Source organism: Chionomys nivalis, chromosome 21 (genome assembly GCF_950005125.1).
Source record: "Chionomys nivalis chromosome 21, mChiNiv1.1, whole genome shotgun sequence".
In the NCBI taxonomy this organism is placed as follows: Eukaryota; Metazoa; Chordata; class Mammalia; order Rodentia; family Cricetidae; genus Chionomys; species Chionomys nivalis.
The window spans coordinates 45,452,227-45,524,315 of record NC_080106.1 but is presented as its reverse complement, the minus strand read 5'-3'; the positions used below and the strand labels follow the sequence as shown (position 1 = coordinate 45,524,315).

General features: G+C 44.8%; 2 protein-coding genes and 1 pseudogene across 2 annotated transcripts in view; 1 reads left to right on the top strand and 2 right to left on the bottom strand.

Moving 5' to 3' along the window:
* Positions 1-1,883, bottom strand: part of LOC130863809 (transmembrane protein 184C-like) — a 20,822-nt gene extending 18,939 nt beyond the window's left edge. The window contains exon 1 of the mRNA XM_057754106.1: positions 1,795-1,883. The gene's annotated coding sequence lies outside the window, so the exon portion shown is untranslated. The remainder of the gene's footprint in view (positions 1-1,794) is intronic.
* A 6,824-nt stretch (positions 1,884-8,707) lies between these two features.
* LOC130864227 (U6 spliceosomal RNA) lies at positions 8,708-8,802 on the top strand (annotated as a pseudogene).
* A 10,554-nt stretch (positions 8,803-19,356) lies between these two features.
* Positions 19,357-52,539, bottom strand: LOC130863381 (GRB2-associated-binding protein 1-like). The gene is made up of 12 exons (XM_057753333.1): positions 52,492-52,539; positions 51,329-51,620; positions 49,108-49,110; positions 44,566-44,794; positions 44,159-44,239; positions 39,184-39,785; positions 36,368-36,453; positions 35,910-36,210; positions 28,060-28,153; positions 27,655-27,778; positions 24,498-24,620; positions 19,357-20,865 (listed from the first exon to the last, which is right to left on the bottom strand). The coding sequence occupies exons 1-12, from the start codon at positions 52,537-52,539 to the stop codon at positions 20,707-20,709; spliced, it is 2,142 nt and encodes a 713-aa protein (XP_057609316.1). The 3' UTR covers positions 19,357-20,706.
* Positions 52,540-72,089: the final 19,550 nt, after the last annotated feature.

Sequence of the window (72,089 nt, the reverse complement as noted above, 5' to 3'; positions counted from 1 at the left end):
TGGTACACATTTTACTCACCTTCCTATACTATATTCCAAGGACTACTAAATGAGGAAGTTATATTTATATTAAGATTGCTATACCCAAATTTGGACAACAAATTTCAAATAACCTAAAAACTTAACAAATGAGAAATATTTAATGTCATATTTTAATAGCCTGAACTAGCTATATGGACTATAAGAGAAGCCAAAAAAGTTTAGTGAACAAAAGGACCGTAAATATATGTCTAGACACATTGTTTAAAATATTTTCCACAATCAAAGGGAGGGGTCATCTACATGGTATGTCATAACTCTTCCAAAATAAGTGTTTCTCAATAAAAGTACTTTCTGGTTATTAATTAATTAATCGATAATTCTAAGTTCCCTTTATACATATGCTATGGATATGTTAGATACCCAGCTTGCAATGCTTTACTAATGTCACAGCATGACATCAACACATAATGAAGGGTGGGTCAAAGAGATGGCTCAGCTAAGGTGCTTGCCTCCAACACTGCACTGATCCCTTGCGCTCCATCCCCAGTCAGCACTCAGAAGGAAGGAGAGACCAACTCCCCCAACTTGTCTATCTCTTGACCTCCACAACCGGGCCATCCCACGAATTCACCAACAAATACATTTAAGAAAAGAAAGAAATGTAGGAAGAAAGGAAGGGAGGGAGGATGAGAGAGGGAGGGAAGGAGGAAGGAAGGGAGGAAGAAAGGAAGAAGAAATGAATACACAGGAACTTTAGTAAAACTTTTCCCTTGATTGAGAAAGAAAGAAAGAAAGAAAGAAAGAAAGAAAGAAAGAAAGAAAGAAGAAATGAATAGACAAGGAACTTTAGTAAAACTTCTCCCTTACTGAGGAGTAACTTCAAGTCTGGGAATGTCGCTCAGATGGGAGAATGCTTGCTTGCCTCAAATGCACACAGCCCTGGGTTCCTTCCCCAGCTTTCAATAATCAGAAGTGCTGAGAATGTGCTTGGAGGATTACTCTAGGCTACAAGGCAAATTTCAAAGAGCATGGTCTACATAAGACTTTATCCCATTAAAGAAAGAAACAAAAGACGTAACTTCAAGCGTAAAAACAATTAGCAAGTCAAACTAAAGGGAATCCTTTCGTTTCAGGAAGAGCTTCTAAAATCCAGAACGTAGCTTTCAAGGTAGTTTATTTTATCTGGTTAAGATCAATATCAGCACAGCAGATCTGATTTCAAGAAGAGTTCTCTGGGAATTGATGGGTATCGGCAAAGCATTCTCAGCAGCAACATTGACTATTTTCTCCACCCGGTCCCACCTCCAGTTGTAGCGGCAAAATGAAATCAGACGGGTCCGTATGTTTAAAGACAAAATGTTTTTCAGACCCCAAGCCTGAGAGGGCAGACAAAGGGATTCTGCCAATGAGCTTAGGAAAGGGTAGAGGTGCTGACCCTCCTACCTTTAGTTTTTGAAGTTGCCAAACACCGAGGGAAACAAGGATGAAAATAAAGTAAATAAACACAAGCAGGGGTCCGATCCATTGCCTCCAGTTGTTCCCATTACAGGTGCAGGACATTTTCACAAAAAACATAGTTTTGACCATCTCAAAAAACGAACCAAGCCGAGATTTTGGCAGGTTTTCTTCGGTTTTTTGCTCCTCTGGCTCTCTACAGGGGAAAATTCAGCAGCCACTGGCACCGCCTCCTCGGGTCGCGCTGTGGTTGCGGCTGCCACAGCAGAAGCCGCTTGGGATGCTCGCAGGTGCGGGCTGCATCCTCGCCGGCTAACCGGCATGCACCCAGTCGGCCGCGGTGCAGACGCTGCTCACCTGGGTGTCGCCTAAAGTCTCGGCTGCACCACGGCCCAGAGGACAGCCGGGGTGACCTGGATGGTCCCACCTGCAGCTGGAAGCCAGCGACTCCCTCCCCCTCCGCCCCCCCCCAGTCCCGGCCCCCAACTTCCTCACTCACGCTTCCGGAACATCCACAGTAGTGAAAGTCATCTTCGAAGAGGTGGGAGGTCCTTGGACTTCCCAAAGGGCAGGGAACCCTGACTGCTCTTCGGGCTGATGAGGGAGGGGGACTTGATTAGGGGAGGGGAAGGGAAATGGGAGGTCGTGGTGGGGAGGAGGCAGAAATCTTTAATAAATAAATAAAATAAAATATAAAAATAAAAATTAAAAATAAATGAAAAAAAGAAATGAGTCCACTTCCGTTTCCGATCAGATACTCAAAGCCAATGACTGGAGGGGAGCTTCAAGCTAGGCAAACCCTGTCCGGTAACATCAGCCTTTATGACTGGTTAGCTACACAGGAAGGGCGTGGCTGTAACCTAGGTTACCGGAGGGCGGGGCGAGGGATGCAGGAGAGGGTAGCGGAGGACTAGTGGTTTTGCTGACTTACTGGGTCTTAGTGGAGCCTGAGGGGGGTTGTAGGAACTGAGACCCTTTCAGAAACACCTTCTTCATTCTTTAGACTTTATTCCACCTAACGGAAAGCTTCAGTGAACACTGTGCAGGGAAACTTGAGACAGCCTTTTTCTCAGATGGCTTCCCAATTGTCTTTAGGGGTGGAATTGGGAGCCAGCTGGAAAAAGACAGATAGGAAACTTTCGCTTAGATTTTAGTCAGTTGCTAGAGTTTGAGCCCTAAGGAGGAATTTGTCTGGATAATTTCTGAACCGAGTAGGAGAGTCATTAAAAAAAAGCTCATTTGGAAGTAACTGTCAATATATGTTCACATTTGGAACTTGTGTTACAAAGTCCTACTCACTGGTTTTCTGACACCATATTCTATGCACTCAGCTTTTAGCTGTACAGGTTTGCAGACAAAAAAATAGCAAATGGGATTGTAAAGTCTTTCTAAATCAAGGGAACAAACAAACATCTGAGTCCAATTTGACGCATGAATATGGCCTATAATGTCATTTTGTGAAATCAAGCAATATACTACGCTCTTTACCCATATTATATGAGTTGATCTGTAAAGAAGTGCCGAGAGACAGGCAGTTTCCACTTCCAGGTGAGAAGTTTCAAGTGACAGATTTGCCCAAACATTTTTCTCTGACCTTGAATTCTGCTTGATGTTTAAATACTTGGTTTGTCATCACCCGAAACCAGGGCAATTCTGGCGATTGGTCATGTGTGCAAAATGATGTGGGCCCAAGTCTCCTGGAAATACAGATGGAATTGTATGTATATTCCTGTCACTCTGTGACCCAGAGCCTGGAGATTGACTTCTACAATCTTTCCCCATTTCTTTCGAGATCTCCATTTTACAACTTCTCCTTAAAGGGGCACTACAACTTTTGTTTGGTTTAAACTAAAATAGTTGGTTAGGGGGAAATTCCTGATCATTAATGAAAATACCTCATGCGTTGTTCAGAAAATAAGAGAAAACTCTTGTTCTAAAACCAAATCTCCTTACTGTTTACTTCTTAGCCCATGACACTCTTTTTTGCATAGGCTGTCTAAGGTTGTTTCTGTATGTTCAGTCACACACATTCTTTGCTGCCTATGGTTATCTTTCCTGTTCTTTCTCATGGAAGATCTTTTTTTTACATGGGAATGGATTTTTCATGTGTTGCTAAACTAGGCATCAAATTCTGACTTTATCTCCTCAGATGAGGCCAGAGAAAAATTTGGTAAAAGAGATGTTACTGCCCATACTGCCTTAGTGACCACTTCCTGTGAGTGTAGCTGCTACTGGAGAAGCAATGTAATGCTATCGGCCTTCTAATCAATGAAGATGGAAGGATAGAGACCCAGAATAAGCTACCTAGCAACATTCATGGCCCTGTGGGAAAGTGGCTACTGTTGTCAAAAGCAGCAGGCCTGATACAAACATGACCCAACTTCAGGATGGAAGCTAATCCTGGAAGGGCATGAGCTAGGACTGTGTGTGCAAGCTGCTATGGTTTGAGTGACGGATGTCTCCCAAAGGCCCATATGTTGAAGGGCTTGGTCTCTAGGGTGGTGCTACTGGGGGAGGTGGTAGGTTCTTAGGGCCCTGGGAGCATGCTGTCATATGGGCCCTTTCCTGTCACCCCTTGTATCTTGACCATGAAATCACCTGTTTTTGGCCCCTGTGAACCCTGCTGTGACTGTCTTAACAACCATGCCAGAGGCCCTAAAATCTATAAGTTCTTTCAATCAACCTTGTAGTTGGCGAGCTAGAATACTCCTTTCTCTTAGTAGTCAATTGTCTCGGGAGTTCTGTGACAGCGGTATGAAGGGGACCCACGCTTAAGCTGGCCGTTTACCTTCCTCAGTCCTTAGGTGTTAGCAGAAGACATGAAACACAGGCCACATTTACTCATCAGACGGCAGTCAGAATGAATGGGAGCATGCTTGCATCGGTGGCCCTTGTGTTCAAGTCCCGAAGGCTTATGTGAAGAGGCCACTTACATGCTTCAGGTACAGTGGGCATACTTAGAATTTCCAGTCTCCTCTAGAGAACCATAAGCTAACCTGGAGGGAGACTTTGTCTCTTCTTAACAGCCTTGATTAGGAAAAGATGTGCTCCCTGCCTGAGGCTGTTTATAAACACCCTTGAAAAGACACTCTAGAATAAACATTGTTAGAAACCATGTACCATTGTCCTGGGGAACTGTCTCTCAATAAGAATTAAATGTCCCTAACTGGTCACATAACCCAGTGTAAAACTAGGACTATAACTAATATAAACCATTTTTAACAGTGACTATACCCTGTACCAGTGTTACACCAATCTCTATTCCTAACCCTAATCATATGAACTTTAAATTTAATGCTCCCATAGCTCCATTTTTAAGTTTGTATCTAATCCTATTTCTTTAGACACCAGCCCAAGTCTAAATCTAACTGTAACTTAAATCCTAGCAGGAATACTAAAGAAAACCTCACAAATATGAAAAAGAATTAAACTCAAAAGCCAGACTTGTTTCATCTCTATCTGTCTGTCTCTCTCTGTCTCTCCCTGTCTCTCTGTCTCTGTCTCTCTCTCTGTCTCTGTCTCTCTCTCTCTCACACACACACACTACAGTGGAATGACAGAGGGCCGACTTGAGTCAATCTGGCAAAGCTGCTTATTTGCTCTCTACTCCTTAAGACAGCACATAACCCAAAAGTCATTTTAATAAAAGTGAGGCCACCTAAGCTTAAGGAAGAGTTGAGAGACAATCTCACAGGTGCAGTCCCCTAAGACTTGCCAAAGAAACCATAACAGGGTAAAGAAAAATCAGTCATAATTTTTGTTACTGTCCAACATTTTTGAATGAACACTAATTGCGAAAGATCCTGAACTTCTGACTAATTCGTTTAGGAGTCCAGATAAAAACATGATAAATTAAATCTAGTGAATAGAGAGTTCAGTGAGGGGCTGTTCACAACAGATGTCAGCAAGGAGCATAGAAGGCACTGGGACTAGTCGTGTATCGTGTCACTAGAACATGGAGCAAGAGCGGCTGTGTGCAGAGCACTGACCTGTGCTAGACTTACCCACAGGCAGAGTGGAAACAGGTCTTTCTCCGATCTTTTCCACCCATTCTTGTTCTTGGCTGGTGAGATCTAGTAGAAGCCAGAGGACAAGGGAGCTTGCTTATGAGCCTGGAGCATAGCAGAGAAGGGAAGAGGTTGGGTTTGGCATGTCAAACGGAAGGAACCCTACCCAACCCAGCCAAGCCAAGAGTATGAGAAGTAATCCCTCACCTCCAGTATTCCGACTCGGTACTGCTTCCGTTACTGGCTACTGCTTTAGAACTATTCTTATGGGAGGCAGTGAACTGGAGATCAGGTGTTTGGGACAGAATTCCACCTATGTTTATACTACACAGTGTTGTTTACTTTTATCTGCACCTGTATCAGTGGTTTGCATTTTACTTGCTAGTGTCTTCTGAAATGGATGGAGGACCACCATCCTCATTCCCATTTTATCAAGGGAGAATGCAGTCGGTTACAATGTTTTAATATGGCCTCATTTGCGTGTGGTCACTGAACCAACCTGATGTGGACTTGACCCAATTATTCCAGCCATCTTCACATTGGATTCTCATCACTGTGTCGTCATTGAACTGAATGATCATAGACACCGGTAAGAGGACTTTACCTCTGTGGGATGGGCTTGGCTTTGCATAGCTGCTCACCTTGCATAGAAATGTCGGCCTCAAAAATCAGCTGAAAATCACAGGAAGGGTGCTGCTGACCCACTCAAGTTCATTCCATTTGAATTTTCGGTTGCACTGTCATGGGCATTTTTAAAAAGTGCGATACGATGTGACAGGTATTCTGAAATCAGGGCCGTGTGTCTCTGGAAGAGCAAATGGGTGACAATCTCTAGATCTGAAGTTACAGGAACACTGAGTCAACCGCATTGCTCTGTGCCTAATGTGGGGAGAGAGAGAGGAAGAGAGGGGAAAGGGAGAGAGAGAGTGCACGCGCAAATTTTGACCTTGATAGTTGACTTTTGTGCAAGAATAAGTAATCTCCCCCCCCCATAAAAAGAATAAGTAATCCCCAAGAAAGTTTGATGGCCTAGTTTCTTTCCAATAATGGTTAATCTCCAATATTTCTAATAATGAGCTCTTGTTATATTATTACATATTGCATTACTTATATATTGTATTTATTCAGGATTTAAAGAATTTTAGCTTTGGGAAGAGACTGTAGTTTTCGTAATCATATTTTAAGATTGGGAAATTTAATTTAGTGTGTGTGTGTGTGTGTGTGTGTGTGCATGTGTGTATACCAATTTTTTGAGACAGGGTTTCTCTGTAACTTTGGAGCCTTTCTGGAACTCGCTCTGTAGACCAGGCTGGTTTTGAACTCACAGAGTCTCTGCCTTCTGAGTGCTGGGATTAAAGGCATGTACAACCACTGCTGACATGTATACCAAGTCTTAAAGACTTGTTTAGGGGCTGGGTAGCTAGCTGGGTGGGTAATGGGCTCTCTGTGCAAATGCAAGGACCTGAGTTCAGGTTCCTGAACACACATAAAGATGAACGTGGGAGCATTGGCCTAACCCCAGGGTTCTTATAGTGAGACGAGAGAACAGGCAGTGGAATCTTTAGAAGCTTGGGGACCAGTTAGCCTGGCACTCGGGATGCACAGAGCAAGAAGCCCTTACTCACACATGTGGGAAGTAGGATGGGAGAGAAGGATCAGTAATTAAGAGTATGTACTGCTCTTGTAGAGGACCAAGTTCTGTTCCCAGCCCTCATGTCAGGCAGGTTGATGTTCTGTCTCCAGATCCAGGGCATCCAATGTCCTCTTGTGGTCTGCTTGTACCCACAATCACACACACACACACACACACACGTGCACATACTAAAATTAATTTTTTTAAAAGGTGAATGGCAAAGATTGTCATTGAGGCTATATTCTGACCTATACATGCCTGACTCACACTCAGATACGGGGGTACAGGTCACACACAGACCTGCACATGCATGCACCCACACTCGGATACAGGAGTACAGGTCACACACAGACCTGCGCATGCATGCACCCACACTCGAATACAGGAGTACAGGTCACACACAGACCTGCACATGCATGCACCCACACTTGGATACAGGAGTACAGGTCACACACAGAGCTGCACATGCATGCACCCATACTCGGATACAGAAGTACAGGTCACACACAGACCTGCACATGCATGCACCCACACTTGGATACAGGGGTACAGGTCACACACAGACCTGCGCATGCATGCACCCACACTTGGATACAGGAACACAGATCACACACAAACATCACTGACATACAAAAAGATAGACAATAGTTGATAATACTTCACAGCTTCTTGTTATGGAAGCCTGTTGGTAGAAATTTACATCTCCATAATAATATTTATATTACTGATTATAAATATTTATTATGTTGTATATAATACAGTACGGACAAGGGATTACCCCCTCCTTACGGATTGGGTGAGCAGTATGGACAAGGGATTCCCTCCTCCTTACAGAGTGGGTGGGCTGTATGGACTGGGTATTACCCTTTCCTTATGGAGTGGGTGGGCAATAGGGAGAAGGGATTACCCCCTCCCTCAGTTCTGAGTTGCTTTTGTCCCCAGAAAGTTGGACCATGCCACAATTTCGGACCATTTAGAAATCCTAAAGTGTACTTTTAGAGAAATGTCAGTATCCTGAGTGAGCTGTCCTCATCTTCTTAAATCCAAGTCCCCAGATTCTTGCCTGTGAACTCTGGTTCAGCAAAGGAGCCTCCTTTATTCTTCCTTCTCTCCACGATGAGATTCTGGTTGCTTGACCTGCAGACTATGCCTTCCTATTCCTTAATCCTGGTTGGATCTTTATGACCATGGGCCTCTTGTAGACTGTCAGAGACTTCCTTGTGGATGGTAGCTTGAAAGAAAATGGCCTCTATAGGCTCCAAGATTTGAACTTGATCATCAAGAGTGACACTATTTGAAAGGCTTAGGAGGTATGGCCTTGTTGGAGGAAGTGTGTCACTGGGGATGGGCTTTGCTGTAGAACTCTTAACTACTTCTTTAGTCTGCCTGCCTGTCACCATGCTTCCTGCATGATGTTAGGGACTAAACCTCTGAAAATGTAAGCAAGTCCCCAATTAAATGCTTTTTTAATATGAGTTGCCTTGGTCATGATGTCTCTTCACACCCACAGAACAATGACTAGGACACTTGCTAACCAACCTTGCCTTTATGATACTCCCTACTCCACTGCCATATGAATATGATAAAAACAATCTATTATGTCATATTTGCCTGTAATAACATCTCTTTGGTGCTTACTTCACACATACTAAAACTGTAACAATACAGAGATTAGCATGGCCCTGAACAAGAATGATATGCAAATTTTAAGTGTTCCCTACATTAAAGAAAAAGGACTCTCTTCTTTCCACTTGTTGGGTTGTAACAATGAACGGTCTGGGCCTGCTTGTTTGGATTTCTGTCCCACCTGGTACCCCACAGCCGGCAAGCCCCAAAGAAGTAACACAGAAATCTCTATAAGTTATAAGCTGATTGGCCCATTAGCTGTAGCCTCTCACTGGCTAACTCTCACATCTTGATTAACCCATTTATTTGATCTATGTTAGCCATGTGGCTCAGTACCTTTTTTCAGTGGGGCAGATCACATCCTGCTGCTTTGGTGGTCTGGGCAGGAGTGGGAGTAATTAACTTCCTCCTTCCCAGAATTCTCCTGTTCTCATTCCATCATTTTTACTTCCTGTCTGGCTTTTCTGCCTATATTTTCTGCCTGGCCAATCAGCATTTTATTTAAAACATAATTGACAGATTACAGACAATTCTCCCACACCACTTTCCCCCCTCTTTTTTTAAAGTAAAAAAAAAGGAAAATATCCATAGTCCATTTTTTGGGAATGTGGGTTTGGTATTCCAGGCTACTTCCAGCTGGTTGGAGATGCTGATAATCTTATGGGGACCTAAAGAAACTTTAGAGTTATGATCAAGTCCTGACTGAAGTATCCTATGAGTCTTGATCATCTCAGGCAGCAGTCTTGAACTTGTTCTGGATGAAGAACTTAGACATCTGAGCCATCTATTCCTGTCAGACTTTTCAGGGTTTCACAATGTTTCTTCTGTTTCTATTGTGTGGAACAATTTGAGGAGTGTTGGTATTAGTTCTCTTTGAAAATCTTGTAGAATTCTGTGCTGAAACCATGTGGCCCTGGGCTTTTTTATTTGTTTGTTTGTTTGTTTGTAGGCTTTTGATTACTGTTTCTATTTCTTTAGCAGTTATAGGTCTTTTTAATTTGCTTCTCTGGTCTTGATTTGATTTTGGTAAGTAATATTTTCCCAGAAAATTGTCCATTTCCTTTAAGTTTTCCAGTTTTGTGAAGTACAGGTTTTCAAAATATGACCTAATGATTCTCTAAATTTCTTCTGTGTCCGTTATTATGTCCCCTTTTTCATTTCTAATTTTGTTAATTTGGGTATTCTCTCTTTGCCTTTTTGTTAGTTGGGTAAAGATTTGCCTATTTTGTTGATTTTCTCGAGGAATCACTTCTTTGTTCTATTGATTTTTTGTATGGTTTTTTTTTTGTTCCTACTTTGTTGATTTCAGCTCTCAATTTGATTATTTACTGCCATCTACTCTTCCTGGGTGAGCTTGTTTCTTTTTGTTCTAAAGTTTTCAGGTGCTCTGTCAACTCACTTGTGTGAGATTTTCCGAACTTCTTTATGTAGGTGTTTAGTGCTATGAACTTTTCTCTTAACACTGCTTTCATTGTATCCCATAAATTTGGGTATGATGTGTGGTCATTTTCTTTGAATTTTAGGAAGTCTTTAATTTCTTCTTTTATTTCTTACTTGACCCATTGATGATGTAGTTGAGCATTGTTTAATTTCCACGTGATTTGGAGCTTTCTGAAATTACTGTTGCTGTTGAATTCAATTTTAAGCCATTTTGATCCAAAAAGATACAGGGGGTTATTCCAATTCTTTAGTTTCTATTGAGGTTTACTTTGTTATTGAGTGTGTGGTCAATTTTAGAGAAGGTTCCATGAGATGCTGAGAAGAAGGTATATTTTGTATTTGGATGGAATATTTTATAGATGTGTGTTAAGTCCATTTGAGTCATAACATCTGTTAGTTCCCTTATTTCTCTGTTAATTTTCTGTCTGACAGATCTGTTTAGTGGTGGGAGTAGGGTGTTGAAGTCTCCCATTATTACTGTGTGTGGTTTAATGAGTGATTTAAGCTTTAGTAGTGTCCCTTTTACATATGAGGTTGCTCTTGTGTAGGAGGAGGGTGCTTGTTCATCCCGGCCACCCAGAACAGAAATAATCACACAGAAACTATATTAATTAAAACACTGGTTGGCCCATTTGTTCTAATTTGTTATTGGCTAACACATCTTAATTTAATCATTTATATTAGTCTGTATATTGCCATGTGACAGTGGCTTACCAGCAAATATTCAGCATGTCTGACTCTGGTGGCTCCATGGCGTCTCTGATTCTGCCCTTCTTTCTCCCAGCATTCAGTTCTGTCATTCTCTGTCTACCTATGTTCTGCCTTGCTATAGGTCCAAAGCAGTCTCTTTATTCATCAATGGTAATCATAGCACACAGAGGGAACTTCCACATTACCTCCCCTTTACTGTTTAAATAAATAGGAAGCTTTTAATTTTAACATAGTAAAATTACATATAATAAAACAGTTATCAAGCAAAACTTACAGTTACTATATTTATATCTACTTTATCTTTTATCATAACTAAGGAAAACTATATTATTACTATCTATCTATTCTTCAACTCCAGCAAAGACTCCAGAAGGATATAATATTACCTAAGTAAATAGGAAGTGCATTGTAAGCAACTTCCAAAACTCTAGAATTGACAGAGGCATCTCTCTGCCTGGACAGTCACCCAAAGTTTTTCTGTACCATTGGGGTATTCATCTTCAACCTTCAGGCCCATAGTACCCAGCAAACTTTTCCATGAAGCAGGAAAAGACAGGTCTGCCTATATTGGCAGTTTGCCAGTCACTTTTTCTATATCCTGCAGAATGTCTGTCAGACTCTTTCATGAAGCAGGGACCCCAAAGGGTCATCTCACCTTTATGCAAGTTCTGTAGTCATTTCTCTGTGGATCCTGCATGTCCAGTAAAGCAGTCAGGGCAAAAGCAATTTCTTGCCCAAATGGCTTGCCAACTCCCTAAGGAGCCTCTTCAATGCCCATCATCCTTTTGAAGTAACTTGGTGCTGCCAGGAGCAGATGTGTGTCACTGTCATGAAAAGTCTTAAGTTCTTAAACATTTTAAATGCCATATTCTGTAGTCTTTGAAAAGTTTGAATAATGCTATTAAATGTCTATAATTTATAGGTTTGCCATAGTGATAAATAAGGTGACTGCTGAAGCTTTTGTTTTCCCTGCCTGGTCTATCCCCCTCTGCCTCCTCATGTGCCCCAGAGGGAATCTTGCTGCTGAACCCCTTTAAAAAGGTTGACCTTTGTATCTCTGGAGTATTCGGGCTAAGGGTAGATTTTAGCCGATGACAACTCACCAGCAAGGTGCCCTGGTTTGGAGCCCCTCAAAAACTGAGACCCTTGTTTGTCTCTTGCAGGGCTGAGTGACAGCAGTTATGTGCTCTTACCTAAGAGCACAGTACCTGCTGGTACCCTTCGCCTTTGTCTGCTCTGGCTGGGTTTTCAAAGTCAGTACATTTCATAAGACCCTTCATTAAAAACGTGACAACGATTTCTTACCATTGTGAGTTGATTGCTGTTGTTAAAGGTCATTAACTAATCTACCTATGCAGTCAGCAGTTGACTTAACTCCTGTCTTCCATTACTGCCCCAAGTGTACCCAAGCACAGGAATGACACCTCTACCCCAACAACAGAGACAGTTCTTATTCCTTAAGATTCATTCAGCCATAGAAATGGTCATTGTCTTAGTTATGGTTTCTGTTGCTGTGAAGAGACACCATGACCACAGCAACTCTCATCACGGAAAGCATTGAACTGGGGCTGGCTTACAGTTCAGAGGTTTAATCCATTGTCATCATGGAGAAATATGGTGGTGTCCAGGCAGACACAGTGCTGGAGAAAGAGTTGAGAGTCCAACATCTTTATCTGCAGGTAGCAGGAGGCTGTGTGCCCTACTGACCAGACTTGAGTTTATAAGACTTCAAAGCCTGCCTCCACAGTGACTCACTTTCTCCAACAAGAACACACCTCCTCCAACAAGACCACACCTCCTCCAAAAAGACCACACCTCCTCCAACAAGACCACACCTCCTCCAACAAGACCACACCTCCTCCAACAAGACCACACCTCCTCCAGCAAGACCACACCTCATCCAGCCAGACCACACCTCCTCCAGCAAGACCACACTTCCTCCAGCAAGACCACATCTACTCCAACAAGACCACACCTACTTCAACAAGGCCCACTCTCTATGTGCCAAGCAGTTACATATGAGTCTATGGGGGTCATACCCATTCAAATTACCACAGCTATCTACGTGTTAGGGTCTGGGACTGAGTCCCTCACCCCGACTCCATTCACACTGAAGAACAAACTTCCAGAGTTTCAGGATGTGACTGCGTTTAGAGACAGCTTTGCCATGGAGCAAATGTGAAATGTCCCCAAGCCTCCTGTGTTTGGACACTAGCATCCAGTTGTAATGTTTTGGAAAGGCATGGAGACTTTAGATGACAGGAAGACCTGAGGACGGAGTTTGATCTCTAGATCCAACAAGGTGGTAGGAAAGAACTCCTGAGGATTGCCCCCTGACCTCCACGAGAGTGCTGTGCATATGTGCACATATGCATATTAATTAAATACATACACATGAAAAATTTAGCAAAGAATTCTGTACTCATAGGAAGCTGCACCCTGCTCAGTAACAAACCTGTATTCTTGGAATACCGTTTTAGCTCACTGGAGACATCAAGTCAGTGATTCCTGGAAGACACAAGTTATGGCCAGCAGAAGTGGAAACACAGTTCATGGTCAGTGAAGAGTTCCAGAAATTCACCAAGACTAAGTCTAGGAGAGAAAAAACAAAACATAGACACAAGGACTAATACATTTCCAATAATTTTGAAATTACTGCTTGTCACACATGTAAGGGTTCTCAGCTTCATGATGCAGTGTGTCCAGGACTCCACAAGTTCTCAGTATGGGGGGGCATTACCAGAACTTTAGAATTATTAACTTAGAATGTTTAAAGCGAGTCATGAGTGACAGCTGCAAATACAGGTGTGTGTGTGTGTGTGTGGTGTGGCCCACAGAGAGACACACAGATTGTGATACTGAAGGAAATAAATTAAACTTGTGATCATGGGATTGTAATTCAGGAAGACTACCAGCCATCAGTTTAGGTCACTGGATCTTACAAGACTGTCTTTTCCAAGTGAAGGAAGTGTGCTAATCCCTTGACTAAGGAGTCTGTTGAAATCTGTAACAGATGATATTGACTCTGAAGAAAGTCTGGAGACGATGAATTATATGTTTGAAGTTGTAGTAATATGTAAGCCAGTGTAGAAGAATCATGAACAATGGCTGCTGTCAGATGACAATGGGTTCCATCATGTCAAGTCACTGTGTCTACAGCGTCCGTCTACACCGTGGTTTGGCACTTCGTAGCTGACTTTTGTTTTGTTAATTGTGTAGTACTGGGTGCTGAACTTAGGATCAGGAACCTATTAGGTGTCATTGTTACTGTTCTATTGCTGTGAAGGACACCATGGCACACAGTTGACAGGCCACTGTTATAAAAGAAGCCATTTAACTAGGGTTTGCTTACACTTTCTGAGGGTCAGTCCATCATGGTGGCAGGGAGCAGACAGTCATGGCACTGGGCAGTACCTGAAAACTTTACATCCTGCCCACAGGCAGCAGGCAGAAAAGGGAGACACTGGGCCCACGCACAGGAATACACTTCCTCCCACAAGGCCACACAGCCTGCTCCTTCCCAAACAGATCTCACTAGTAGCTAAGCATCAAACATATGGACATATAGGGAGTACTCTCAACCAAGCCGCCACATTACATAACCGTTCAACCACTGGCCTATGTCATTAACCTTTAAAGTATTATAAAATCTAATATAAAATTTATATAAATGTCATTCTAGGATATGTCTCTTTCTTGCTCTATGTACTCTGTTGACTTGGCTAATGCACTGCTTCTGTTTGGGACCTGATTATTATACTTGTGAGGGGAGGACAAAACCGATCAGACTGACTCTAAGACAGTGGTTCCAATCTTCCCAATGCTGCAACCTCTAACGTGGTTCATCTTCCCAATGCTGCGACCCTCTAATGCCATTCCTTGTGTTGTGGTGATCTTCAACCATGCCGTTATTTTCATTGCTAGTTCATAAGTCTATTTTTGCTACTCTTATGAATTATCATGTAAATATGTTTGCCAATAGTCTTAGGCGACCTCTCTGAAAGGATCGTTTGACCCCCAAAGGGGTCATGACCCGTCAGTTGAGAACCACTGCTCTAAGAGTCAGGGAAGGTACACCCAGCTCGATGTTCCTACAATGCCAAAGATTCTACAGTTATTCAAACTATTCATGCGTTTCATCAGAATGGATTCGATAAACAGACTCACAACCGCCGTTTAAAACATAGTGCACATGCATAAAGTAGCATTTCTGCAAAATACTTTAAAAAAACTAAAAATAACTAAATATTAAGTAAAAAGGAAAAGCAGAGAACTTCCCACTAGTTGAGGACAGCGGTGCACATCTGGCATCCCAGCACTCCAGAGGCGAGGGCAAAAGAAGCATGTGTAGAGGCCAGCCTGGCTGACACAGTGGGTCCTGTTCCAAGAAGTCCCCCAAACAAAACAAAAAAGAAAAGCAAACACTAGTGTTCAGTTTAAACATGGATAGCTGGCAAGGTTGCGCACATCTTTAATCCCAGCACAAGGGAGGTAGAGGCAGGCAGATCTCTGAGAGTTTGAGGCCAGTCTGGTCTATGTAGCAAGTTCTAGGATAGCCAAGGCTACATAGAGAAATCCTGCCTTGAAAAACAAAAATAAAAGCAAAAGTACTCCAACATAAATAATTCAGAAAATTTTCACTTTAATGTACAAATATAGCAGTATTTCTATATCAAATTATTTCATGGTTAAACAAATACTATAGACACACATATATTTATGAATATGTACATGTGTATATATGCATATACATGTATGTGCACAGAGACACACTCTTAATTTTATAGAATTCTTTAAAATTTTCACAGTAGAAATGTATAGAATGCCGATGAAAATCACTTTTTGCAGCTTAGTGAACAATTACTTCTGTGGATTAAAAGCTTCATTTCTGTTTGAATTTCAGTTTTTGGAAGCAGAACTATGCTTTGACATCCAAATATTTGTCAGACCTTACAGCTTTGTAAAATAAGGGATAAAAGCAAGGCAGTATCAAATATAAGAGGAAAATAATTCTCTTATTACCTCTCATCTTTGAATTGACTGTATTGTGACTTTAACTACCTCTAGAGATCCTTATGAAATCTGTGGGGGATTTTTGTTGTTGTTTTTAATATTTATTTATGTATATATTTATTTTGTCTATGTGTGTGTCTGTTTGTTACATGTATGCCTGATCCCCACACAGAGGTCAGAAGTGGGCACAGATCACCTGGCACTGGAATTAAAGGAGGATGTGAGTCACCATATGGGTGCTGGCATCTGAACTTGGGACCTCTGCAAGAACAGGTGCTCTTAACCACTGAGCTGACTCTCTGTGCTGTTTTTTGAAGACAGGATTTCACTGTGTAGCCATGACTGTCCTGGAACTCACTCTGTAGACCAAGCTGGCCTCGAACTCACAGAGAGGCACCTGCCTCTGCCTCCTGAGTGCAGGGACTGCAGACAAATGTTACCACATCTATGTGAAGATGTTTGTGTTTTAACTTATGTTTGTGATTATCTTTGCAGAAACAAATGTTTTCCTAATGGCACACACAAAAAACCCTAAGCTTAGACATAAACTAGTTCCTTATGTCTTTATAAACAATTTCAACACAATCGGGTTCTCCAGAGATAATTTAAACAGTGAAATAATTTTTTTCTGGCTCTATGTATTTGAGTAACATAGATATTTTAGATATTTCAGCCTGATGCTGAAAAGGACTTGGAAAAGTCTGCTTCACAGTAACTGTCTCATAAGTCAAACTACTACTACAAAGTTTAATACGTCTCATCTATCGACAGCAAAGGGCCTCCCTAACACAACTACTTCTGTGTTTTAAAGCTGTGAGTTGGACCAGCTTATGAAGCTCATGGTCTGCCACTAAGCTATATCCCAGCATAATAACATTCTTGCAAATCAGAATGCCGTAGATCTACAAAAGCAGCACTTTCTGAAAAGCTATGGAGAGTTTTATAACTGTTTTGAAACCGACTCGTCAGATGATCTAAACTATTTTCATATGTAAGGGTGTTCTACCTGCACATATGTCGGTACACTGCATGTGTGCCGTATCCAGGACTGGAGTCACACACAGCTGTGGGCTGACATGTGGTTACTGGGAATCAAACCCTGATCCACTGGAAAAATAACCAGTGTTCTTAACTGCTGAGTCATCTCCCCAGCCACAGGAAAAAACGGTTTTGAGACAAGGTCTCAATGTAGTCCAGGCTGGCTTTAATCTTTTGAGGTTCCCGCCTCCACCTCCTGAGTGCTGAGATTATGTGTGTGCTACTATGCCCAGCTGCCCCGTTTATGCAGAGCTGGGGACTGAAGCCAAGGGTTTGCATATTCCAGGTGAGCACTCTACCAGGTTCCTGACATGCGGCTTTAAAGAAAGGTTTTACTTTTGGATTAATCACGTATCATTGTATTTGAAATCTAAAAATACATTCATCTTCCACACAACACCCTCTCCTATCTTTCACACCTATTTCATGGTTTGAGAGTTTAGGTGCATCTCAGTCATTTGGTAGTTCTGTTTCAGAACGTGCAAAAATTCAAGGTTGTGAGCCTCTCTGGGCTCCCAGTAATGTGGTTAACTATATTCAGATACCTACCAGTAGGATGAGCCATGGGTTTCCTTTCTTTTCTTGCATCACTTTTCATGCCTGGTGCCAAAGGAAGTCAGAAGAGGGCACTGGGTCCTCTAGAACCAGAGTTATGGATGGCTGTGAACTACCATGTAGATACTTGGGATCAAACCCTGATTCTCTGCAAGAGCAACAGGTGCTCTAACCTTTAGGCCATCTCTCTTGCCCTCTACCTGCCATGTATATCCATCCAGGTACATATTCATCCGTGTACATATTCATCCGTGTACACACCCATCCGTGTACACACCCATCCGTGTACACACCCATCCGTGTACACACCCATCCGTGTACACATCCATCCGTGTACACATCCATCCGTGTACACATCCATCCGTGTACACATCCATCCGTGTACACACCCATCCGTGTACACACCCATCCGTGTACACACCCATCCGTGTACACACCCATCCGTGTACACACCCATCCGTGTACACATCCATCCGTGTACACATCCATCCGTGTACATATCCATCCGTGTTCCATGTACATATTCATCCGTGTACATATTCATCCGTGTGCACATTCATCCGTGTACATATTAATCCATGTAATATTCATCCATGTACATATTCATCATGTACATATTCATCCGTGTGCACATTCATCCATGTACATATCCATGCATATACATATTTATCCATGTAATATTCATCCATGTAATATTCATCCATGTAATATTCATCCATGTAATATTCATCCATGTAATATTCATCCATGTAATATTCATCCATGTAATATTCATCCGTGTATATATTCATCTGTGTAAATATTCAAAGAGAATATGTACTTATCAACAACAATGACAAGTTTTAAATTTACTTTAAGAACATGTGTATGGGTGCTTTGTCTACATGTAAGCCTGTGCACATGTGTGCAGTGCCTGGAGGCTGGAAGAGGCTGTCAGATTCCCTGGAACTAGAATAACAGACAGCTGTGAGTTGTACAGAGATGCTCAGCTTGCATCCCAGTCCTCTGGAAGAGCAGCCGGTGCTTGTAACCACTGAGTCATCTCTCCAGCCCTCATACGCATTTTCTTGACACGTTACTTATTCACAGAAAATTACAAAAGAGCTCACACACCAAACTCAATCTTTTTTCTTTTTAATTTAAAAATCCATCTCAAAATTCAGTTCTGGGTTTTAGTTTTTGTTTAAAAAGGAGCGAACATTTAAAAGCATCCAATGTTACTAGTCTACAGTTCACCTAGTTATGAACACTTGGTTTGTGGCCTGGGAACACAAGCACAGCACATGGATCAGGCACAGTACTGTGGCCAGTGGGCCAGAAATCAGGGCACATTGTGTACGCAGGCAACAGTTAAGAGGTCTGAACGGAGGGAGACAAGCCTCAGATGTGGACATTCTGTTCTGTGTCCCCTCCCCAAGCCATCAGTGAGTCTCAGATCAATGCATAGAGATTGTATGTAACTTGGGCAGACAAGGGACAATGCTAGCTGCTTTCCAAGTCACACGGCAAAGCCAAGACAGACAAGTCCAATTACAGTGACAGCAATTCATGGTCTGAACATCCACACCAGGCGGCGCCATGTTACAGGTGACAGAATCGCACCATTCCCTTGCTCGGTTCAGAGATCCAGCTGGGCGGTATTCACCATGACAGGGATTCACACAACAGCAAGGCTTCGATGGTTCGAGAACTGGGGCAGTAAATACAAATCACAGTACAAAATCCTTAATTCATCTACTCACCAAGGCAATAGGTGCTACTTACAAGGATCACTTAAAATGACATTTTTTTTAAACACAGATATAAAACATTAATTGCATAGGGATTTAAGTATAAGGCCAAGAAGAATATTAAGTAAAAAAATTATAGAAAGGGCACTATGGTGTCAAAAGAGGATTTCATTCTCAAGAGTAATAATATTGAATTACTGTCTACTTAATTCAAAATCACAGTATGGTGCTGTAACTGACAGTGAATGTGAACATTTCATTAATTCTAAACCAATATTAGGATTAACCCAAACCTAACTGGAGCTCTCTGTCTAAACCTGATCAGGATATTGGCACGGCAGTGATCTGTACGTACCTGATTAGCCACAGAATCCACCTTTTGCAAATAATGTTTAATCCATGTGAACAAGGGTTGAGAGCAGACCACCAGTCCATCTGCAGGTAATTTGTGGGCCTAAGAGTGTAACCGGAGCCAGTCTGGCAAAGGTGCAAGGTCCTACCCAGCAGAACCCTTCACACAATGAACCCAAGACACCAATTAACAAAAACCAACCAAGTTATACTATTAAAACCTAAGAATACATGAGCCAAAGAACTAGGTCTTGACAACAGTATATACATTATCCCCGGTATTTTGGAAACCAACAAAGGGGGAGTCCAACTATATTCTACAGTTTAAGCTCATGGTTACCACCTTTACGGGAAAGCAAATTTGTGAACTACTTCTCATTTTAATGGTGTTAGCCTGTAGCTTCAACTGAAATTTCCAGAACTAAAAGTAGCCCATTTCACTTAGTATTGTTACATAGAGTAGTGTGAGAAGACAAAAGGAACTCCCGAGGGAACCTGCTAGGGTGCATCGGGAACTCCCGAGGGAACCTGCTAGGGTGCATCAGGAACTCCCGAGGGAATCTGCTAGGGTACGTCAGGAAGACCCAAGGGAATCTGTTAGGGTATGTCGGGAAGACCCAAGGGAATCTGTTAGGGTACGTCGGGAAGACCCAAGGGAATCTGTTAGGGTACATCGGAAAGACCCAAGGGAATCTGTTAGGGTATGTCGGGAAGACCCAAGGGAATCTGTTAGGGTACGTTGGAAAGAAGGGAATCTGTTAGGGTACGTCAGGAAGACCCAAGGGAATCTGTTTGGGTACGTTGGGAAGACCCAAAGGAATCTGCTAGGGTACGTCGGGAAGAAGGGAATCTGTTAGGGTACATCAGGAACACCCAAACCAACATGGTCAATGAAAAAGTGCATCACTATAGTCATACTACAGGCATGTTAGCTAGGGACAGATGTTTCTGTGAGAACTACAACGCTATTTCCCCCACATTATTTACATTACAAATCCAATACCACACAGCACCATTTACAATCTAATTTGCTTGACCACATCTGAGAGGTCCTTTTCTCCATCCTTGCTTACTTGAGCTTCTGAGAGTAGAAGCATCGCGTTCTCCGCTTGGCATCTGTCTTCTCCTCAGTTCCCACTTGTTTGGCAGTGGCAATGGTGTATCTTCACTTCACACTTTTGGTGGGAGTTTCCGATTCTGTCGACTGCCTGCCATCCGTCCAGGCTTCCCGGGTGCTCTTCAGAGCCAGAGTCTTCTGTTGGTCCACCACAACGTAATCCACCCTCTCGTCGGCCATGCTGCTGCCCGATCCACTGCTCTTTTGCTAAAAAAAAAAAGAAAGAAATTGCCCCCAAAGTGCAATTTGTGAGAATGGTTCTGGGTGAAACTCAAAATTTAAAATAGATACATATGCCTTTCATGGGAGTGTCCATCTTTCCTCCCAAGACTCGGGAGGCAGAACTAGGTGGGTGGATCTGAGTTCAAAGTCAGCCTGGTCTATGTAGAGAGCTCCAGATCAGCCAGGGCTACATAGTAAAACCCTGCTTCAAAAACAAATATAGACAGATATTTGCAGTCCTGAAATTACATACAGAAAAGCCTCAGTTTAACTGTATTCTCTGTCCATACCTAACTTGACACTAATTTCTCTTAATTTTAAAATTATATAGAACCATTCAAACAGAAGAAGATGAAAACCAGGTCCATCTAAAATACAGAGACCAGAGTCTTCCCTTAGCTTCTGTTTGACCTTTCCAGGCCTGGATCAGCACCAGGACCACCTGCTGCTAACTCTTAGCCCTAAAAAAGGTACTATTCAAAGGAAAACAAACTACAGAGGGGATCCCCCTCCAGCCCTAATGTGCAATTAGATACAGGGTAACTGAAAACAAACACAGCTGGCAATGCTCTGTAGGGCTCAGAATATAGCAGAAGACAGCTAGGATTTGAGGGAATGGTGAAGAGGGACAAGTCTATGTATGACAAAGGCCTTTGCCATATACATGGATTGGTACAGTGCAATGGGGGGTGTAGGAGTGGGGGGCTAGGAAAGGAGAGATGCTGGGGTTGGGGGGCTAGGGAATGAGTGATGCTGGGGTGGGGGTTAGGGAAGGAGGGATGCTGGCGTGGGGGGCTAGGGAATGAGTGATGCTGGGGTAGGGGGCTAGGGAAGGAGGGATGCTGGGGTGGGGGGCTAGGGAATGAGTGATGCTGGGGTGGGGGCTAGGGAAGGAGGGATGCTGGCGTGGGGGGCTAGGGAATGAGATGCTGGGGTGGGGGGCTAGGGAAGGAGGGATGCTGGGGTGGGGGGGCTAGGGAAGGAGGGATGCTGGGGTGGGGGCTAGGGAAGGAGGGATGCTGGGGTGGGGGCTAGGGAAGGAGGGATGCTGGGGTGGGGGCTAGGGAAAGAGGATGCTGAAACCGAGACTCCGGAGAAGCTGCAGGTCCTCTAAGGAAGCTGATGTGGTCCTAGAGTGGTCGTCTCACCTGGCTTCTAGAAGCAAAGGAACTAGAGTTGCTTTGTGCAGGAAATTCAGGTCCTCAAAGTTCAACCCTGAATTTGCAATAAAAATTCATAAACACACAAGGAGGCAAGACATAAAGAATGTAGGCTAGTGGAAAGAATAAACATGAATTCCGGCCTCTGAGGACTTCAGATACTGAAATTACTGTATCAGACTATAAAGTATGTGCACAGCATATGAATGGGCTAATCAGAAAAGGCATTAAACACACAACAGAAAGAGATGAACATCAGTTAAAGCGAATCAAACAGAATTTCATTTCAGAGATAAATATACTATAATTGAAAACAACAAAGAAACCAAAACCAAAATTCTCAACAAAAGAGAACTGAGAATTAGTAAAAATGGTGATAGAGCTATAAAAACTATCTAAAATTAGACAGAGAACCCAAGGACAGAAAACTACAAAGATGTGGAAATAGAAGGTGTGCGTGTCTTAACTGGCAGGTGATAAAGGGAATTAGCAGAAAAGCGATATGTAAAGCCGCAGGGACAGACTTTTGAAAACTGAGAAAAAGTTATAAATGGGGGTGGGGTGGGGTAGCACTGTTAGCATCCAGGCACACGTTGGGAGCCTGGCACAGTGTGTCACCCACCTGTCTGCACGTGGCTGACAGTATCCTGTTCCTTAGGAGACAAGTTCCATCCACTCCTGTATTCTTCCTTCTGCCTCTTCTCTGAGGAGGCAGCTTTCTGTCTGTCTGTCTGTCTCTCTGTCACCTCCCCCTTACCCTTCCCTCAATCAACTCCACACTCAAGCTCTGTCTGTATGGCCTCTCCATCTTTCACCTGCCACGAGACTCACTGAAGGTTCCACCTTGCTGGGTAATCATAACAAGCACAAGTTCTGTAGAGTGGACCAGCAAAAAGAAGTCTACGGCTACACACACTCTCATGAAATTGTGAATTCAGACAGGGAAGAGTGAAGGCATCCAGATGACAGATGGGGCATGTACAGAGGAAGACCATTGACAGTGGAAGAGGGTTCCGGGTGGTGAGGAGGATCAGGCAAGAATCGATCTCAATAGCTCAACTCCCTGCCAGGAAACTGAGTCTCTCATTCTGTTAGGAGACGGTGTCATGTCAACATGACAGCAATGAGCTTTTCTCTGGTACAAATAATGACATCTTACGTAAGCAAACTCCCTAATTTTAAAGATTCAAGTTTATTATATTGAAAATTAGCCAAATATGCTGTGGAATACTCCTCTTGTACACTGTAGAGATCTGTCACTTGAACTGGTTTAATAAAACAATGACTGGCCAGTATCCAGGTAGGAAGTATAGGCTTGGCGACCAAACAAAGAATGATAGGAAAGAGAAAAGTGACTTAAAATCCCCTTGTCAGACAGCAAGATGGCCGTACTGAGATGAGGTGCCATCATATGGCAGGGCATAAAAAAGGGATATGGGGGAACTTAAAATATAAGAGTTGGGTAATTATAAGCCTGAGCTATTGGCCGGGCACTTATAAGTACTATTAACTCTCTGTGTGGTAATTTGGAAAGTGGCTGCCAGGTATTTGGGACCAAGCAGCTGAGACAGGAACCTTGCGCCTGCATAATTATGTGGAAGAAGGGGGGAAGAAAGAAATGTGATCTCAACAAAACCTGTTTCTAAAATAGAGACACACAACCTGAAAAACTCATCCCAACAGAGCTCCATTACAGGGACTTCTACAGAATGTACTGCAGTGGGGATGAGTGAAGGAGCGACACACAGGGGAATGTAGGAAACATGACTTACAGAACCAGGAACTGGAAAGGGGCTTGGGGCTAAAAGTGTACACTGCTCTTGCAGAGGACCTGAACTGGGTTCCTAGCACTCACTTCAGCAGGCTCACAAGAAGGTGTCACTCCAGCTCCTGGGAACCGCTGCCCTCTTCTGGCCTCTGACGAGCATGCACTCATGTGCATATACACAGATGAAAAGTTAAAAAATATATAATTTAACTGTCTAATTGGCAAGCTTGATAGAAATTAAAATTTAAGAAAAAAACAGCACATGATTTGAGCCATATTTTCTTTTTCTTTCATTTTTACAGAGGGTCTCCATGTAGAGCTGGCTAGTCTAAAATTCTCTATGTAGACCAGGCTGGCCTTGAACTCAAAGACCTTCCTGCTTCTGCCTCCTGAATGCTGGGATTAAAGGTGTCACCACCATGCTCAGCTAAGCCATCTCTTCATTCTAAAGAGAGTGAAAGCATGGGCAAACTCAGAATTTGTTAAGTAATCATTTCTACAGTAACCACAATGAGTAGAAAGCGTACAACTTCCACACCTCTACAGAGCTAGCATCTTCGTAATTCCGTTGCTTATGACTTAAAAAACAACAGTCACGAAATTTCAATCAGGCCCCTAAAACTTCTCCAAAGAAGATGGTCTTTCAAAGAGTGCTTGAATTACTTACAGGGCACATCTGTCTCACTTACCTTCCGTGGTGGCGTGGATTTCCCAGAATCTAGGTCTAGATCTAGGTATTCAACTTGTTTATCTCCTTTGGGCTTGACCATGGGGCTGCTCCCTCCATCAAGGCTGTTACTGCCAAAGAGATTCTGAAAGCACAGAACAGCAACTAGTGGGCAGACATTCAGGAGATATGCTCTGCCTCCCCCCTCTTTTCTCCCCCCCCCGAGGGATGGAGAAGAGTCACTGTGTTGTCCAAGACTGGTCTTGAACTCCTGGTCTCTAATTCAAACCTAGTTAAAGCAAGACCTGACCTAGGGGAGACCCCCCAGCGATGACTACAGTAGGAGGCAGCCATATTCCTCAGTGGTGTAGCTAGCCACTGGTAAATGTCCCTTGCTCAAGTAAATGATCCCTTACCCACGCTTGTGCAAGCAACCCACCCCAGGCACATGTGCATACGAAACTGTGAAGAGCAATAATAAAAAATATTTAGACATCAAGCCACACATGACTGCAAAAGCTGAAGCAAACATTCTTTTGTTTGTTTGGTTTGGTTTTGGCTTTTTGAGACAGGATTTCTCTGTGTGTAGCTCTGGCTAGCCCGGAACTGGCTCTGTAGATCAGGCTGGCCTCAAACTCAGAGATCCATCTGCCTCTGTCTCCAAGTGCTAGGATTAAAGGCGTGTGCTACCATTGCCTGGCTGGTGTGTTTTAAAATGCAGGGAGCCTGGTAAAAACTAAGACACTTTTAGAAGATTTGTATATGTGCCCAGCTCGATTACATTTTATAAAGAGGAACCCTCTTATGTCTTGCTTTGAAAGCACGGGGTGGGGGGGTCTGGTAAGAGGTGAGGAGGGAAGAATATGATCAGAATATATTGCATGGAAAATTTAAAAATAAATATCCACATTTAATTTTAAGCTATTTGGAGAAAGATGCATCCAAGTATGTTAACTAAAGCTATGAATCATGACTGCACTTCCTTCAGTTAAGGACCTCACTCTCTCTCAGCCTGATCTCTTCCTTCCATCAAAGGAACCGCATTATAGAAGGACTCTCTAAAATCAGGCAACAAACCCCGAAGACAGACTTTGGCAAGGACTTCCAGAGCAAATGGCACAGCTCACAGGATGGGGAGCACCTGGATGCCCAGTTAAAATGGCGGGCACGCCCCTTCTCCCAAGTTATGAAAAGAACAAAACCCCGCAATGCAATCACAATTCTTTCCCTCTAAGACGGCGCTCTCAGCTTGGAGTGTGGGTAACGCTCCATCTGAAGGTTCCCAGTGCAAACACACGTTTCCCCTTTCCCTGGCTGGGGCAGTTTCTACAGCATTTTAAGTTATAAGAGTGACACATAAATTCCTAGTCCCTGCACAGTTAATTCCAGTTGGCTGTGAACTCTGTCTAACTAACAGCAGAACTGGGCTTTCTTCTCATCTCAACATGGGGCTGAAATTCAGCTTCTTTAGGATGTCTATGAGCTCCTGCTCCAGCCTTAGTGGGGAACAGCCCGTCTGCACACTGGCCTTCCACCCAGTATTCTCCCCACACAAGTTTTAGAGAAATTCCAGGATTCTGAGACTCACTGTAAGCACTATGCACATGGAGTAACAAAATAAAGCAATAGTGCTAGGTTTTGTAAACATTCTAAGAAATATACAGAATTGATTGATGTTTTTGTTATCATCTAACAACATTTATGGCAGTATTTGGACCATGACTCAAATTTGACAACCTACTAAGGGTTCATTTGATCAATGTGTGACTTGATCCGTACACACAAATCAGATGTAGTATAAATCTGTCCTAACTTTTTGGCGACTATTAATTTTTTTACACTGGTTTAATAAATCCAAAAGCATGTCAGATCCTGTGAATTTCCGTCAACACGTTGTGTTACAACAGTTAAGAGTTCTGAGGAATCTTAACAACCACATTCTTTTCTAAGAAGGGCCACATGGGCCACTGTGTCCTGGCAGCTGGCAGCATGGGGAGCTAGAAAGGACACAGTTGACTTATCGATTGTACCCACAGCTATTTGCACTTAAAAAAAAAACAACTGTATATGTGTGTCTTTACATATGGATGTGTCCATGAGTGTGCGGGGACTCACAGAGAGCAGCAGAGCACACCGGATCCCTTGCGGGTAGAGTTACTGCCATGAACCATCTGAAGTGGGTGCTGGGGATTGAACTCTGGTGCTCTTGGCTGCTGGGTCATCTCTCCAGCCCCAGCTCATGCTTGTTTGGACATACTAGACATACCAAAGTACTTTCCTGCCTTAATGCCATAGGTACACACAATTCTTAATTTTGTTTCCCCCGTTTGACTTCTGATTGTAATGCCTTTCTTTATAGTCCTTCCTTTTGTCGAACTGAAAGATCACCAGAGACCTTCTGCATAAGACAGTTCTCCCAGATGCCTGTCATAACGCGGGCCTGGAGGATTTCACTGCACTACAGCTGGAACGGCTGTGAACTCCTGGAGTGTGGGTGTGAAATGCCCTTCAAAGGGTGATGTGTGGAAGGACTTGATCTCACAATGGCACTACTGGGAGGTGGCGACATCTCCAAGAGGTGGGGTCTTTATTTATGTCACTGGGTCACTTCCTGAAGAGGGTGTGAGATCTTGGCTCTTTCTCACTTTGATACAGGTAAGGAGGCAGTAGCTCTGCCACAGGCCCAAAGCAACAAAACCAAGCAACCCCAGACACTTAGCACTCCAAGTAAAATAAACCTTCTCAGCCAGGCATGGTGGCACGTGCCTTTCCCACCTTTAATCCCAGCACTCTGGAGGCAGAGGTAGACAGATCTCTGTGAGTTTGAGGTCAGCCTGGTTTATAGTACAGGACTGGCTCCAAATCTACACAGAGAAACCCTGTCTCAAAAACAAACAAACCTTCTCTCTAAGCTGGTTGTCTCGGGAATTCGCTACAAAAGTGCAGAGCTGGCAGAAAACCCTTCATGTTTTTCAATGATTTACAACAGTAACGCAGAACAATTTGACCACGGCTGGCATTAGACTATGATAGTCCTTAAATGAGCAAAAGTACTTTAAAGGGAACCTTGAATTGTTTAGGCATAGGAAGTAAGATGGGAGGGTAGAGGCATGCAGATGGTCAGCACAGTTTAAGCTGCATTGGTTTCACAGGGAGAAATGAACGAGGACTGTACATACGGAATCTTCGCTGGACAGGTTTGGGTTCATGGGGACGTAGTTCTCCTCACTGTCGTGAGAGTCGCTGCTGGACGTCGTGCTGTGCACAGAATCCGGCCGAGGGGACAAGGGGAATCTAGAGGAGCTAAGGAAAGATCACCATGAACATGAGGAAGAGCTGTCCAGTCACTCCAGTATAAACCTAAGCGATAACACGCATCCTTTTCTAGTTTACAGTTACATACTGCACATTTGTATTAGAACACATGACAGTTCTGACTTTGTAGACCCCTGGTAGGGGAGCTTCTCTAGGCTGTTGTTTGACCTACTGCTCTTGAATATAGGCATTTTATAAAGTTATTTCATAAAATAGACTATTTTAATGGTCCCGCTGTCCAAACTTCGTGTTTTGAGCAGACGACTTACTCCCGAGCGAAGCTCCTGGTGATGGGGGATCTGACTGGGGCTTGCAGTTCTTCCCACTCTGGCAGTGGCTTTATTTCCAGAGGTGCTGGCTTGGCTAGGAAGAAAGAGAAGAGAAGGTCTGGGTGCATAAAGCCTCGAAAATTAAACATTATTCTCTCAATTGCACAATTTATACTTGGCAGGCAGACACTGTCTTACATATGATAACAAGGCCTGCAGTGTCAGAGTTAAACGCTCAGGGAAAAAAGCTAAAACTTTCGATGCATGACCATCAGTCAGCTCAAGGCCCAAACTACAAACGACTACATGCTGTTTCTTAATGTGAATACGCACCTTGTAGATAGAAATTAAATGAAGATGTAAAAGTATGAATTCCTTTAAAGTTGCTGGGCACTATTCTCATTAAAACATTTTTTTCTTACAAATTTAATCTTTGGGTGCGGGGGACTTAAGCATCTGTGTAAAACTTGTTCCCCAGTACTGAAGCATCCAGCGGACAGCAGTACACATAAAATGACGGACGGAAATCACCAGAAACTTCGCTAGATCCCAAACCAAAGGATTATCAACTTGTTCAAAAACATGTAATCTTAATCAGCTATCTTACACATACCATGAGAACACCAGGCGGTCATTTCAAAGCTACAGATCACATGGGCTCACAGCTCAAGCATGATGAAGCCAGTTACTGAATCTGAGTCAAGAGCTCTACCAAGCTATATCCTTAAAACAGACACCTTCAGCACACTGCCTGAATGAAGGTGATTTTTCTTCAAGTTCCCTTTATTTATTTTTATTTTACATAGAAAGGTGAACAAGAGTTCAGCTGTCAATTTCTAAGTTATGCCATGGTAAAAACACTGAAACTACTTTTTATTCTATTTCAGAACAGAAAACGCATACATATACAAAGACAGGAGACAACTGGGGCTCACAGCAGCCCATAAGCAAAGGTGAAACAGCTTGCTGCCACCTAGAAAGTTAAGGGATACCGCAGAGACAAGGATGACTATAGCTGACATGGAATCAAATGGTCCCCATGCTGCCTCTGCCCATTAAACAAAGAGACTCACTGTGCATCACTGAATTCTCTTAAGAGACAGCACACTGGGAAGCAGCTTGCAACAGCAGTACTACTAAAGCTCCCCTTTCCCTTTCCCTTCTTTCTTCTGAATCAAAAAAAAAAGTATAAAAATAAATAGATTCCCAATGCCCCAATTAGGTACATACCCTTTCTTCTTGTAGCAAAGTCAGCTATGGTTTGTGAATCAGTTCGCTCTAAACCATGGGGTTTGGGTCTTAAAATTTTAGGACTCTGACCTAATTGGTAAAAAGAAAACTCTTATTATAATGTTATTTTTAAATTTGAAAATGGATTCTGTTAAAAAAAAGGCACGGAGCCATGTGCAAAAGTGTGACTTAATAAAAGCACAAACAAAATCCTACTAGTGAAAACCATTCCAGTCTCACTACACACAATTCATGCTCGGTACAATGAAATGGAGGAAGCTGCATGCTATGGCGTGACAGGCACGGGAAGGGGGATAGAGAGGGCCACGAAAGGGACAACCAGCTGCTTAGCCTTCTTTTCTTGAGGACAAGGAGGAAGACCGTGTGCCATGTTAGCATTTCTTGTAACATGTCCTAGAGAACTAGACAAGGCAAGAGGCTAAATCAACGTGACAAGCGGCTTCCTTTGGCTTCGCGCTGCTCAGGGATGCAACCTTTACTGTGTTCCTCTACAGAGAACCAGGCGGCTTATCCACTCAAATTCAGTATGTTCTCCAGGTCAGCTTGCGATCTCACAGCTCTCTGGAGTCCACGGTCACCCACGGTGTCAGTCTACTCAAATGAAGCAGAGAGTGCCCAGGACTGTTCTTAGACGTAGAGCTGTTATAACTCTGAGTAAATACAGATGTGGACATCACCTGTCTGAACACCACAGACTGCTGGCACATGGAGTTTCTAGTATATCCAAACTGCTGTTGGTGTTACCTGCGGCATGTTGTTCACCCGGAGGCTGTCAGAAGAGCCAACGGTAGTTTTACTTTGTTCCTGAATTGTTCACCTCAGTATCCTCTAAACCTTTGTTCAAGACAGGGTCTCCCTAAATAGCCCTGAAACTCATTATGTAAATAACGACTAGACTTGACCTCACGGAGGTCTGCCTGCCCCTGTCTCCTGATGCTGGGATTAACAAAAGGCAATGAGCCACAACGCCAAGCTGTACTCTCCAAATGTTATCTGGTTAAACAATGGCTGCTGTCTTGCTCTGGTTTCTCACATTTCTGTAGCTCCATACTTCAACTACAACTGCTGTCCAGTACTTAATGGGTCACACCACCAAGCCAACAGCCTTAGCAGGACCACACAGGGGCTCAAAACCTCAGAGCTGTGTGAGAAGCCTGGCTCCTTCGAGCAGCTGCATCCAGACTAAACATGTTAGGGAAGAGAGAACATTAAAACAGAAGGCACAGGTCACCAGGCGGATGAGAGCCTCGGGAAGCACGATGGCCCTTACCGACCAACAGCAGACATGTACTGAGGACTTCCGGTAGCCAGCGATGACCTGAGCGCACCTAACCCTCTCCAAGCTCCCAAGTGAAGGTCGGATTAGAACAAATGCTCAAATCGTCACTGAGGAATGAGGGGTTGCTAAGAGTCACAAGGACGGTGGCAGTACCAGCAGAATTGGAACTCTCTGAGTGCAGGTTGAGGATTCACTTTCTCATCTCCATTGGCTTATTGCCGCCTGGAGCCCTTATCATGGCTATTCTACTTGCATAGTGGGTCCTCTCAACTGTGTTTATACTACCGCATAGATACTGCCTTCACAATGAGGAGAACTCTGGTTTGTTACGTAAATAAAATAAAACCAGGCACCAGGGAGACAGTCCAATCAGTACCAGGCTGTGCAAGCTCCAGAACTTCATCTCTAGCACTCAAGGGGGCCCCAGGCAGAGTGCTGTACCCCTGCAACCTCAGTGTTGAGGAGTGGGGGTGGTGGGAAGGGGGGCTACACAAGGGGATCCCCGGAGCTCACTGGACAGTCAGGCCAACTGAATCAAGAAGCATGGAGGTACGGGGTGAGAGTGGGTTGGTGGGGATCCCTGTGTGGGGTTGGGGGTGAGAGAGTAGGGTGGTGGGGATCCCCAGAGGTCGCTGGGCAGCCTGGCCAGCTAGGCCAGCTGAATCAGGAAGCTCGGGGTTCAGTGAGAGACCCTGGCTTCAACAATGAAGTGGGTCTCATTGAGAAAAACACCCCACGCTGACTCTGGCCTCCGTACACTACATGAATAGAGGTGGGGGAAAACAAAGATTGTTATCAGAAAACATTTGCCTCTCAGAGTCAGTGTGTTCAGCGCAGTTCCGCAGGCCACACTTTCTTCAAACACACACGTGCAGTTCCTTTTGAAAAGTCCTGTGTACTAATGGTATCCTCGGAGGTAGTTCCTACACAAACTCAATGCTACACGAGAACGTTCTGAATTAGTTTATAATAACATAGCTACATTATTAATCTTCTAAAGTTATGCTATTATTTCCAGTGGCCACCCCCAAAATGAAGGCTGAAGAAAAGTAACTCCCAAGATCACTCTCTCGGCTGATTTCAGCAGGTACCTGAGGCAGAGTTGTGAAAGAAAACATCTGTGCTTGTGTGAACAGTGTAAGGAGGAGTGTAATAATGTAAGAGCGACAATTATTACACAGGGAAAACTGTCTCCGGCTAGTGAGGCTCTGCTGTAAGAACAGAGTCCACACTTATTCCTCTTTAGCCATGACAAGTACTATCCCCAGTCTGATTTAGGATTAACTCCTCTTTATTAACATTAGAGAAGGGGCTGAAGAGATGGATCAGGGAATTCAGCACTGGCTGCTCTCGCAGAGGACCGGGTTCCATTCCTAGCATCTACATGGTAGCTCAGAGGACTGGGTTGGATTCCTAGCATCCACATTAGCAAAACAAAGGCTTCACAGCTGCCCCAGTTGTTCTGCTCTGCACTTCTGGTGACTTCTCTGCTTCTCTGGCACCTCTTAACAATACGATTAAAGCGCTCCTTATTCAATACATGTGACATGTGGCTCAAAGAAACACCCCCGAAAAGGACAGTGACCACTGAGCTACCCCGAAGGCCACACACTAGGTGTCTGCCCTTCTGCAGCTTCAATCAGTTGGGAGCATCTGGAAAACTGGCCAGTAGCACACACTATGACAGCTGACGTCTAGAACTGGGGCATAAACAAGACTACACTCTCACTTGTTTGTCACAGACTCTTCCAAAGAAAGCAACTGCAAAAAGCCAGTTGGTTGAGGCTCTAAGAGGAACTGAGTGAGTTTCTCACGAGTTAGTTAATAAGAGATGCTGACATAACAGCTCAATCATTTATCTGGTGGTAACGAACTAGCAGCTAAAATTCTCACCTGTTGCTATGAACAGTGAGAACTCTCATGGCCAAATGAGACATGCGCTCCCAGTGAACATGGTCAAGAATAAACTTAGTTGTGAGGTCGCAATTTCAGCTTTTATTTTGTCTTCTTTAGTGTTTTGAGACTGCTTGAAACTTAGAAAGATCTGCCTGTGTCTGCCCCATGAGCTAGACCCATCTGGCTGGAATCGGGTTTGTTGTTTTTGTTTGGAGACAGGGTTTCTCACTGTAGCCCTAGCTGTCCTGGAACTCACTCTGTAGACCAGGCTGGCCTCAATTTTACAGAGATCCCCCTGCCTCTGCTGGAATTAAAGGAGTGTGCCACCACTGCCCAGTAATTTCTTTCATCTGTAGTTACATGCATGTCAGGGGAGATACGTGTATATGTGAGTGTGGGTGCCCTTGGAAGCTAGAAAAGGGTTTGGATCCCTGGAAGTTGTAGGGAGAGCTTCTGGATATGGGTGCTGGGAACTGAATTTTAGTCCTTTTCAAGGCCTATCTTTCCAACGCCATCATTTTTTAAAATGTTATCATCATCATCATCATCATCATTTGTTTTACTTTAGCCAGGGTTTCTCATTGTAGCCCTGGCTGTTCTGCGATTTTACTCTGTACACTAGGCTGGCCTCCAACTCAGAGATCTGCCTGCCTCCTAAATTCTGGGACTAAAGGCGTTCACACCACCACCAGGCTTAGAATCTGGGTTTTAAATGGTGCTTTTCTTTTTAAAGATTTATTTATTTTATTATGTATACAGTGTTCTGCCTGCAGGTATGTCTGCACACCAGAAGAGGGCACCAGATTTCATTACAGACTGTTGTGAGTTACCATGTCGTTGCTGGGAATTGAACTCAGGGCCTCTGTAAGAGCAGGCAGTGCTCTTATCTCTGGGCCATCTCTCTAGCTCCTAAACTGAACTTTTCTTAACAGTTAGACCTTCCCAGGGTGAGCTGACAAAGTATCCCTTGTGCAGTAAAAACTTTCCTAGGCCTCCTCTAGGAATCCTACTGATTGGGATTAAGGTTACAAGAACACAAAAGAAAAACAAAACCCCCTTTACCGATACTATGATTTCGATAACTTCTTTAATATTTTGCTAAAACTGTCCCTGGATGTTGCCCTGGCTGCTCTTTCTCAGCTCGTCATGTATCTAAGCAAATACGTCAAAATAATTTGGTCAACGAAATCAGGGTGTAGTGCTGGGAGTGGGGTCAGGACCTTTACACACTGGCTACACACCCATCTCTCTCCTGTCTCAAGGTTGGCTAACTTTTATAAGAATGACAGCCTCCAGAAGCGTTCCAAACTTACTTTGTTCTATTCTATGGTAAAGTCACTTCAGGTTGATATAAAAACCCGAGGCACTCAATGTCCTGGGTATTAGAGAGGTTGGTCCTTCCCCTTTGTTCAGCAGGAGGTATAACTGTCCAAATATTTAGTTAGTGAGATAGTATATGCCACAGTATGAAACAGACCTAAGACACTACATAACAATACAGGACAAACCAGCAATGTCAGATTTAGAACCTCTGCCTTCTCTCTCCACCCCACCTCCACATTTATATGGAGCCAAAAGCTAACACAACTCCTAGGCTGAGATTGCCGCTAGCATGAACTAACCACAGGAAAATAACATGCTGGTTTAATGTTTTAAAAAGGATCTCAATAGCTGGTGTCTACAGTTCATGGACTGATCTTTCAGTGACCTGTGGCCCAATTATGAATCTCTTCATGTTCACTTACACTTCATGCCAAGAAGAAAACTATCAGTGGGATTTTTAATCGAGTTAAAGACAAAGGCAAAGAAAACAGAGAAAAAGCCTGCGGCACTTGGACCCTTTCTAAACAACTCCAGATCGTGATCAGGAAGGATGGGTAACTGGGAGGCAATGGGTGATACCCACAGTGGGCCTTTGCCAACAGCAGACGTGAAAAGACAACCTGGACCACTCCAACGATCTCTAACCAATCTGAAGTCTGTAATGATGGCGGAGGCAATTAGAAGCAGATGCGGGCAGGGTAGGGGCATAGAAGGGATTCAGAACTGAGCCCACAGAGAGGTGCTGCAGGCCAAAGCTCGTGAAAGCAGAACCCAGTCAAGGCAGAGAGCATAGGGAGGGAAAGAGAAATAAGAGACCAGAGTGGACGGAGAGACGGCCACAAGACAAGCACACGAGGTGAAGGCCACAGACTGCTGTACAATTTCAGCATAAATACATTTATATTATGTAAGATTAAACCAGAGCCTTTAGTCTGAAATTGTCTTTCTCAGCCTCGACTTCCCACAACTACAACATAATTAGTGTGAGTGATTAAAGCCCTGGTTAGCAAGAAATTTGCATAAACATGACATGTTCTGAAAAAGTTATACTTGGCACATGGCTTTTCAAATGACTTTAACTCCCCTGCAAGGAGCCAGGAGCCCGTCACGCTACATAGACTCTAACTTCAGTTGCTTATGAAGCCTAAGGCAGGCAAGTGGTGTGCTGAGAACAGTGGGTTGTATTTAAAAGGCTTATTCTAAATTTGCTTTGTTTTGTTTTTGAGACAGAGTCTTAATATGCAGCTCTGGTTGACCCGGAACTTCGTAGACCAGGCTGGCTTTGGATCACAGAAATTCACCCGCCCCTCAAGCACTGGGATGAAAAGAATTGGTCATCATGTCTGGTTTGCACCCAAGTTTTTAAAACTTGAGGAGACATTACCCAAAGGGGCTGAGAAGTTTCCTCTGAAGAAGAGGACCAGGCCTAACGCGCTCCGCTGCTTTGGAACCCAATCTTCCTTAGGAATTCCAGACTAACCGTTACTGGAGCTTCTGCTCATCCCGGAGCCAAAGAAGACTTTTTGTTTTGAAAGTTATGATGTGGGAAAAGATTATACAGACATCATCACTATTGTTAAATAATCAATCAAGTGTTTTATAATGTACCTTTAATTTGATATTATGTAAAAGAGCAAGGGAAGGTCATATCTACTGCTAGGTTTGGCTTGCAATTCTTTAAAAAAGCAAAATGGCTGGCAGACATTAACAAGAATAAGAAAAAAACAATCAAGAGGCTATGCACATAAACCCCTAGATTTCAGACCACTCTTGACAGGTATGATAGTCACACGCCACTGTATGGGGACAGTCAGGCAGGAATCGGATGTCCCACCTACATGCTTTGGAAAAACCAATCCAGATTCTCCTAGTGGTGTCCCGTTGCTGCCATTGCTCTGGATATTCTAGCTTGTAACCTCTACTCTAGATTGAGGAGACCTGGAAATCCCATTCATACACAAATAGCGGGATTTCTGTACTTAAGGACCCAGGTTGTATTACGACTTCAGACTGTCCCCCGTGAGCTCCGTGTTTAGGTATGGTTACAGGCAGCCCTACCTGCACCCCACCCTTACCCTTCTACTTGCCACATTCCCCTTACCTTTTCTGTCCGGCTTGAGGTTCCTATCCACTGGGGGTGGTTCACAGTCAGCAACAGGAACTGGCCTCCTGGGAGGGGTCTTTGGGCTGGACCTGAAGCCCAAATGAGCGGGAGGAGTGACTTGCATCCCAAATGAAGAAAAGTCGAAGGTCCCAGGGGTCATTGGCACGTAATTTGGTTCCTGAGTTGGCTCTGTAAAGCTGCTGGATTGTCGTGGTGGCGAGTTGGGGTTCATGGGGACATAGTTTTCATCCGGCTCTTCGCCTGAGACACCACCCACTGTCAACACAGTTTTGCTTTTCTAAAACACACATACATTTCTCTTAATAAGCAAAGCCACTGTTGCACATGAAGACACAGTTATCACATCTGCCCATAAGGGGTTAGTTTCATTTCACGGTCTCAGAGTCTTGGGTACTAAGTATGAAGATTCAGACAGTGCCACCATCAATACTTACAGACTGGCTATGGAAGCCTTCCAGGGAACTAGATCTATCACTTGGAAAGGTTCGTGGAATATCATAGCAGTCTTGAGAAACAGCATCTGGAATTAAGAAAATAACCTGTCAGCTTTGGTTTCCACTTCTCCAGTCTGCTGGTGTTCCACTCTTCATGCTTGTCCATGCATGCATCCTTCACCCTCGAAGGGTCACTCGTCAGACAGGCTCTGGAACTCACACATCAAACAAACACTGAGATGCTTGCCAATATCACGACCTGACTGACAGCAACCGAATGTCCAAGCCTGGCATGAGAAAAGTTATCTAAAGATGGAGAAAAGAAATGGTATCCATTTTGAGCCATCTGGAGCCTAACATTTCACTGACATAGCTAGGCTATACAGCCTCTTTGGAAAGAGAGTTAGAAGGCCATGTGTGCTGGGTCATACCTACAACCCCAGCACTGAGGAAGCAGAGGCAGGAGATCGGCAGTTCAGGTCATTCTCAGGTACACATGGAAGAAAGGAAGGGAGGGAGGGAAGAATGACAGGGAGGGAGGGGGGGAAGAAGGGAGAATGGCAGGAAGGGAGGAAGAAGGAGAAAGCAGAAATTTGAAATTGGCATTGGAAGACTGAACACATACTGATAAAAGTAATTCTATGGTATATTGATTTTTTGGATTTTTTGCAACAGTTAGAAAACTACCACAAAACACAGAAATGCTAACGCACAGTTCTCAGGGCCTGTGTACCTACATCAGTGTTTTTTAACTTTATAATTTAAAAAATCTTAGAGAAACAATGATTGTAGCACAAAACCAGATAGGTAGATCAATGAGCTAAGAAGGCCCAGATATAACCCCAGGCAGCTACAGCCCCCCTGATGGTTTTTTACAATGATGCTAAAAATACACACAAGAGGGCTGGAGAGATGGCTCAGAGGTTAGGAGCATTGCCTGTTCTTCCAAAGGTCCTGAGTTCAATTCCCAGCAACCACATGGTGGCTCACAACCATCTGTAATGAGATCTGGTGCAGAATACAATATATGTAATAAATAAATAAATTAATTAAAAAAAACATCTTTGCTTTAAAAAAAATACACACAAGAAAACATAGTCTCTTCAACAAAGAGTGCTGGGGAAACTGGATATCCACCTGCAGAATAATGATACTAGATCCCAGTAGCTTATCCTGCAAAACTCACCTCCCAGTATGTCAAAGGCCTTACTATAAGACCTGAAACTCTGAAGATGCTGGAGGAAAAAGAGGAGGAAAGATTGCTGGTGTGCCCGGAGGTAAGGACACTAAGTCCCCTGAACCAGCAAGTGACAAATGAGACCGCAGGAGATCAAGATGCTTCTGTAGAGCAAAGGGAGAAGCAGATGAGTAAAGAGATGGCCTAGAGAGTGGGAGAAAGTCTTTGCCAGCTACACAACTGACAGAGGACTCATTCCAAGACCTACACATCAGAGTGTTCCCTGCAGCCCTGCTCACAACAGCCAGGCTAGGCGTCCACCAGCAGGGGAATGGACAGGAAAGTGTGACACACACACACACACACGGCACTCCAGCCATGAAGAAGTTGGCTCGACAAATAAAGCCCTTGCTGCTAAGCCTGAGGACCTGAGTTATTCTCTTGGACCTCCATGGTAGAAGGAGAGAACTGGCTCCTGAATATTGTCCTCTGCCCTCCTACACATCATAAATGAATAAACAAAGGCAAAAAAAAAACCCAAAATCTGAATGAACATGTCAGAATATGGATGCAACTTGAGATTATATTAGAGAATTATACAAATCTCATAAAAACAAACATGTTTTATAGTCACTAGATTTTATATTGACATATAAAATTGTACGTAACATGACAGCAGAAACAAAACTCTCTAGGAGATCAAGGGAACCAACAGGAACAGGGAGAAGGGAGGAAAGAAAGGTAAGGGACATGAGGACAATATGCTCAACACACAGCATTCAACTGTACCAAAACTTAAGACTCTTGGAGAATAAGCCAGACATAGTCCCCACTCCCAAAGTCTCCAGTTTGTGTTCACAAGCCCTACAAGATGGAATAAGACAAGCACCCCACAGTCAGTCAGCAAAGATGGACAGAGAGGACACTCAGTGCTCTAAAGACTGAAAAGCAGGAACAGCATAATGGTTTGATTTGAACAGTGTCATTTCCTATGAAGTCAAAAACATAAAAACTGCGATAGAGGAGGGAAGGGGGAAAACCCAAGAGATCTGACACAGAAGGGGCCATGATGGCACATGGTCACAGGCAAGAACATAGCCAGGACTACTTCTGTTCAGATAGCCCCCTTCTGCAGAAGTCCCAGAAGGTAGGAGGCATATGGCCATGCATTTCCAGGCATTAGATGATCCAGGTCTTTTCTAACTGAGCAGGCAGGCAGGCAGGCAGGCAGGTATACAGACAGACACACTTTTCAGGGAAGTACTGACTCTGACATCATGGCTATATGTATGGGGGCCAGGGCTACAGAAGAGAGATAAATACCCTTTAACACCATACTACACTGAAAGGAGCAATTACCGAGGAAAACGGGTTTTCCTGCATGTACATGTATGTGTCTGAATGAATGTGGTATACGTGCACATGTGCATGTGTGCCTTCAGTGAGTGGAGACGAGAGGGGATGTCAGGTGTCCTCCTGAACCATTCTCTTGCCAGGGTTACACACTTGAGCGGGCATTGGGATCCGAGCTTAGGCCTCTATGCTTGAGCAGTAAAGGCTTTGACCTATTGAGCCATGTCTCTAGCCCCTCAGAAAACCAGGCTTGACCCCTAACAGAGGAGAACCTGCTGGAGCTGACCTTTCGGTAGCTTGTTCAAATCCACGGTGGAAATGGCATTACTTCGGGATGGCGGCACGCCCGCTGCAGGAATATAGTAACTGCTGTCAGTGTCTGAAGCTGTGCGTGGGGCGCCACACGTTTCCACAGGAGACCGGTCGTGAGCTGGAAGTGGCTTTGGTGGCCGAGGTGGGGGGATATCAGGAATGGCGTCCAGCTTTGATGACTGTCCCAAGGTGCCTTTTGGAAATGTCCATGGAATCTGGTAAGTGTTCCCAGGTGTGGGCGGAATGTCATAACTGATAGATACATGTCTCATCTGAGCTTCCACACTCGAAGCCCCAGACAGGGTATTAAAGACGTACAGCTCTCCATCTGCTTCAGTGCTTGATGGAGACTCCTTTGGTAACACGTCATGGGAATAACTTCTGGGCAGGTTATAGAGGCTGGAGTCTACAGAGACGGATGGAGCTCGGGATGGAGGGCAGTCATACAGCATTTGCTGCTGAAAAAAGCCGTTCATTCTGTGTTTGCTCTGGGAGGAAGCAGGGGTCTTATGGGAAGGGACGTTGTCATTGCAGTCTGTCTCGGAAGGGATTGGCTTTGCAGAGTCAGCGTGGGTTCTGGATACAATTGGGAATGTCAAAAATAAAACAGTCAGGATAGACAGATTCGGTTGGACATACCTATTATAGCTCAGCAAATGAAGTATGTTTTTCTGTTAGACTGGGTTTGTTTTTGTTTTTGTTTTTGTGTGTGTGTGTGTGATCCATAAGATTCAGGAAGCATAAATGTTCTTTAGTTGCATATAATTATAAACCAACAAAACCACCACTACCAAACTGCCAGAAGCGTTCTCAATAATTCCCATCTTGTACTTGCCCATGCCCATTTGCACCAAGGAAACACACACACATATACACACACACCTCAGCACTGATCAGACACCACAGAACCCCAAACAGACACAAGGAAAGCATTTTCTACTAAGAACATGCAAAAACAAACAAACAAACATGATGGAGGAAGGTCATTGGCTAATAAAGAAACTGCCTTGGCCCATCTGATAGGGCAGAATTTAGATAGGCGGAGTAAACAGAACAGAATGCTGGGAGGAAGAGGAAGTGAGCTCAGATGCAGGGCAGCTCCTCTCAGAGCCAGAAGCGATGAAGCAAGCCGCCAGGTCAGACATGCTGAATCTTTCCTGGTAAGACTGATGCTACACAGATTATTAGAGATGGGTTGATCAGGATATGAGAATTAGCCAGTAAGGGCTAGAGCTAATGGGCCAAGCAGTGTTTAAAAGAATACAGTTTGTGTGTCATTATTTTGGGGCATAAGCTAGCCAGGCGACCATGAGCTGGGGCGGCAGGAGCACAGCCCACAGCTCCCTACTACACAAACAAACCCCGGCACCCATCCAGATTACAAAGTTCATCAATCGCTCTTTAATTTTGACAAACTGTTCTGCAAACCCAAAAACCAAGTGGGAACTGCAGAGGACTTCCAAGGGGACAACAGGCTTCTCTCTTTGGAGACACTCAGCCCACACTATTAAAAGGAACAAAATACATGGTACAGGGTTAACTAACTCCTAACAATCATAGGAAATCTCATTTGAGATAGTCCTGCTTTGGATATATTTCCAGTACCTGCAAAAAAGATTAATTATTAGCCGGGCGGTGGTGGCGCACGTCTTTAATCCCAGCACTCGGGAAGCAGAGGCAGGAGGATCTCTGTGAGTTCGAGGCCAGCCTGGTCTACAAGAGCTAGTTCCAAGACAGGAACCAAAAGCTACGGAGAAACCCTGTCTTGAAAATCCAAAAAAAAAAAAAGATTAATTATTCTTATTTCTAAACTTATGGATGTGTGTATGCGCACATAGGCGGGTACCCGAGGAGGCCACAGAGAAACCAACACCCAGGAACCGGAGTCACAGGTGTCTGTGAACTGCCTAAGTAGGTGCTGGGAACAGAACTTGGGTACTCTTCTAGAGCTGAACCCGCTCTTCACCAGTGAGCCACCTCTACAGTTACACCTGGCTCTGTGTCACATCTGCCCTGGGTCCCCTCCCACTCTGGGGCAGAGACGTCACACTACACTAGACTACTTACCTTCTCTCTAGCTTTGTCCCGCAGGACCTTTGCTCAGAGGCTAGCATCTCCCTCAGTCTCTACTTAGAAATGGCCACCAAAGCTGCGCACACTGCACTGGAAGATTCTCTCTCGCCCCTTCACCTTCTCCACGGAATGGGGACAGCTCTCATCTTCTCATCGAACTCCGAGTCCCCTATTTTCCAAGTCCTATCCTGTATGATGTACTATCCATACCCTGCTCACATGGCCCAGTGCAAACTGCATTTCCTTTACAAACTAGCTGTCCTTGGCTGTCATGGACAAAAGTGACTCCACTCGGACTCTTTAGCTTCAGTATCCTCGAAGCTTGATTTCCTGCAACCCCTACCACCAGTCATGCCCTGAGTTTGAGTCCTCCCTCCCTCCCTCCCTCCCACTTATCTGTCCCCTGCTGTTTCCACTCTACTCCAAGTTCAGACAAATCTCTGTGACACCCTCAGCACAGAACCTTCCCCTTCCAATCTGCCCACTTGAGCTAACACCAATATTTTCAAAGCATCGTTTTTATAGTATTCATTTAATTAGAGAAAATTGTATAGATTGCTAGAGGTTGTTTGACTCTAAGGCCAAAGACCAGCTCAGAGTATCAAGGCTCCCAGTAATACTTAACGATATTTGTGCATGTGTGTGTGTGTGTATGTGTGTGTGTGTGTGTGTGTGTGTGTGTGTGAGAGAGAGAGAGAGAGAGAGAGAGAGAGAGAGAGAGAGAGAGAGAGAGAGAGAGAGTGTATGTGTGTGTGTCAGGGGCTGTTGACAAATTCGCAGAGCTGGGTCCTTCCTTACATCTCCACATAGTTTCTGAGAATTGAACACAAGATGTCCGGCTTGTGTGGTAACTGAACTATCTTACTGACTGCCTTTTTTTTAAATCTTGAAAACAATGTTCAAACTATTCTTGTAGAATTCCTCAAGTGCCCATGCAAGCTGTAAAATACGTACCTCCTTCAGTCTGCATGTGGGATCTCAAAGCGTGAGGAAAGCTTCTGAATCCCGCCAGCCTAACTCTCGTGGTGGGAAAGAATACCTACTGAGTTATCTCCAATACTAGAATAGGATAGGGCACTGTATAGCTAGTATGGAGTAAAAAAACCAGAGAAGGCTGGCAGGATGGCTCGGTGAGTATAGGCCTTTACCATCAAGCCTGAGATTTCCCTGGAACCTACACAGTGGAGGAGAAAAGCAACTCCTTTCTGATTTGTCTTCTGCTGTGCACACAAGTGCTGTGGTATGGGTGACCGCCCCACCACATACACACACATATAAACAAACGTTAAAAGACAACAAAACCCCACCAACCTAGATGGATATTTCAGCCTAAGAGCCTGGAGAGAGGCTTCCTTGAGGAACGTGTGTATCAGCTAAGTCCCAGCAGGTAGAAAGAGTGTGTGTGACCAGTGCCACCTATGTCTGAATCTGTAAGTGCTTCCCACTCACTCTCTGGCTTCTTCACAAGGTTCACTTGAGAGCTCCCAGGGCGACTGCATCTCAGTGCCCTGTGGAATCAGTTTGTATCTTCACAGCAACTAACGTAATAGTGGGCATGGGTGGGCAGTTCAGAAATGTTTGTTATTTAACTGTCACTCTGATAAAGTATCTTACGCAGACATTTCTAGAACAATTTCTCCAGGAGCAGTAAATGTGTTGTGACAGTGATGAATGAGAATGCGGTCACAAAAAGAAAATGCACTAATCACTGCCTCACTTAAGATCAGTTGGCTTCTTAGAAACAACAAACCACCCAAAAGTAACGGTGAGTCTCCATAAGGCAAAGTCTCTGTTAGTGGCACAGGGACAAGGCACAAGTGTGCAGCCTCCAGCCTTCACAGCAAACAAGCACAGTTGAGTTAGAACTGGGCACTAGTAACTACTGTTGGTTTACACAGCTTTCTTGCTCTTACAGGTAAAATTCCATTATAACAAACAGACAGAACCATCTGCGGAATGTTCCCACGCTCCTCCCGCTATCCCCGGGAATGTTTCACAGAAGCTTTTTCTGGGGGGAGGGGGTGAGCTCTACATTCTTTTGGTTTGCTTGTTTGTTTTCAAGACAGGGTTTCTCTGTGTAGTCCTGGCTGTCCTGGAACTCATTCTGTAGACCAGGCTGGCCTCAAACTCAGAGATCCACCTGCCTCTGCCTCCTGAGTGTTGGGATTTAAGGCATCTGCCACTGCACTCTACAGGTTCTACATAACAAGTATTCTCACAAATACTATTCTAATCAACAATCACTTTCTTAACACTGAGAAAAGAAATGCTTTTGTTATAAAGACAATAGAGCTTAAACTCCTCAGCACACGGGTTTATAAACATCCTGTGTGCGCTATGCAGGTCACTGGTCACTTTTGTCCTGGGAATCAATGCACCAGCTGGCAGTGCTGTCACCGATGGTCACAGGCTATTAGCAGCAGACACTGGCCTGTTACTGATCTTCCGTTTTCCTGTTGCTTCTTCAGATAGTGAAATAACTGTGCTCTGACCTCCTCTGCCGCTTTATGCTTTCTAACTTCCCCAAAAGCCAAGGATGACCAACTTAAAATATCTTTGGGATTATAGAACGGGATATGTGTGTAGAGGGGGTGATGACCCCCATACCAAGCATTGGGGAAAGGCTTTTTGGACCCTCTGGGTCAGTCATACACTCCATAGATTTCTATTCAAAAACCTGTAAAATCAAGGCTTGGGGGTCAGCACTGCTCCGTGTCTGGGGAAAAAGCTTTGAAAGGGTCACAGCTTTCAGTAGTCTATTTGATTTCATGAAACATCATTGCCCCCCAGTTCACCTAGCCTCTAGGATTTGCCATATTGGGATTTTACCTGCACGATTAGTTTCTCACACAGATCCAAAATTACAGCACACTCACTGCAATGGGATCGGTTTGCTTTCAAATTCTTCCAGTAGGAGGTACTCCTCTCCTTCTTCAGAAACAAAAGATGACCCTTGTCTGGTTTATAATCACATAAGAAATGGAGCAAGATCACCATTCACAAGTCAGTGACATCTGTCAAGCAAGTAACAAAAACTGCGAGACTCTTTCCAAAGAGCCTTGTAGATACACTGTGATCGGCCATGATGGCAGAAATGGTTTTATCAACAAGAGACCTCCCAGATAACGGAAAACATTAACAAACCTATAATACAAACCTGCAGTGTAAGCCTACTGAGATGGTTTCATGTAAGCTAGGCTTTTAAATTCTATGCACACACGTGTACATATGTGTACATGCATGCACCCACTCACACACACACATGATGGCATGTATCATGTACCTGGTGGGTTCAGGCTTCTTGCTCTGACAGTTGATCAACAAGAGGTAGTCCTGGGGGTCATCCTGGAGTCCTAGAGTGTCTGGGTGTGGCGGGAGGCTGATGAGCTGGTAAGAAGGAGGTAGTGCTGCTGAGGAAGAGGCTTCCAGCTGGGCGGAGGCTGGTGCTGTATTCAGAGGGAAAGGTGACTCAACTGGTGCTTGCGAGGAGCTGCCAAGGGGCTTCACGGGATCTGCAATAAAGTTTAATTTTCTTCAATCTATCACAGTTTAAGGCTTTGTTCATGTTGTTAGACTAAACAGTTTTGAAGATAAACTCTTTTAATGCACGAAACCAGAATAAATGGTACATGTTGGTTAAAACTACACTACCCAAGGCCACAGGCAGCACGTGTTCAATGCTAGCTATTCTGAAGGCTGATGTGGAAAACAGCTCACACTCAGGAGGTCAAGGCCAATCCGGACAAAAGAACAAGATGGCACCTCAGAACAAAGCAGCAAACACCATTTACTTAGCCACATTTATGCGCTGTTTGATTCTTGTCAGAGATGTCTGAAGGACAACCTTCCCTTTATCCCGGGGCCCTAAAGAAGTCTCAGTTGGGGCTGAGGAGATGCTCCGTTAGTTGGTAAAGTGCCTGCCATGCAAGCAGGAGGCCTGACTTGAGATCCCCGAAACACGCATGTAAAGCCAAGCAGACCCCTAAAGCTCATTGGCCACCTAGTCTAACCCTCTTGAGCTTCGAGCAGAGTGACAGACTTTGACTCAAAATGAAAGGAGATAGAGAAAGACATGATACCAACCTCTGGCATCCACACACATGTGAACATGCATGTACACACGTCTATATACCCTCCTTATGAGACTACGGTAATGGAACTCTAAACTATACTTAGTCTTGAAACTTACATTTAAAATAAAAATGTTCTATGATCTTAGCAGGACACATTTTTAATGCTAATTTAATTTACTGTGCACAGGTGTTTTGCTTGCACATATGTCTGTGCACTGTAACTACATGCATGCTTGGTGCCCTTGGAGGGCACAAGAGGGTATTGGGTGCTCTGGAAGTAGAGTTACAGGTGGTCACAAGCTTCCATGTAGACACCAGGAATGGAACCTGTGGCCTTTGCAAGAACAGCCAGTACTCCAAACCACTGAGCCATCTCTCCAGTCAAGAGACAGGCATCTTGTTTGTTTTGTGATTACCCATCCCCCATGCCGAGGAAGTGTTTTCTAGGTCAAGCCAGTCTGGCAAGGACAGCTTTGATGGCCACAATGCTGATGGACACTCCTGGGTCTGCTCTCTAGGCTATACCCAGGGTGCTGCTCATTCTTTCCTTTCTACTTCTCCCTTGGCTTGGGGAAAATCTGTCTAATTCAGAGGCTAGTGAAGATGAACTCTTCATCGTCAGCATCAGAGCCTCTGCCCTGGGCTCCAGCATACCGGGCAGTTTGCAGAATTTTCAGGAAAAGACAGTCAGTGAGCAAAGAAGCAATTCACACATCCCTTAATCATGTTCCAAAGTGATAAATGAAAACTGTGCAGAAGGATATGACTGGAAAATAAGTTGAGTAAGTTGTATGTCTAGAAATAAAACCCTCTGCAGTTTCTGACACGACAAAGTACAATTTTAAGGGCCCTGGCAGATGGCAAGGCCATCAATAGCCAAGGAAAAGGCAATATTCAGATGTGAATGAAGGAACAGAAAGGAGAAGGCTGAGGGAAAGTCAGGCTTTAAAAAAGGAAATATGCAAAACATGCTAAAGGGTTACTGTGCCATCAGCTCTGACTGAGCACAGTCATTTAACCTGACGACCTGAGTTCCGCCTCCATGACTCCCTGGTGCTCTGACTTCTGCTCTGTGATGTGCATGTGGGCACACGTGTGCCCACACACAGATTAAACACTCACACACAAATAAATGATGTCAATTAAGATTTTTGAACTGTGCCTAAATCCTCTCTAACTTAAGATTTCCGTCAGAGTCAAACGGCCCCCAAAAGACTGCTGTTGGACCTTACAGGCTGTGACTTCAGCCACTTCTGGGCCACAAGCCCCACAGCCTAGACCACTCTGCTCTCTGTCTTGTTTGGATTTCTGATCTTCTGCTCTCTCTAGGTATCTTCCTAAGAACAAACAGTGCTTCAAAGTCTGCATTCCCATGTAAAATCATTTCCCGTGTCTCAAATCAGAATGCACCAAGAGTATGATTAACACCTTTAAGGCCTAACAAGCCCCTGGAGCAAACGCCTAATTGGAATTTCCTTAGAAAGCTAATAGGCACCTCTAAGGCGAGACCTTCCAGCAAGTCTTCAGCACAGAATGGGAGATTATCATTCGAGTAGATCCACAAAGAATAAACTGGCTCACATGACCCCCTCGCCCTATGTGTTGGTTTTTACTATTTAGGAGCATTATATATATATATATATATATAAAATGAAAATTTAGTGGCCCAGTGAGATGGTTCAATAGGTAAAGGCATTTGCTGCCAAGCTTGATGACCTTAAGTCTGTCCCCAGGACCCACATGATGGAAGGAGACTCCTGCAGGTTATCTGTGACCCAGTAGGACCCACGTGATGGAAGGAGACTCCTGCAGGTTATCTGTGACCCAGTAGTCACTGCCAGCAAAGCAAACTGCAGCTTCCACAGACTTGATCCACCAAGCAGGATTCTGAACCACTCACTTCACAACTTGTTTTCTGTTTCAAGTACAAAATGCCTCTTCACTTTGCAAGCCTCTATTTACCACAGATTTCAAAGCCTTCTTGGAGCCTTTTAATCCATAGATGTTGACAAATGCTGCCATTCTTATTCAGCGACCTGAAAGTCCACTGTGGGGTGGTGTAGATGTTTATGAGGTGGGGCTATCTCTAGATAAAGGATTCCCTAGTGGAATGTGAATGCTGAAATTCTTAATCTGAGCTAGAATGTTTTAGCACACTTATGTGTTTATATGTGTGCAGATAAACACATATAAAACCTTGAAGCAATGCATTGACAACCTATGATTACACAGTAGTAATAATAAATAATGCTTGAATAAAAATGGTAAGAAGAGAGCTGGGCGTGGCAGTACACACCTTAAATTCCAGTACCCGGGAGGCAGAGCTGGGCGTGGCAGCACACACCTTAAATTCCAGTACCCGGGAGGCATAGGCAGGAGAATCTGAGTTTGAGAGCTGTGACAAAAGAAAAAAAAGACTGAAAAGAAAAAAATGTTTCTTTTCACTGGGTCTGGAGAGAAGGATTACTGGTTAAGAGCACTGGTTGCTCTTCCAGAAGACCCGGGTTCAATTCCCAGCACCCACATGGTGGGTCACACCTGCCTGGAACTCCAGTTCTGAGGACCTAATACCATCTTCTGATTTCTACAGGCACCAGGCGGGCGAGTGGCACACAGACATAATGTGTAAGAGGGTTTGCACGTATTACATGTTCTTGATTAAAAAATACTGCTTTATTGAAGGGTTGCCACCCTCGATCCACCACGCCAAACTCTTTCCTTTTCACATCTGAGAAAAGATTTTCTATGTCTACGTAGCCAAGAAGGACCTTAAACTTCTGGTCCTCCTGCCCCCACCTCTCAAATACTGGGATTTACAGGCATGCATCATCATGCTGGGCTTATGCTGTGTGAAGGATCAAACCCAGAGCTTTGTACCGGCTAGGCAAACGCTCTACCTCCTCAGTCTGTGTATGTTTCTCTTAAATGCCAGTGTATCTCGCTTACTAACGGGAAGAATACCAAACTGAGAACTGCATCTTTAAAACTGAACTACTATGGTCTGGATGCTTTGAGTAAAGCAGTCCTGGCGACTTTCTAAGCGCACGCCCTAAAATTAGCCCAGAGGTTTTGCTCGATATCGGAGGTTCCTGCAGCCCCCGCTGGTCCTCCCAGTGCTTATTTAGCAGAGTGAACAGCTTCCACCTTGGTGTGCCCAAACAAAAAAAGTCAATCTACACATTTCCAAGAAAAACAAAACAAGCCGAGTCAGTCTATCCTCAAATCCTCTAAAGAAAGCCTCCATGGGAGCCACACACAGCTCATTGCGCTAGGAATGAAAAACAGGACAGCCGGCCAGCATTCTCCGTGTTCAATAAGAGCAGCGGTCACCTGGGGCAGCGGAAATAACACAGTAATGATATTTTGAGGGGTTCCTGGAATCAGAACATAGGTCAGCTTTTTCCCTTCCTTTTGTTTTCAGGGGAAAATAAGCTATTCTCACAGGGAACAGGAGCCATTGCTGTCCGGGCCATCTATTTCTTCCCACATCTGCATTGAAACTCAACAGAAGAAAAGCATCCTGAGGTATCAGTCAACGTTTGAGCAAAGAACCGTGCATATCCAGCCTTCGAATGGAGAAAACAGGGCTTAGGGACAGACCCAAGAAAGGCAAAAGTACCTGTTACTGTTTGGGGATTAGTTATGAGGTATGGTTGGAAACAGTGGGCATAGAAGAGGGCCCTGGTTTAATATACAGCACCCACATGGCAGCTGACAACTGTCTGTAACTCCAGTCCTAGGGGACCCAACACCCTCTTCTGTCCTCCACAGGCACCAGGCAGAATGTGGTGCAGAATAATATACGCAGGAGAAATGCCCACAATTCAAAACAAAACAAAACCCACTGTCTCCAATTTCAGTTCCAAGGGATCTGATGCCCTCTCCTGGCCTCTGCTGGTACTGCACATACATGCTGGCAGATCATCTAAATACATACAATGTAAAATAAAATTTAACCCAGGTGGTGGTGGTGCATGCCTTTAATCCTAGCACTTGGGAGGCAGAGGCAGGTGGATCTCTGCGAGTTTATAGGCCAGCCTGGTCTAGAGTTCCAGGACAGTCAGGACTGTCAAAGAGAAACCCTGTCTCAAAAAACCAAAATAAATAAAAATAAATAATTAAATAAATTTAGCCAGGCACACGTGCACATGCGCACGCACATACACACACACACACACACAGAGACAGAGAGAGAGAGAGAGAGAGAGAGAGATTGAGAGAGAGAGAGAGAGAGAGATTTTATTAAAAATGGTAGCAAACCTAACGGAGAACACAGACATCCAGTCCTGATCACACTAGCTAAGCGCGGCCACAAAGCTCTTCTCTGTTAGGATTGGATACAGAGCTTCAGATTCAGTGAAGTTATGCACTACAAATGTATGAGGATGTAGAACACTGGTTTTTAAAGCATGTTCCGCAGCTTTCCACCACATACTGAAAAGTAGAATTACAGAGTACATTGCTCTTTCTGGCTCGCTAACATGACGTAATAACCGGTCACCCTTCTATAGAGTTAAGAAACTCAGCTTATACATCAACACAGCACATCAAGACTATCGGCTGTTTGGGGCCGACAGGTAGAAGGAAGCTGTGAGAACATGAACTAACAGCATCTAAGATGTAATTCCCACCCTGCTTCAGGCGCTGTAGAAGGATCGGGGACACTGAAACCTAGGGACCCATGGAAAGAACAAGTCAGGGCTCTGATGAGCAGTGCTGCTCTGGCAAACGCTCAGAGCACACAGCCCACATCTGAACAATGAATTCCTAAGCAGCTCACGCTCTTCTGTCTTTCACGTGTGGCTGCGAAGACCAGTCAGCCTGAATGTATTGCTAACTGTTTCTAAAGACTTCAGCGTTCCGCCACTGGAAAGGCAGCTTCAGGTTCTATCCCTAAAAATACCCTCGTCAAGCCAGTGTGTAAGCAAAAGCTGACAGGATTCTGACCAACCAATCCTGACATCTAAAAATCAAGGAAAATGTTCCATTAAATATTTAAAAGACCACTCCGCACATTTATCACAGAGCATTTAAAACGTGTCTTTTTCAGGAAAGTAGGAAGGGCACACCTGAAGGGGGAGAGGTCAAAAGGTCAAAGGGGGCAAATGGAGGTGATGGGATATTTAAGACACAAAGCCCAAGGGGACCCACTTGTGGCAAGGAAGGGGATAAGGCAGAGGTGAAGGTGGGAGGGGCCAATGATCATGGGCGGAGCAATAAGAAACAAAGCATAATAACGCATATGCATGTCACGTCCTATGATGCATGAGGCGTATTTTTTGTATTATAACAAAAAAAATTAACTGGAAATGTTCTCAGGCCAGCAAAGTCACTAAAATGGGTACAAACACTTGCTGTCAACTTGAATTAAAGCGCCAGGATTCCTACATGGGGAAGAGAAAACAAACTTCTACAAGCTGTCCTTTGACCCCGCAGCACTCCTGGGCCCAAGCTCACAGGGCAGCATGCGCATGCCCATTCCCCAAATCAGCAAAATGCCAACGTTCAAAAATAGTTCCTATCACTGTCTTCATGAGGACAGTTATTTAGACACTGGTCCACGCCAATTAAGTCTCTGGAAACCTGTAGAACTTTTCCTCAAACTGCCTGAAGAGTTCAGTGCTCACTCTAAGTGTCAAACTCCTATTGTAAAAACAAAATAATGAGGCATATAACTGAAAGAACAAAGAATTTTGTAACTTTCTTAAACTATAGTAAAATAAAAAAAAGTAAGGACTGCTTAAACTAATAGTAAAAGCCTTAAGCTCTGGGTGTGGAGAGATGGATCCAGGTTCAATTCTCAGCACATGGCCACTCAAAACCATCTGTAACTCCAGTCCCAGGAGGTCTGACGCCCTCTGCAGGCCTTCTCAGGCATTGCATGCATGTGGCGCACAGACATACATGCAGGTAAAACATCCATACACATATAATAAATTTTTTTTTAAAAAAATCAAACAGAATGGAACCTACCTTCTGTGGGATTGAAGCCACAGATGTCACAGATACAACGAACCCACTTGTTCATGTCCTCCTCACTGTCTGCCACCAAGTAGAAAATCCAGTCAATGGTGTTGATATCAAAGATGTAGCTGTTTTCAAACTCCTTCTTGTTGAACATCAGCCCAACATCAACTTGCTGACACAAGTTTAAATCAATAATCCGGATAGGTTTCTTGGCGTGGTCGTTTTTGTAATACTCCAGGACATCGGGGTCTCCAGTCAGACGGCCACTGCGTAACACAAACCACCTTCTCTTCCATGCCTAGAAACAAGCAAACACCCGCTTGCATCAGGAAGGAATATTCTGTGGCGAGGCACATACTTCATAAAGGCATTGTCTGAAAAAGTTGTAACATCTTGTGTCGATTCCATAACACAACAAATGAAGGCAAGTATAAAATTGTTTCGATGAATAATGTTGGGAAAACGGCATCAGCCAGAGAATCAGGTCAGACGTTCTGCTAAGTGAAAGAAGCCACAGGGCAAACACTGTGATCCTGTGAGATGAAGCATGTACAGTAGTTAAATCCAGACAGGCAGTGTGTGTAGAATAGTGGTTGTGCCGCTGTTCCAGAAAGGGGAAGAGGAGAAGGTTCGAGAGAAGTGGTCAAAGTGTATAACAATGTGAATGTATTTAACAACACCGAACTGGTTACTCAAAGTTAGTTAAAATGGTAAGTTGCCAGTTATTTTACCCCTTTGAAAAATAGTGGGTTTCCATATCATAATGTCAAAGAAGGGCTGGAGAAATGGTTTAGTAGGGCAGAGTGTGCTGGGCGAGCATGAGTTCCAAGTTCAGGTCTCCAACACCCATGTAAAAAGCTGGACGTGACCAGGTGTGCACCTCTATCCCCGGCTATACCAGGTAGAGGCTAGAAGGCTCGCTGGGGTTTTCTGGCCACCAGCCTAGCGCTGGAGTCAGTGAGAGACCATGCATGAAAGGAATATACACAAGCACACTGTCTCCACCTCTACGCATGAGAGAATATACTTATGGTGCTTCTTTCCAAGATTTTAAACTAGAGAATCTGCTTTCTCAGAGTGAGACAACAGAGGAGGGAGAATGGGCTTGGGTGTTTCCCTGGTTACTTCCCTGGATTACCATTCTAAATGCATCCTATCTGATGTTCTACCTGAGAGCTGTATTGCTGAACTGTCGTATTTCTCTTCCTGACACACATACATGTGTCGCGGCCGCCTTGTCCAGCAAGAAGGACGCAACACCGGAGCTCTTCCTGCTGCAGTTTATTCAGGACTTTATTCACAACTTCTTTCTCTTTCCTTTTCTCTCTCTTCCTCTCCCTCTCTCTTCCTCTCCCAGCCCTTAAGTAGGCCTGGGCCGCCAACCCCAGATTGCCAGGTGGGCACTGCCCATAGGTCCACGCATATGCAAGCAGCTGACAATCATTGCGTGATAATAGCATAAGTCAGGCCTAGTTGATATTAGGAGTTGATTATCAGAGAGCACTCACTTTCAGGATCGCGGAGGGCAGGAGCCAGCACCATCAAGGTGCGACTCCACGCAGCTCTCTACACATAACCATCAGGTGTGACTCCACACGGCTCTCTACAGTTCCCCCTTTTTGTTTTGTAAAGCAACAGGCAAGAGCAGAGGTCTGATCTCTGTTAAAAATGGAACATGTACTAGTGTCTGTCCAGGTGTCATCCACCCAGAGAACACTAGACCTGTCCGGTGTCTTTTTACAGAGGTGGGAGTTAGACACCAACCCACATGCAATCAGACTTGCTCTTCTTGAGGTTGATGTATGCTTACCTCAAGTGCAGTGCGCAAGCCTCGCATCCTGTGCTCAAATATAGATAACCAAGCTTGAGGGGACTGTCCTGCTTCAATGGCCGTGAAGGCCTGAATGATCATAACTGCATTGCGATGCTGTGAAACCCTTATGTGACAGACGCACCACAGGCATACCAGGGAGGCAAGCACCATTAAGCCTGTTAGGGCTCCTAGCCCCGCCCACTCCTTCAGATGATCCGTGGCTGTGATGATCCAGGAGGATAGTCCTTCTGCCAGGCTGGTATCCGTGCGTGTGGAATTTGCAGTTGCAATCGCCACTCACAGCTTTTCCAGTTGTTCGAATTCACCAGACCAATTACCTAAAAGATATCTAGACAATTCTTTAGACAAATTAGCTGCATGGGTAAAATTTTTATACCACAATCCACCCTCACCTTCTGAGGGCGACCACTCAGCGTTCCCTAGTTCCTGATATCTCGGCTGGGACCTCCAAATGCTGTTCAGGGCCAGATTATATAGAGATAGCCATGCCCCAGCCAAACCCACCAGAAACCACTCTCCTGCCATCAGGAACTGCTGAAGGGCTCCTGCTCAGAGCAGCTGTTTGCTCTTTGGCGCTCCCGCTCCAGTTTGTCTTAGCTCCAGCACTTGTAGTTGTATTTGCTGATGCTCCTGGCACTGCTGTAGCATCTGCCAGGCTAGGCACTGACTGGGCTGAGGCAGTGTGCTTTCCACCACAGCGACCTAGCAAAGCTCTGCTCCAGCTGCCTTCTAGCCCCAGCTGCAGTTGTTCTGGGTCCAAACTGGTGCATGGAGTGGAGCAGAACCCAGGAAAGCAGGCTTGCTGCTCTGCAAACACTGAAGGGTGGAGGAGAACCCAGGAAAGCAGGCTTGCTACTCTGCAAACACTGAAGGGTGGAGCAGAACTCAGGAAAGCAGGCTTGCTGCTCCAGAACCACTGAAGGGTGGAGCAGAACTCAGGAAAGCAGGCTTGCTGCTCTGCAACCATTGAAGGGTCCCCTCTTACACCATGTTTTAGGGGGTTTCGGTAATTCAAACCACGTGAATATTGAATAAATCCGTAGGCTCTCATCGTCTGTGGAGACAAAAACAGAGCCTCCTTTCTAAAGCATTAAATTCTTCCCAATACATACGTGGGACAACCTTGTTGGTTTATCCTGCTTTCTCGTGAAGGAAGTCAGGATTAACATATAAATTTTTAGAACGAAGTAGCTCATTGAGAGCCAGAAAAAAATTTGGTGCAAAGATAAAGCGCCCATTTGAACAAATGTTAGGTTCGTAACATTTCACTTTTAACCCGTCCACTCTTGTCGTGGATCCCCAGCCTTTACCTGAGGATTGTCTGGTGCACCCCCTGACTGCAGCAAGTTCTGGGCTCCATGGAGAGAGGTTTGGAGGTTCCCTGTACGAGGCCACCACCTATCACGGTCCCCCTCATCCAGCAAGAAGGACGCAACACCGGAGCTCTTCCTGCTGCAGTTTATTCAGGACTTTATCCACAACTTCTTTCTCTTTCCTTTTCTCTCTCTTCCTCTCCCTCTCTCTTTTCCTCTCCCTCAGGGCAAACATCTCCCAGCCCTTAAGTAGGCCTGGGCCGCCAACCCCAGATTGCCAGGTGGGCACTGCCCATAGGTCCATGCATATGCAAGCAGCTGACAATCATTGCATGATAATAGCATAAGTCAGGCCTAGTTGATATTCGGAGTTGATTATCACTGAGAGCACTCGCATTCAGGATCGCGGAGGGTGGGAGCCAGCACCATCAGGTGCGACTCCACACAGCTCTGTACACATAGCCATCAGGAGCGACTCCACACAGCTCTGTACACATAGCCATCAGGTGCGATTCCACACAGCTCTCTACACATAGCCATCAGGTGTGACTCCACACGGCTCTCTACACATAGCCATCAGGTGTGACTCCACACGGCTCTCTACACATAGCCATCAGGTGTGACTCTACAAAGCTCTCTACATACATGTACCAACGCACACACGCTATGCTCAATATTTCCTTTCTCTTTATCTTTAATACCATTCCTGAAGAAGGCTGGCGGAGTTGAAGTGATGACTCTGTAAGCAATAGCACTGGCTGCTCTTACAGAAGACCCAGGTTCAGTACCAGCACCCACGTGGCAGCTCAAACCATCTACAACTCCAGTTCCAGGTGATCCACCAACTCCTCTTCTGGCCTCCAAGGGCACCAGCACACATATGTTGAATATATACACATGCAGACAAAACACTCACATAAAATTAAATATATAAATCAAAAAATCTTTTGGAAGAGGCTGTGATTCTTACCGCCACCTTCTCTAAAGACTGTATGGATTAGGTAAAGCAGGACTAGATGGCAGACCGTCTTCTTTGTTAGCTTGGATCCCCTCAGATCTGGCTCTGGATCCCAAACCACTGCTCTGAGTTTTGTTCTCTGGCAGCTAAGCAGGAAAAGGCAGTACCTCTCACTTCCTTCCTAGGACACATGCACACTCCAGAACAAACCCTGGAGACAGGATGCCCAAGGATGGTACTCTGCAAACAGGGAGGCCTGAACCATGCATTTCTGCAGCTTAGGGCTATCACAGGTGGCCACTGTTCCACTCACAGCATGTCAATGTTTTAGTTTCGGAAAACTTTACCCACACACACGGCACCGATTTTCAGTAATGACCGGGATAAAGTCAGCCCCATGCCCAGTGCTTTCAGTAGGAGTTTGGTTTCCTGTGGTCTCATCACATCAAGAGTGAGCTTCGTGGCTGTGTTGCTGATGTAAGTCGACTCCCAACTCAAGTACTCCCGTGTCTTCACTAACACCTACAGATGTGTTCCCCAACTCAAGTACTCCCGCGTCTTCACTAACACCTACAGATGTGTGTTTCTCTTGTTTAAACCACCAAAAGCAGAATGATGAGCACTCCGTACCTTCTGTGTATCACAAATTTGGCAAATTTAACTAACAGGCACTACAGTACCAACCTAAAAACAGCTTCATTTTATTCTGAAAATACATGAAAAAAAAAGGATAATAACTAATATAATATCCATTTCTCTAGTAGCTATCTTGGGTTTAGCCTCCACATCAACCATTTTATAATAAATTAAGAAGGAGGAGCTAGAAAAGCACATAAGGGTCTGAGGGGAAAAGAGAGGGTCAAACAACCTACATGGCAGGCTTCATACTGTCCTCACAAATGACTCCATCTGGGTGATAACTCTAGGATTAATATGTTAGAAATATTTTAAATCATATCAATTATGTAAATTTTTAAACTGCTTTAAATTATATCAATTAGGTAAATTAAGAAAAAATATCTATGAGTATATCAGTCAGTGAGTTCCTCTAGGCCCCAGAGAGAGTAATTGCCAACAGTGAAGGAAACATTTCACATCCACGCAAACACTTCAGGACATAACAATGCTGGCAAAGCACCCAAAGCAACAGTGATAAATGCACAGGCACCCATCTATAGAAAACTATGTGTAATCCTCCAGGGGGCAATCATGCAATTCTTTTCCCTTTTTTTTTCTTTTTGTTTTTTTTTTGTTTGTTTGTTTGGGTTTTTTTTTTTTTTGAGATGTTTTCTCTGTATAGCCCTGGCTGTCCTCAAACTCACTCAATAGACAAAGCTGGTCTTGAACTTAAAGATTCATCTGCCTTTGCCTCCCAAGTGCTGGGATCAAAGGTACCAGCATGCAATTCTTTTTTTTTTCCAGATTATTATTTATTTATTATGTATACAGTGCTCTGCTTACAGGTATGCTGGCACGACTGAAGAGGGCACCAGATCTCATTACAGATGGTTGTGAGCCACCATGTGATTGCTGGGAACTGAACTCGGGACTATCTCTCCAGCCTCCAACATTCAATTAAGTATCAGTATTTGATTTTTCTTTGGTGGAAATAGGATTTCATGTTTCCTAGGCTAGCCTTGAATTCTTGATCTTTCTGAGTTCTGGAATTACAAGCATGTAAACACTTGGTTTATGTGGCACCGAGGACCAAGCCCAGGGCTTCCTGAATGCCAGGCCAGTACTCTTATCAGCCAAGCTAAATCCCCATCCCCTAACATCAATATTCTAGATGAACTTCCCAAGGGAGTAAAGAATGTGTCCAGAAGAAGGCAGCATGGAGTTCTGTGGATGTTCCAAGTAACAGGAAATCCTAAGGCGACAGAAACACATGGACGTAGCGCTGGATTACAAAAATCCACTTATTTAATTCAAATAAACAACAGCCCTCCTAGTCAGGGCGAGACAGTGCAGGCAAGACTCTGCGAGGCTCCGCCCCCACCCAGTAGGCCTGACCCAGCAACAGAGAAATAGAAAGAATGAAAACAGTTATTATTATGCAAGGCCATCCCAGGAACCTCTCTCTGCCGTGACTTTTCCAGACTGAAGAGGTTCTGTCTTTAAATACAGAAACGACTTTTAAAATTTTAATGGCTTGCAAGGAAATCTTTCTGAAATGCCTTGCTACATAACTGATTGAACATAATTCACCCATTCCCCAGTGGCTGAGGCAAGGTAGTACAGGCATCCGCTTCTAAACTGCATCTGGGAGAGGCTGCTGGGCTGTGGAGGGTCATTAGCCCCACATGACCAAGCCCCATGCTGGGTCTGCGCGGTTCACCTGATCTTTTTAAGGTGTGCGTACACACATGTGTGTGCGCGTGCATGCAGAGGGCAGAGATCAACCTTGGTGTCACCCACAAACACTGCACACCTTGTTTCTTGTGCTTTACTGTTTAGATTCGAGTCACACTGGTCTAGAGCTTGCCAAGGAGTCTAGGCTGTCCAGCCTGTGAACCCCTGTGATCTGCCTCTCTTTTCGTTTCCAGGGTTGGGCTTATAGCCACATCTCACCATGCCCAGGTTTTCTGCATGGGTTCTGGGATCTAACGCCGGTCCAGATGCTCGTATGACAAGTCCTTGCTCATGTAAGCAGCTCCTAGTCCTGCCTACAACCCTGCAAGCATCGTCTCTAGCCTTCCTGCCTTACTGGTATCATCCACCACTTCCGTCATCTGTCTTTGAGAGGATAAACTCTTTGCAGATTCTCTTTTCAAACATCTATTCTATTCTTCCGCCCCTCAACCTATGCCTTTCCTTCTGTGGCCACCTTCAGATTGCCCAGAGGAAATAAAGTTGTACAGTTTGGGGAATATTAAATGCACTCTATGGCCTCATTAAAATGAGATCGGTGCTTTCAAAACCTCTTGTGGTGTGAGAAAGAGAAAGACATGTGAAAAAAACAGGTGTAAGATAACTGGCCCCAAACACGCCAGTGTGATGGGCAAACTACAACCCAGAGGAAAATGGGCTGCGAGTCTTCCTGTGTGCCTTGGAGACACTTGAAGGATCACATTCTGTATCCTGCTTAATCAGCTTCCCCCATTTAGCCCTTGCTGTCACCAACATCCAGAAGGCCTTTAGAATCTGCACTGGCCACAGTGGACCAGTGGCCACAGGAGCTGAGCAGACACCAGACAAACATGAACCCCAAAGACAGGAACTACAGGACTGAAACACGGAACCGAGCCAGGCAGCACCTGCCACTTCTTTTTTTTTTTTTATTCTTTTTTAATTAAAATTTCCACCTGCTCCCCGTTTCCCATTTCCCTCCCCTCCTCCCAAATATTGCCCACTCCCCCCACTTCCCTCCCCCTATCCCCACTCCTCTTCTCCTCCCCCCACTCCATTCCCCCTCCCTCTCGATACTGAAGAGCATTCCAAATTCCCTGCCCTGCGGGAAGACCAAGGTCCTTCTATCTACGTCCAGAAAGGTGAGCGTCCAAACAGGCTAAGCTCCCACAAAGCCAGTTCATGTATTAGGATCGAAACCTAGTGCCATTGTCGTTGGCTACTCATCAGTCTTCATTGACCGCCATGCTCAGAGAGTCCGGAATCAACCCATGCTTATTCAGTCCCAGACCAGCTGGCCTTGGTGGGCTCCCAATAAATCAGTTCCACTGTCACAGTGGGTGGGTGCATCCCTCGTGGTCCTGATTTTTTGCTCATGTTCTCCCTCCTTCTGCTCCTCATTTGGACCTTAAGAGCTCAGACCGTTGCTCCAAATTGAGACTCTGTCTCTACCTCGATCCATCGCCAGATGAAGGTTCTAAGGTGATATGCAAGATATTCATCAGTATAGGATAGGGTCATTTCAGGTTCCCTCTCCTTAGTTGCCCAAGGTACCAGCTGGGGACATATTCCTGGACACCTGCGAACCCCTCAAGAGTCAAGTCTCTTGCCAACCCTAAGATGGCTCCCTTAGATAGGATATATACTTCGCTGCTCCCGTATCCATCCTTCCTATATCCCAACCATCCCAATCCCCCGAGCTCCTCCCATCCTCCCCTTCTCATATTTCTCATCCCATTTCCCCTTTGCCCCATGCCACCTCACCCGCAAGTTCCCAGTTTTTGCCCTGCAATCTTGTCTACTTCCCCCTCTCCATGCGGATGACTATATGATTTTCTTTGGGTTCACTTTCTTATTTACCTTCTATAGGATCACACATTATATGCTTAATGTCTTTTATTTATGGCTAGAAACCGATTATGAGTGAGTACATCCCATGTTCCTCTTTTTGGGTCTGGGATACCTCACTCAGGATAGTGTTTTCTATTTCCATCCATTTGCACGCAAAATTCGAGAAGTCATTGTTTTTTACTGCTGAGTAGTACTCTAATATGTATATATTCCACACTTTCTTCATCCATTCCTCCATTGAAGGGCATCTAGGTTGTTTCCAGGTTTTGGCTATTACAAACAATGCTGCTATGAACATAGTTGAACAGATACTTTTGTCATTTGATGTGGCATCTCTTGGGTATATTCCCAATAGTGGTATTACTGGATCTTGGGGTAGGTTGATCCCAAATTTCCTGAGAAATCGCCACACTGATTTCCAAAGTGGTTGCACAAGTTTGCATTCCCACCAGCAATGAATGAGTGTGCCTCTTTCTCCACAACCTCTCCAGCAAAGGCTATCATTGGTGTTTTTGATTTTAGCCATTCTGACAGATGTAAGATGGTATCTCAAAGTTGTTTTAATTTGCATTTCCCTTATCGCTAAGGAGGTTGAGCATGACCTTAGGTGTCTTTTGGCCATTTGAATTTCTTCTGTTGAGAATTCTCTGTTCAGATCAGTGCCCCATTTTTATGCCACTTCTTTATTTATTTTTAACACGTCCAAATGTGAACGATTGTCTCGGTCACAAAATGATTCACTCTCATTGACTCTGGCACCGACGAAATGGGGGAAACAAAAGTAATTACACAAACGCACACTTTAACAAGACAGATACAAAGGCTCTCTGGACTGTGGGACAAAGCACAATTTAGTCACAGAATAAAGCTCGATGCTTGACAAGAGCTCTGACATCAGCTCCCTTGCTGATCACAGCACAAAGGCCTCTCTGTCTTGTCCGAGCACAAAACAGCCCGCATAAGTCACTCTTTGTTATCTGAAAATATCTGGGATTCTTAAAGTTTGTCCTATTTTTATGCCGCTGTCTCGGTAGCCCCAGAGACAGCTGTATGCTGCCTTCCAGGCCTGCTTGAGTAACACACAGACAGTTTTCACGAAACCTTCAAAATCAAATGCTCAGATTAATCTGAAATACAAATCTCATGAAAAACCACTTAACTATTAGATGTCCATGGTGTACGGGCAATGGAGCAGTACCCATAAGGTTAGTTGAGAATAATTACATAACAGCTTATGGAATTATTATCATTTCTTACATCAATTACTCCAATTTCAAGCTGAACAAACAACAAAGTCCCAACTCCAGCAACTGCATACGGATGAAGCTCTGAGTGGCCTTACTGGGACCAACTCTCGTGCTTACTGGGTGACTTTGTGCTACAGGAGAGAGCCCCAATTCTCCGACAGGGAATAATAACCCAGCCTCCAGCCACACCCCAAAGGCTCACAGTCTCCGTTTCTGCCTCGGTCCCCAACACATGTTGTTCTTTAGCACAGGATACATCCCTGGACTCAGCTCACCACCACCCCCTTACATCCCTGGACTGGCTTGAAACCCCCCATTCTCACCTCCTTTGAATCACATACTGTTGGGTAGTCTTGAATTTGAACCACTTGGGGGTTGGGGAAGCCTTGTCTTCTCACCTTGTCCCAAAGGGAGCTTCTACCAGCCACTGCTGATGGTCAGTCAAGCCCTCTGAAGCAAGGCTAAGGATACGGACGGACGTTCTCATATGACCTACACATCTCAAGGATAATTGCCCGGGCACAACTGGCCTGGCCTTGTGAAGGAAGAGGATGGGTACAGAAACACTCAATTTATTTTTCAACCTCTAAACATACAAGAGTGTGTCTATGAACTTCAGTTGAAAGGAACCGTCTGTATAAACACTTTCCGCATTTAAGCAAACGAGGCAATGCTAAGCTGCATTCAGGCACACCTCACCTGAAACACTTTAGTGAGATCTGAGAATCCGCTTCTCAAGAAGCCACTAAACAGTGTGAACGCATCAGCAACAAAGGAGAGATGGAGTCCTGTCGTCTAGCAAAAGGGATGAGAATTCCCACCTGGACTAGCCCACACCATTCCTGTGCTATTACCAAGTGTACAGAACATGCCAAATTAGCCCAGGTGGAGCCTAGGTTCAGTTGTAAAGAAAACCACCCTTTCTGCCACACACTTGCATCTCCAGTGGATAGAATAACTGGAGAACTCTGCTTAGAGCGGTGAGTGAAGCCTTCGGAACAGCTACACCGTCACAACGTACCTGTGACGTGCACAGGTTTACGGCATATGTGGTAGCTGGCTTCCAGATGCCCAGCACTTTCCCCAAATGCTTTTCAGCTATTTTTCCAACTAAACGTAGACCCATTCTTTTATTGGTAATTTTTTGTATCATCAACAATTCACAAATTATTAAGAACTTGAAAGCCTTGATAAGATGATCTAGTATTTTCTGCCCACCAGATATCACCACAGAGAGCCAGTGAAATAATGGGAAGACCTCAGGGAAAGAAACCAGATGTCTAAATTACCAAAGTCCAAGCAGCTGTTAAGGACGGCACATGAGCCAGTGTCTTCCAAACCAGGCTCTGCCCTCCACCCCACCACCCGGCATTTTCTTTCTGTTTGTCTGTACTCCCAAAGACCTCACCTGACGATCAACTTCCTTCAAAACCCACATCAAGTCATTTCTTAAAAAGCCCCGACTGCCTCACCTGCCACCCCCCCACCCCCACCCCCGCGCGCTTCTCTGTGCTCTGGGAGACCACACCAGAGAGCCCACAGACAACCCTGCTTGCTCACGGGAGCTATGGGGAGGTCTTCAAGAACTGCAGCGGCTGCCGAAGCCCACCAAAGTTTTTGTGAATGAGACACAAATGGCCAAGGACATCTCATCAGCCTGCGTTCACCTGAGAAGGCATGGGGAGAAAGTGCAACGGAACTGGGTTTGTTTTGAAGTCCACTAAAAGGTACCATACAACTGATACTCTGCGGGGGCAAACTATGAGCGTGTAGCAGGTTCTTTGGTAGAAAGAATGAAAACTGTACATAGTGTGGGAATCTGGGGACTGTCACGAAGACGCAAGAGTTTGCACTGTTGGGGTTCAGGATTTTGAGACGGTCTCATGTAGCTCAGGCTGCCTCTCCCTAACTATGCCCCTGTCTCTACATCCCAAGTGATGGGATTTCAGGTATTGGCAACCATGCCTGTGTTCTCATCCAGCCAGCCAGTCAGCCTTTTGGAACAGGGTTTTTCTGTGAAGCTCTGCCTATCCTGGAACTCTTTCTGTAGACCAGGTTGGCCTTGAATTCAGGGATCCACCTGCCTCTGCCTTCTGAGTACTGAGATTAAGAGTGTATTTTGTCTGTCTGAGAACACTGATATTCTTGATTTTGTTTTTTTGTGAGACAGGGTTTCTCAGTGTAAGAGCCCTGGCTGTTGTGGGACTAGCTCTGTAGGCCGGGTTGACCTTGAACTCACAGAGAACCGGCTTACCTCGGCATTCTGAGTGCTGGGACTAAAGGCAGGCACCACCATGCCTGGCCGAGCACTGAATTTTTAATGATAGGAATTGCATGGTTCATGTCTATCTGTAATCCCAGCACCTGAGAAGCTGAGGCAGGAGGACTGCCATAAATTCAGTCAGACTGAAAGACATGGTGAATTATAGACCAGTTTTGACAACTGAGACCTTGCCTCAAACAACAACAGAGCAATAAGACAAAAGCTGTAGAACTGTACATAAGGCATGGCCCTATTTGTCTGAAATCGCGTTTGCACACACACATTTGTACACACAGGTTTGCACACACAGAAAAACCATCTGAAAACATGTGCATCCCACTGGTGACAGTTGTGACTCTGTCACAGGAGTCAGAGGTTCCGACAAGCTGTACATCCAATTTTATAGACTTTAGTGTAATCTGATTTTTTTCAATGATCTTCCATTTATTACTTTTATAATTGAAATGTTATATATTTTATGCCTAAAAAGACTTTAAAAGGGAAAATGAATATATATATATATATATATATATATATATTAAATCTAGGAGCGGTGTACATAAAATGAAAAGTTTGCATTGCCCAGAAATACCATTTTCTTGTTCCTCTGCAACTAGAGAAGTTTCTCTCAAATATAGAATTCCAGGATACATCTGGAAGCAGCTTAGCCAGGAAATGGCTTAAACAAAGATGTGGTTTTTGAGGACTGGGCTCAGGGGTTCAAAACAAACAAGCAAAGCTGGGGAACACTTAAAATAGACAAGCGCAAGTCCTCCCCCCCATCTAACAGCCTTGCCACCCTCATTGCCTTTAAAAGCCACGCCAGCGAGCAGTCATGCACTCTGATGTTTGTGTATCTAAAAACATACAGTCCGTGCCTAGGGATCTGCTTTCTCCACTGAAACTACCAAATTTCCAAAATACTGTTCCAAGTGTAAATGAAATCAAGAAAAACACATTATCTGTGCACAGGGACAAAAAGCAAAGCCCGGTGCTTTAAAAACCCTCACTTGTTTTCCAGGAAGCATTATCTTCTCTCCTAGAGCAAAATAAGGAAAAGGCAGGCTTTGTGGGGCTTTCCACCCACCAGCGCTATCATTACGACCGTCTGTTCCAAACACACACAGCCTAAAATTTCCTGTTTTCAAGCCGTGGTCACCACTTTCTAGCCCGGTCCTATCTGTGCTAACTTTAGTTTAGTAACATAAACAAGAGAACACACTGGAAATACTGCAGAATGACGCCTCTCGCTCTGAGCTCTCGACTGTCCAGAGAACTGGATGAAAACAGGTTAGCCAAATGTGGAGAGGGTGAAGGCTTCCGAAGGCAGAGAAACCAGAGTTGGCAGTAGTTGGAGAGAGCTCAAGGAGGTTTTGTGTAAACAGTTTCTTTTCGACACACGTGCTAAATTGCTATCTCTCTAACGGCCAGGATATAAATTCTACATTAAAACAAGCACGCACAGTCACGACAGAAATGTCTTAGTGTTTAATATACAAAGTTGTTCTTAAGCTTTTTCCTGAGGCATGACTTGGTTTGAGGATTTGATGAAGGGAGTGTTCCCTGGGAGGCAGGGGGCAGAAGTAAGGACCAAGAGGAACAGACTTAGAACCATGAATACTTCTTACTACAGATAAGGTTGCTCTCCCACAGACTCCAAGCTGGGAAATAGAGTTAAAAACATGCCATGCCAGTCACCTCCTGGTGCTAATTCTCTGTAGAGCATTTTGTGGCAGTTTGGGAGGTTTTTTTTTGCCAGTGAATACTAACTACTGCTAGTATCTGGTTGTATTTCCCTTACTTATTCTGACCAAGAAAAGGCTGAGAAAAGATAACCATTCCACTTTCTATGTGGGCTGGATGAGGCCTGGGTGGCAGTGGAGCTCAGGGAAGAGAGTCAGGCTGCCTTGGCTTCACTGTATCTTGTCTTTCTTACAGCCCCAGACACCGAGATGGACACTCAGGTAGGGCCAGGACATCCACTCCACGTCTGGAGAGCAGCATTTGGCCTGCCGCCGTTCTAGGCAAGAGGCAGCTGCAGTTTCTGAGTAATCCAGCCACTGGGTGTGCAGCTAACGATGAACAAATACGCAGTGTGGTTCCTCTCCTGCGAAGGCAGAGGTGGACTGAATGCCCCTAGAGACCCCTAATCCAGCTGAACAGAGCCAAAGGGCACAAGCGTTATCACAGCCACAAACGTGCCCAAGGGGACACAGGTGGTAGGGGAACCAGACTGTTAAAGACTGCTGCAAAAACAGCTGTTTTTCTGACTTCATTTAAATTTGACTGCTGTGGCCTGAAGCTGTCATGTGGACAGCACAGACTGAAAGGACAATTCTGTAACTAATGGATGAGGCAGCATCATGCGGCAAAGCACAGCTCCAGATGATGAGACCCACGACGAACATTTGCTCGGGGCACCACTGTTAGCGGGGCGTCCACTCCACACGAGCACGCTGTGCACCGCTGTTAACGGGGGGTCCACTCCACACCATGAATGTCTGCCACTCCCATTACTGTTATTGCTATTTGGAAAACAACAATGCCTATTTTTAGGAACTGGAGCTGGTGTGGTGGCATGCACATTTAAAGCCAGTTCTGGGTGATAGACACAGACAGGTCTCTGTCAGCTCAAGGACAGCCTTCTCTACAGAGTCAAGGGTGGACCAGTCTGGGCTACATCCCAATGCCTGTCTCCACTGGTCTGGGGATGTCGCTCAGTAGGGTGGCTGCCTAGAACTCATGAATCCTCATGGGTACCCAGCGCCACATAAAACCTGGCATGTTGGCTTATGCGTGGTCTCAGGATTTGGGAGGCAAAAGCCTGGGAAGTCCAAGGCCACACTCTGGTGCTGTGGGACACTGTCCTCCAGCCTCGGTACAGGCAATTCCTTCCGTGACTCTCAGCAGTCATGATTGTCTACAGCAGTGGTTCTCAACCTGTGGGTCACGCCTCCCCCCATTGGATCTGCATATCAGACATTTACATTACAATTCACAACAGTGGCACAATTACAGTCATGCAGAAGCAATGAAGTAACTTTATGGTTTGGGGTCACCACGACATGAGGAACTGTATTAAAGGGCCTCAGCATTAGGGAGGCTGAGAACCACTGACCTACACAAGGCTCCTCCTCAAGACTGGGCTTATAACACTGCACCATGGAGGAAGGCGAGGGCTCACAGGCTCAACCTCTCATCAAAGGTCTACTGACAATTAACACTTCTGGGAGGAAGAGAGACTTTCTCTTGAGGGGCTGGCCACTCGCTGCTTGCAAACTTAATGAAGAACACCAGTTCCGCCTGCCACACTTCAGTCCACGGCTGGTACCTTTTTGGGGTGAGCAAACTTTTCTGTCTCTCCAGGAAATGTTCACACAAGCTACATTGTGAATCCAAGGCCAGCCTGGGCTACATAAGACCCTGTCTCGAAACAAAAGCAAAAATAAGCAAAACAAGCACCAAAACAATAATAGCAACTGTGCACGCCCATGTGCGTGTGCGTGTGCATGTGTGTGTGTGTGTGTGTGTATTTTATCTTCTGGCTGGAAAGATGCACAGGAGTTAAGAGTGAATATTGATCTTCCAGAGGACCTGAGCTCAGTTCTCAGCACCTGCACCAGACAGCTCACAACAACATGTAATTTCTGCTCCAAGGGACTCAACACCCTCTTCTGGCCACCACAGATACATGTGCATATTGCCCAAGCCCCCACACAGAAACACACATACATATAATAAAAACAAATCCTTTAAAAAAAAGCTATCTTCTGTAAAAACCCTCAAATTTCTCAACTCAATTTCTTGCTCACTGACCCATTCCAAAATCTTTCTTTCTGGGGTAAAATGAGTGGTTTTGTTTTGTTTTGAGTTTTCAGCAAAATATAAAAACATGTAGGTTGTCCAGGTTTCTTGTGGAGCATTTGCAATGTATAATAAATTGGAGCTAAAGTAAGAACTGGATGGCGGCAGGCTGGAGAGGGGCTCATCAGTTCCTGTGCGTACCTACTGCTCCTGCAGGGAACCTGTGGTCAGTTCCTAGCACCTCCAGGGCAGCTCATAATTGCTGGAATTCCAGCTCCAGGGAAATGAGATGCCCTCTTCTAATCTCCAAGGGATCCTGCACACGTGGTGGACATACATACACTAGGCACACACACATACCAGGAGAAAAAACTACTTCACATCAATCACTGAAGTACTGGTAAAATTTCAAACTGCCATAATGATTTCAATATGGAGTAAGCCCATATGATACTCAATCCCACTTTCTCCCGAACACGTAACTCAGTTCAAAGACTTCCAGACCAAAGGCAATGCGAGTTTCCTTGAAGAAACTACTACAGTGAGTCCCACGCTCTAGAGTTCCTGACTCAGACAAGATAACTGACCTTACCCAAAGACAAGCACCAAGTACAGAAAGGACCCTGAGACAAAAGTCCCCTCACAACGAAGAAAGTAAAATTCTCTAATGCCAAACATGGAAGGCTCAGCTCACGTGATCCAGGCGCGGCTCTTCAAATAAAATGATTTCCATTCATGTAACAAGCCAAGCATGATCTTGTCACCCAAGAACAACTGTTGACTATTAACCTCTTTCGGTTTGCGAATCACCCAAGCACTGGTCGGACCACTCTAGGCTGTGGACCTGCACAGAACCCAGCTTCCTGTCTCCTGTCAACTTTCCATGGCCCTCTTTACCACACTCAAGCCTCATAACCTTTGGTCATCAGGAAAGCCATAAAATGTACTGAAGATAATAGCAAGAGAGGATTTGGAGGACCAGGACGCAGTTGGTGTAATGAGAACAATGTCTTCTGCCAAGTGGCGGCACCTGGTGTACCTTCAACTGGAATCAAAAGTATAGTCCAAGTCACACGGCTCATAAAAATAAAACAAACCCCACCGACAGCAGTCCAGTCACCTACATACAGCCACACTGCGCAGCTGATGCCAGAGAGCCTACATGCGTACAATGTTGGATGTGTTGGAAACCCCGGGAGACAATCAGAGCCATTGACAAAGTGGAGTATCTGAGGTACAGACAACAGTCGGAACTGCCTCTGCCTGCTAAAGTCTATGAAAGCTAAAAATAACCACACCGACATGTTTACAGCATTTAAAATCACAAGATCCACACAGCCATCTAAATATAGCCCTTGAGTTCAGACTGCAGGAGCTGGCTTTGGGTTTGCAGAGATGTCTCCCTGACAATCCCACAGGACATCACAGACATTTATATTTTGCTATTTTACTTTAAATATGCAATTGCTGACGTTTAACTAGAAAGAAGAAGCAGTAAACTGGGGACAAGGGAGGACAAGCAGGAGGAGGAAGGATGCCACTTTTTACCCCTCTAACTAGAATGCCCCAAATCACTGTGCCCGAATACTTGATGGAGGAACCTGACCTCAGGGGACGTTATGCTTATATTTCTCCACTCGGCACATCTACTCTCCTCCCACGGCTCCCTGTCCCTTCCCTTGCCTCATTCCTCACACAGAAGATTCCGAGATGAACACAGATGAAAAAAAGCATGCACACATGAAAAGCTCCCATCCGCCATCTGGCATAACTGGTACAGGCTTGTGAAAGGCAGCAGTTTGAATTCAAATCCTGCTCTTGTATTTGCTTGCTTCTGTTTTTCTAGACAGGGTCTCCCTATCTAGACCAGGCTGGCCTGTAACTCAGAGACCTACGTTCCGCTGCCTCACCAGAATGCTGGGATTAGAAGCTCCGCAGCGAGCTTCTGATTCTGTTCTTGAAAAGTAAGATGTTCTCAATCAAACCAGTGAAAATATTATCTTGGAGTCACATGAAGGCCGGCAGGACAACGGAGCATCTCACCAGTGTGGTACTGTGAGATGAACAGCCAGATACTTTAAAGTTTATCCCCACAAAAACAAACAAACAAACAAACAAACAAACAAGAAACGCTTGTCACAGCTCAGCCCTGTACTCAGAAGTAAGAAACTGAAAAGATCTGCATCTTTTAGGGGACCGTGATGGAAGTTTCACGTCTGAAGGTCATCTAGTGTTTCAGGAAAGTGTTCTCCGTTAACACCGTGCAGGTGGTATTGTTTTCTTTAACACGTTTACTTTGAAGAAATTAATAGTAAAATGGAAAGGTTAGGGAGAGGCTATAACTAACATGGCAACCGTCAATGCGTGTATTTCCCAGACTCGGATCCAATTGTCATCATGTGCACACACACGCTTTCACTTCACCTGCCTTGCACACGCTAGGCAGGCCCTCGACACTGAGCTTCGTCCCCAGCACTCAGACTTTCGAGACAGGGTTCCACTAATAGTGCAGGCAAACGGCTTTGAACCCCCAGCCCTCCTGTCTCAGCTCCCTGAGCATGAGACCGCGGGTGCATCAGCAGGCCGCTTTTCTAAGCAGCTCACAGAGAATCATCTCATGAGTCACTTCCCAGCACTGCTTTGTCACGATCCTTTCCCTCACAGCACAGCCCTCTGGGGCCACACATCTGCCACCTGTGCACACTCAGGTCACACATCTGCCACCTGTGCACACTCAGGTCACACATCTGTCACTTGTGCACACTCAGGTCACACATCTGCCACCTGTGCACACTCAGGGCATACATCTACCACCTGTGCATGGTCAGGTCACACATCTACCACCTGTACACACTCAGGTCACACAACTACCACCTGTACACACTCAGGTCACACAACTACCACCTGTGCACACTCAGGGCCATACATCTACCATCTGTGCACACTCAGGCCACAATCTACCGTCTGTTGCACACTCAGGGCCATGCATCTACCATCTGTGCACACTTAGGCCCCTGCCCTCTCGCACTGGTGGTCCTCCTCAAAACCCAGCACACACTAAGCCAATGAAATGCAGTGTGAAGGCATGAATTAATGTCTCTGTGCACAGGGAACACCAGGATAGTCACCAATGGACTGAAGAGATGGCTCAGAGGTTAAGAACACTGGTTGCTCTTCCAGAGGTCCTGAGTTCAATTCCCAGCACCTACATGGCAGCTCACAACCATCTGTAATGCAATCTGGTGCCCTCTTCTGGCGTACAGGCATACATGTAGGCAGAACACTGTATACGTAATAAATCTTAAAAAAAAGAAAAAAAGAAAAAGAAAAAAGAAGATAATTACCAATAAGTGATCATTAAGTGTTTGGTGATAGATGTACCAGAAAAGCAAGAGACACTACGTCAACAAACTGAGGAATTGCCAATGGAATTGTATAAATTTAAACTGTATAGAATTAAGTACAGGAAAGGCAAACTCTAAACCACTGTGTGAAGCTTAAGTAGGAAGACTTGCCCCAAGTATCTGGGGCATAGGCATGAAGACATGTCTGCCCCCTAGTGGAGGGCCTGGAGACAGGGCAAGCTTCAAATTGGCTTACACTGCAAAACCCCAAACAAAACAAATCTGAAAGACAAACAGCACTGGGGCAGGAAATGAAACAAAGGTGAGAGGTTGCTTCCCTCTTCTACAAGTAAGTCACTTCAAGAAAAGAAAGGGGATGATGGGTCCCTGGTAGGCACCTTTGATCCAGAGACAAAGCACATCTTCAACCTGGGCAAGCTGTTTCCTCAGGCGCCTTTGGATGGTGATCACTGTCTTGTAAGAAACAGCCTCCATTTCTAGATTGTGTCTAGTTCCCAGTGTGAATTTCTCCACAGGTAAGGCAATAATTCACTGGCTTTTTTGCATCTAGGCCGACACAGGCCAGCCCCTGTTTCTGTTTATTTTGGATGTCCCAAACACGAATAATTAAAATAAAAACGCTTCCATAAAGAGGGCTCTGGAGGTCTCAGGGTTTCATAGGCACAGGCAAAATGAGTCAAGCCCTGACTAGGGCTGGCAGCCGGCAGGCGAGGCGGTGTAGCTCCCCCAGACGCACATGGATCTCTGTGGGGCTCTTTCTGTGGAGAAGGGGTGTGTGGTTTGCCTATGACTTCATCCTCAACCACAGCTGTCTTTTGAAACCAGCAGCGCCTTTTATATTAGAGTTCCCCACTAAGACACAGGTGGTTCCTGACAGACAGGATGACAGGGAGGGCGGCTGGCCTGCGGACACAACCCATCTGGGGACTCCTCCCTGGAGACTAGTGACACAGGTTTCCAAGACAGACAGCCACAGCTAGACATGAGGAGTGGACTGGACAAAACATGATGCCTGAAAGTGAGGCCCAAGGACTGGGTAAAGTTTTTGGCCTTAAATGATGGGGGGTTCAATTTCTTTGTTCCTAAGCATCCAGAATGCATGGTTACTCTCTGTCTCCAGAGGGGATTCTAGATTCACCCACATCCCGTATTTAAGGGCACATAAAACTCCTTCTGGATCAGCTCGAATCAAGGACAACACAGCACTTCCTCAGTCCCTGTATCACCTTCCGCAGAATACACTGGGCACTTTGGCAGGTTCTAAAAGCAATCAGCCGCTAGTGATCTCTTAGCCACACCTGTGTGGATGCAGTGGCAGCTTGAAAGATCCCCACCAGCCTTTTTGAAGGCAGCAATGGGAAAGGTAGCTGACATCAGCATGGCTGGAGTACTCATAGCTTACACTTAGCAAGTAAATGCCCAGGATCTAGGAAGATGAAACTTGGATTTTCCTGCTTCCCTGCCCAATTCCTGTTCATTCACTGTCGCAAATGCCACGATGGAGGGGAGGAGCCTGAATCCATTCTCCTCTCGTTTTCCCTCTGAATCCAAACCCTTCAGCAACGGGACACACTAGGAAACACAGACAGACAGACAGACAGACACCCCATCATTGCTTGGGATCTCTACCAGAAGAGGAACCCTCAGGCAAGGCATCCCAAAAGATCTGTTCCAGCTACAAGGTTCTTATGTCAGGAGGAAGGCGGTGGGGGAGTCCCCAGCTCTCTATGCTCAGATACAGATCCCTGAGTGAATTTTTATTCCTTGTCTCTTTTCTGTCTTC

Coding starts and splice junctions, on each gene's coding strand:
- LOC130863381 (XM_057753333.1), bottom strand. CDS start 52,539: ATGTGTGTCAGGAAGAGAAATACGACAGTTCAGCAATACAGCTCTCAG. Junction 39,786..44,158: donor AGCAAACCGATCCCATTGCA/GTGAGTGTGCTG, acceptor AATTGTATCCAG/AACCCACGCTGACTCTGCAA. Junction 27,779..28,059: donor ACCAGGAGCTTCGCTCGGGA/GTAAGTCGTCTG, acceptor ATCTTTCCTTAG/CTCCTCTAGATTCCCCTTGT.